A 68,904-nucleotide genomic window follows, 5' to 3' on the forward strand; every position below is an offset into this window, starting at 1 on the left:
GTCTGAAGTCATAATGTCTCCAGACATGCCCCTGGATGCCCACAGGAACAGAATAACGGAGAAGGAAGAGACCATATGAGTGTCCAAGGCAGGGTTACAAGTAGGGTATTATCTGGCCCAGAGAATTTAAAAACAAAAGCCAGGCACTGGTGGCTGATGCCTTAATCCTAACTACTCAGGAGGCTGAGATCTGAAGATTCAAAGTTCAAAGCCATCCTTGGCAGCAAATCTGTGAGGCTCTTGTCTCCAATGAACCACCAGAAACCCACAGCAGGGCTGTGGCTGAGAGTGCTAGAATGCTAGCCTTGAGCAAAGGAGCTCAGGGACAACACCCAGGCCCTGGGTTCAAGCCCCATGACTGGAAAAAAAAATAATGCCCACAAATGGTCTGCTTCGATTTTTTTTCCCCTTCAACATTTCTTGTACTGGAAGCTCAGTCCCCAGGAAGGTAGCAGCATCTTTAAGAGGTAGAAAATGATGAGGTCATAGAACTCCGCCCTTGGAAGGGTTCTCTCGCGAGATTAGGTTGTTATAAAGTGAGGCTACGGTAGCCTATGGGGTTAGAATGGGTGCAGGGCATGCATCCACCTGGGAATGTTGCCAGGACAACAGAGCCTTGAGGGACTTTCCAGCCAACAAATCGTAAGTCAAACAAGTTTCTGCTTTTATTAAGTATTTGTAGCCAATATTCTGTTATAACCACACCACGTGGACTCTTATGTTTATCTGATGCTCCCTGTGCTCCAGAAAACAGTTTTTAAAAATGAAACAGGTAAAAAAAAAATGAAACAGGTGTAGAAATGGAGGTGCAGAGAAAGTAAGTGACTTTCCCTAGGTTACACAGCAGAAAATGAGTAGACCTTCAGAATGGTGGTGGGTATGGCCTTTGGAAGCTAGGACGTTAGTTAGCTTTGTTGCTGAGGGGTTGTGTGGCTGATTTTGAGCGTGGAGCTGAGCTGGTGGAAACAGCTCCGGTGATGAGTGAGGGGCAGGAGGCCCCTGGTTTGGGGTGCTGCAGGTGTCCTCCACAGAGCACTAGGGAAGAAGAGCTCCAGGGTGTTGAGTCCAAGCAGATGCAAACCGGAAGCGTGATGTGCTCCACTTTGGGCAAAAAGCCATTTTGAGGCCTTCTTGGGTTTGTTGAGTCGAAGAAACCAGACACTTGGCCTGCATAAACTGAACAATTTCACATAGAGAAAACGCAAACCAGGTGATGCTGACCTACCCAGTTAGAATTATGGGCTTGCTAGGCCCTTGACGAGAGAAAACCTGGGGCCTGAGAAACTCACCAGCACCTGGGACAGCTCGGGTCTCTGGTCTCTGAGCTGATCTCCCAGATGTATTGAGTTTCTGGGGGATTTGTCAAGCTGTTACTTAATCTGTGCATGTTTTTATATATATAGCAAGGAAAAGCTCATGAAACCCATCCGTATTGAAAAGCTGCAGTTACATGTTTATCTGTGTTGACAAGGTGTGTTGGAAGGATACATGTGTCTCTTCGATTCTGTTTTTTACCATGACATTATCTTGGGTTCTACTTGGAACGGAAATGAGTTTAAACCCCAACCAAGGCCGTGGGCTAGAAGAGGGTATTGATTTGTTACGACTTAGTCATACTGACCAAGGAATGTTTGCCAGCTCAGTTTAACAAAGGTCACCCGGCTGACTCAGACAGCCTTGAGAACATTGGGTACCTCTGCAGTCTGAGGGGACAATAAACAGCGTTTGTCTCAGACAAGCATCCTGAGCCCTGCATTGGCAGCCTCCCTCTCCCCCTCTTCCCTCCCCCAAACTTGCTAGAAGTAGACAGTGGTGCTCACGATTAAGCCCAGGTCTTCCTATTTGCCTGTGGTCTACTTCCCAAGCCTAGAAATGCAGATTATTTTGCTCATATTGGTGGGGGTGAGGGATATTGAACTCAGGGCCTAAGTGCTGTGCTTTAGCTTTTTCCACTCAAAGCTCATGCTCTACCACTTGAGTCATAGCTTTTTAGTTGTTGATTGGTGATAAGAGTCTCATGGACTGTCCTGCCCCAGCTGACTTTAAACTGTGATCCTCACAGTTCAGGCATGAGCCATTGGTACCCATTTCAGAAATACAAATTCTTGAAGCCGAGGTCTGACCTGCTCCATTAGAAACTCTGGGTGTGGAACCTAGCACCTGTGTTCCAAGTCTCCCAGGTGATGCCTATGCACTTTCAATGAGAGCCACTGTGCTGAATCCATTAAGAGGTAAAACAAAGGAAGAGGCAGGCAAAGGCTGTGGGAATCGCAGTGTCCATGCTAATGCTAGAGTATGTGGAATGTTGTAGCTTATTAATGATTAGAAGTGATCAGCCCTCCTCCCCTTGGAGCTGGGCTCAGCTTTGCTGTTACACAGCCAGCAATGGAATGGACTGACCCAGATGCCCTGGGGGTGAGTGGTAGGGACAGGGGGTACTCTGCATGGCACTGCCAGGCCTGGTGGATGGTGTGTTGATAACGTGGGCTCTTCAAGTTCCTCCCTGTCTGTCCCAACGACAAGCTTCAAGTCTTGCTTCCTTATGCAAAAGAGAACCACAAATCCCGCCGGTGGGATGTGAAAAGTCTCCTCAGAAGGGTTTTGACTTGATGATGCTTGGACTTGTCAATACTTGTAACAGTGTCGTTCTTAGTATCTGAACATAAAAGCTCTTCACTCCCTCCTGCCCTCTCAGTTGCCCATTTGTACTCTCCCGCGATCTTCTCCGTAACATTGAAAATGGACTTCATTTCCTGCTCCCAAGGACACACTAGAAACAGAAAGGATGCTCAGAAGTTTAGATGTTGAAATCAGTGTATTAAAAAAAGCTGTTTTCTTAAAAATTGCAAGCAAAACTCACATATTTTGTTTCCCTTGTGACATTGTTTGCCATTGACAACTTTTTCCTTTATATTCTTGCTGCCCTTTTTTTTTGTGTGTGGTCATACAATGTTGCTCAAACTCTCTAAATTAATCTTTTTGGCTTGATTTGTCAATGTAGTTATATAACAAGGGCTTTGTTTTGCTGGTCTTATTAGCTGTCCTTTAGAAAAAAAATTATATAGCAGAGGAATCAGGCTAAGCCCCTCCAGCTCCCATCCCTTATACTGGAGTGACTGGTCTAAAGTCAACCACCAATGAGCAGAGCCCACGCCCAGGCTGATTAGCGAAGGCTGGAATCCCGGGTTCTCCACAGCTGCTGATAGGTAGGTTCTCTCGTTAGGATCACCTCTTGTTGCAGAATAGCCAGAAACAACTGGCAATCTGTTCCATCTCTGTGAATATTTCCCTGTATCACCTTTGGGTGATACACTGGGCATGGATGGACCCTAAACCAGTCAGTCATGCCAATGATGAGTGCATCTTAGCTAGAAAAAGCCATCTCTAGAAAAGCAGTGTCACCCAAGGGCCCTTCCGTGGGAGGCAGCCTCTGTCTCTTAACTGGAGGTTCAGGTTCTCTCATACATGTATGGAAAGGTGAAGAGCAGATGTGGTACAGTCATTCACAGGGTTATCTGCTCAGCAGTTCAGTGTTTGACTAGATTATTTCAAGTCTCTTCAAGTCTAATATATTCACACTTTTAAGACATAAAAAAGCAGCCTTCCAAGTGCTACAAACCCATGGTGCAGGGTTTTTCAACTTCAGGCTCCAGTACCTCCCTGTAGCTTCGGAGGGAATGGCTTGATGCCAACTCTGGCTTAGGATCAAGGGAAGGCCTATTAGGATTCCATAACAAAGCAATTTGATAAGAAACCACAGCAAAGCATATGGTCACCTTTGAAGTTATAAAAATGCCAAGAACCAACGTTTTTAATTGAACTATGGAGGCCAGTTTAAATAAATATTTTTTCCTATTAGATAAAGAGTATTATGCTTGCTAAATAACGGGTTGTCATTGATGGGGAAGAGCTTGTCTTTAAAACATCTAGACTTAATTCCCTTGAAAACTATCAATTAAAAGATGGAAAAATTCTCTGTCATCTTGGGATAGCTCGCAGGATCGTTCAGAACGTCTTTCAGGCCTACTTTTGTGCCAGTAACAACACATTGTCAGAGGAAGTAGAAGAGACTGTTAAAATAGCCAACTCCTGTGTGGTGATGATAGTTCACGCCTGTCATCCTAGGTACTTGGGAAGCTGAGATCTGAGGATCATGGTTCAAAGCCAGCCTGGGCAGGAAAGTCTGTGAGATTCTTATATCCAAGTAATCACCAGAAAATCAAAGTGTCACCTGTACTTTTCCTTAGGTCAGTAGTATAATCAACTATGGAGAGACCCAGCTTGAAGTGGTAGAGCGCTAGTCTTGAGCGAAAGAGTTCAGGTACAATTCCCAAGCCTGTGTTCAAGCCCCATGGCCAACAACAACAACAAAATAGCTGACTCCTTATAAAACAGTAACCTCTCTGTACATCACCTGAATAATAATGACAAAATCATTTTTAAAAATAATTAAAAAGAATGCAAAAAAATCAAATAGTTGACTCATGTCACAAACTGTCACACAATCTTCAGTCCTTGGACATTTCAAAACACCTGCAGTGTGAGGCCCAGCCATCGCCTGAATTACTAATGCTGCTTCCTGTCCCGCCTCCTCCAAGGGGCCTCCGGCTCAGTTCCTCCAAGCATTGGCTGCCTTTGAGCAGAGAACCAGAGATGGGGCCCCCGCTAGGCCTTGACAAGGTGATCGTATCCTCCTGCCTCCAGGATGCAAAAGGAAGTGGAAAGTGAGGCTCGGGCTGGCTTAGAATATATTTATTGCTACATTTATATACAAGTATACAAACAGCCTGGATGGGAAGGGTACATTGCATCAAGTTCTGCATAATTCCACACCAGTTGCACAGGGGAAACAGAGCAGCACACCACTGAGTTTGCTCCCAGGTCAAAGCCAAAAATAAGTCTCATACTTTTTTAAAATTTTTTTAATGGAAAACTTGTGAAAATTCTCTCCATAGATTCATCTTCACAAGCTAGTCATGCAGACGAGAAATGAGTTCTCAGACGCCACAGCCTTCAGGCAGCTGTGTTGAAGAAGAGAGAGTGGCGGGTGCTGGCTTGGGTCTGTAGGGGGACAACGCAGAAACCCATGTCCTGGCCCCACTTTCCTAGGAAAGGTTATGGAGAGGGGGTTGGGGAAGAGAGAAGAGCCAGAAAGAGGAAACCAACAGCAAACAGAGGTGAGAGAATGATGAGCAAAAGCCCTAGTTAGGGGAGGCCATTTCCAGCGGAGAGTCAGACTTCGTGGGCCGGACACCTTCCAAACACCAGAGTTGTCCTTGAATCTCCTAATCCTAGAGCTCGCCACAGGTCAGCTGCCAGGAACCTGCACGAAGACACAGAAAGGCCACAAAGTCAGGCCAGAAGAAAATTCCTCTTGGGCACTCTCAGTGGGAGGCTATAACATGCAGGGGCCAGAACACCTTTTCCATCTTCTGGACGTTAACTGAGTATTCATTAGTACTTGGGAATGAAGATGAAATGATGTACCAAAATCCTGGCGACTCCACAAACGCTGCTGGCCTGGGACCTTAGCCCAGAGAGAATAATTGGAGGCCCCCCACAAGGAGTCTAGCATTCAATCCAGAATCTTGAGGTGAACATGAAGTTCTAGCCTAAATACCTTCCTTTCATGGTCTAGTCACAAACCTCTGGGATAGGATGCCTGAGAGAAATAGTGGAGCACCCCCGGACATGTGATCTTATTTATACCAACTCTACCTGACTCACCTCAGGTCACTTCACATGTTCAGGGACCCAGGAGCGAGACCCCGCCCCCCTTCCAGGTCAGTTCTAACCTGATCTTGTAAGCTAAAGCCAACCAAGATGAGGTCTGAAGGTAAAGAGCAAGAAGCCTATGGTCTGAGACCCAAGCTCTCCAGGCCTTGGAGATGATGAGTAAGGCGGTGCAATCTGCTTCTGAGGTTGTACAAGTAGGACACTTGGGCAGACGAAGCCAGTCAGCGATATCCTATCTGACGCTTGGATGTAACCCTGGACGCCATCCTCACCTCCCAGCCCCAGTATGAGGCAGACAGGGCCGTGAAGGCCTGAAGATGGCAGAAGAACCAGATGACCATGCACAAATCCCTGTACTTTTCCTTAGGTCAATAATATAATCAACTATGGAGAGAGCCAGCAGTTCTTCCCAGAGAAACAGGTGACATTTTCAGGCTGAAGGATGTGGCACTTGCCAACGCCCTTGCTGCCTTCATAAATTCATTTCTGGATAATTCAAAATCTCTGTCATTTGGAGCTTGACTTGGCTGGTGAGTCATGCAGTAACCAGCTTCCTACTGACTACAGCTCAGAGTCAGACTCCGATGATTCATGCTAGCAAAGCAAGCGCATTAACAGATGAAAATCAGTGGAGGAAGATGGAGAGCATCAGGGAGATTTTGACTTGGGGCCTTTTTCTTTAATTACCAGTCAAAAATAGAATAAATGAAATGGCTTAAAGATGAATAGCTAAGAAGAAAATTGTAGCAATCTATGGAACATTTAGAATAGGTTTAAATCCAAGATTGTTACTTCCAAGTGTGGATTCTAATTCCCGGAAGAAGACTATCTGGGTTGTATGAATTCAGAGCCAGCTGCACCCTTTTCAGAATGACTGACAGCAAATGATGATGTGAGAGTCAGCACCCTCCTAGTACATTCTGAAACAGTGCAAGTGTTTTGTTGGTGTCAAGAGATGTACAGAAGATGTTAACATGACCTTAGCCACATTTCAGAGCAAATTACAATTCAAAGGTGAAGGAAGAAGTTGCTTCTAAAACTTCCCTACTTTATGTGAACGTGTCTGACACTTCTGTCACATGCAAAGATTCTAAACTATATTATTACTATAATGGAGGCTTAGTCCACAAATTAAAGTATTACCTTAAACGCATCCACTCTGTAATCCTAGCGACTCAGGAGGCTGAGATCTAAGGATTGAGATCTAAGGCCAGCCTAAGTGGACAAATATGAGAGACTCTTACCCAGTTTACTAGTTAAAAAGCTGGAAGTGGAGGTATGGATCAAGTGGTAGAGCACCAACCTTGAGTGGAAAAAGCTAAGGACTAGCACTGAGGCCCTAAGTTCAAGCCCCAAGAAGAACCCCCTACCCTCACCCCCCCACACACACATAAAATGCATCCATATTTAGCTCAGCTTTGGATCTGTTTATTTTGTTAGTCATGGAAGTCATGGAAGCTTGAACTCTAGGTCTGGGTGGTTTCCCTGAGTTCTTCAGCTCAAGGCTAGTACTCTAACACATAAGCCACAGCACCACTTCCAGTTTTCTGGTGGTTAACTAGAGATGAGTGTCTCAAGGACTTTCCTCCCCGGGCTGGCTTTGAACCGTGATCCTCAGATCTCAGCCTGCTGAGTAGCTAGGATTACAGGCGTGAGCCAGTAGTATCCAGCAGCTCCTTGTTTTGAAAATCATTTTTTTTTAATACTGCTGGGCACTAATGGCTCATGCCTATAGTCCTAGCTACTCAGCAGGCTGAGATCTGAGGATTGCAGATTGAAACCAGGCCAGGCATTTTAAAATGTCCCTATGAGGCTCTTCTCTCCAATTAACCAATCAAAAATGGGAAGTAGAGCTGTGACTCTAAGTGGTAGAGTGCTCATCTTGAGTAAAATTGCTCAGGGACAGTGCTCAGGCCCTGAGTTCAAGCCACACAACAATTTGAAGTGAGTACATAATTAACCTGGTTTATGAACTAGTTCTTTTTTCTTTTTTTTGGGGGGGGGGGTCCAGTCATGAGGCTAGTGCTCTACCACTTGAGCCACAGCGCCTCTTCCAGCTTTTTTCTTTTTGCTTATGTGGTGCTGAGGAATCGAACCCAGGGCCTCAGGCATGCAAGGCAAGCGCTCTATCACTGAGCCAACTTCCCAGCCCTGAACTAGTTCTTTAATTTGTCTATTCAACATATAAATATAAAAACTGGGTGGGGAGGAGTTGTAAGAAAACAGTCCAACCTTTTACATTTAGGGGCTGAGGTCTGAGGAGCAACGTTTAAAGCTGGCTTGGAAAGAAAAGACTCTTATCTCCAATTAACCAGCAAACATCTGGAAGCTGGAGATGTGGCTCAAGTAGCAGAGCGCCAGCCTTGAGTGAAAAAGCTAAGGGACAGTGAGTTCAAGCCCTAATAATACCTCCCCCCCCCCCCGTGTATAGCACTTCATTATTAGGTTTAGCTGAATTTCTTACATTTTGCAAAGGAAAATCTTCCCACAGAATTCATGTCTACCTATCTATATTTATAGACAGACAGATATAGATAGATAGATCTATATATCACTCTATACCCACTGACTCTTCTTCCTAGTTCTAATGTTGCACATGGGATCTCAAAATTCTAGGTGCATCCACACAGTAGAAGATGGGGCGCATACAAGTTGCTGTAACGGTGGAGATGGTTGCTGGTGAATAGGGGCAGGGGTCCTGGGAACGGGTATGGTCTGACTACAGATGCTGCTGTACTTACCTCAGGAGTGCAGGAGCCTTTGTAGGAACTCTTACATTTGCTTTATACTGTTTTGGCAAGAGCGCATCTGGAACAAGGCATACAGCTTGGGTCCCCACCTTGCAAAAGAGACATGAAGAGGTGAGAAAGCATTTAGTCAGTGCACACAGAAGGACACCAGGTGTGTGTAGAGTGGGCAGCCTGCTCGGCAGTTTGGGATGCGAACTGGATAAGTCAATTGCAAACTAATTTTCTCCCTCATATTTTAATTTAAAAAAATTTTACCTATGAAACTCCAATATCAAAATGTAGAAATAGGAGTAAACCTCTCTTTGATATGGATGTTAGGATTGTCTTACTTGTACTAATACATCCGTTTCATAGGAATAAAGGGCTCAGAGCCCTAAATGCCAGATCTTCATCGGTGGTCTAGTTGATTTTGTTCTCCCTTGATTATTAACGTAGGCACTGTTTCCTTTCAGCTCATAATTAGTCTAACAGACCTGAGACTTTGTGGTGCCTACTTTGAAATCAATGCTATCTTTGCACAAGCAAGTTCTCAATATACCTTATCTAAAAAAAAATCAATATACCATACCTGCCTACTTCAAGACTGGGATGAAAATGAAGTGGTAATAAAAGTGGCCTCCCTGAAAGCCGTACTGTCATGGCTACATTTTTAGACTTACTTTTTCTTTGGTCTTGTTTCCAGAGCTGTCATTCTCAGATACAGCCTTTAGAGATACCATAAACAAAGTTGTGGTGAACACAAAGGGCTTGCTAAATGGGCTATTTTCATGGGTCACTTCCCAGATTAGGGAGAATGGTGCTTGCAGTGTTTTCTGGAATAGTGGATCAAGCCATTAGAAATACTTCCTGGCAGTCTCTGTCTCCTAAATGGGTTATGGACCAAAAGAGCACCTGTGGTTGGTGGATCGTTTCCATGGAAACAGAGAGGCAGTGTCTTGTATTCATCATTTAAACCATAATGAAGACCTGAGTCTTGGCAATCCCAAGTTTGTCAAAGCTAGTAGTAACAAAAGAGCAAAGAGACAGTAAGATTTATTGTTTTGAAATTTTCCTTTAATATCTGGGCTTGTTAAAGGGGCAGAATTAATTAGAAGATGATTGGTAGTAGTTGAACTTTCTGAGGGGAGTTTTAAGTATTTTTAAAGACCTTCAAGGCTAGCACATCTGGCACATATCAAATATTCCATAATGTATAGTTGTATTTTTTTCCCCTTGTGGCCATCAGTTTCATACTTGACTGTCAACCATGATTGAAGGATATTTAGATTTGAAAAGGGATGAAGGGAGGGAAGAGCAGAAGGAAAAGAGAATGATTTTCATAGATATCCTGAGAAAATTCAGAAGAGTAAGAGAAGGGAGAATGGGAGGATAAAGCTGAGTCAATGTAAGGAACAAGAAATAAAAGAATGAAGGGAGACAGCAAGTAACCACAAAGGATATAGTATGTAAATATCTCCCCAAAGGACAGAAAGGAAGAGATGAACTAAGACAGAAATTTCCAAAGCTTGCCACCAGGTGGTGCCATGAACTTAAACTACCTTGAAGATGAAGGGGACACACGGAGGCCGAGCAGGAAAGTCATGGTGCAGGTGGCTCAGGATTTGTGGACAGCCAAGCCATGTCAATTTATTCTAGAAAACGAACTTGGTTTCACATTAGAAAATCTGTTTACCTAGTTCAATATGTTCACAAAAACATTTTAAAAGAGCACACACAATCTTATCACACACAAAAATTACATTTAATGCCGGGCGCTGGTGGCTCACGCCTGTAATCCTAGCTACTCAGGAGGCTGAGATCTGAAGATTGCGGTTCAAAGCCAGCCCAGGCAGGAAAGACCGTGAGACTCCTATCTCCAATAAACCACCAGAAAACCGGAAGTGGCGCTGTAGCTCAGGTGGTAGAGCGCTTGCCTTGAGCTGAAGAGCTGAGAGACAGCGCCCAGGCCCAGAGTTCAAGCCCCACAACCGACAAAAAAAAAAAAAAAAATTACATTTAATAACTTTTAAGCCCTTCTTATTCTAAAAAAAAAAAACCTCTTAGAAAAATATGGATATGGGTCTAAAAGGAGGTTTCATTAATCTAATAACTGTCTGGAGCAAACCTGTCTAATGATATAATGCTAGAGATGTGACACATTGTCCCTAAATCGTAAAGGAGACACCTCCTATAATCCAGACTGGACTTGAACTCCTGGCCTGTTTGTACATCATCTTTACAATAAAATGAAATTAAGTTTTAAAAAAAATGAAAATCAAAAAAAGAATAAAAATTATCAGTATTGGGAAGACTGACATCATTTGTAGATCACTGTAGAAAGTGCAAAAGACTTTGTAGGGGGCTGGGAAAGTAGCTCAGTGGTAGAGTGCTTGCTTTGCATGCATGAGGCCCTCGGTTCAATTCCTCAGCACCACATAAGCAGAAAAAGCCAGAAATAGGGCTGAGGCTCAAGTGGTAGAGCCCTGGTTTACAGCTGAAGAGCTGGGGAACAATGCCCAGGCCCAGAGTTCAGGCCCCACAACCAACAACAACAACAAAGAAGACTTTGTAAATCATTAGGAACAATAAGAATTCAGCAAAGTTTTCCTAAGGTAATAATAAAAATATAATAAAAAAAGGTTTCATTACGCTAGCCAAAATACTTTCAAATGTAACTCTTAAAGTGATAGCAAAATACAAGATTCTTAGTAATAAGTCTTAATAAAAGAAACACGATCTTACTATGTCTTAACAATTTTCATGAAAGGCATTCATAAATAGAGAGAAAAGGAATATAAGTGTGAAACCAGACATCATGATTCGTGAAACACTAAGGCTGTAGTAATTCATCAGCATAGGATGGCACTGCCCTGGGAACAAAACACTGAGCAATGGCACAGACCACAGTGAGAGATTTGGAAAAAATGGCAAAGCAATCTGGAGTGACTGTTAAAATGGACAACTAGTCACCATACAGGAAAAAAAAAAGAAAATTGGGTCAATAATTCATATCACACACAAAAGTTTATTCTAGCTAGAGATTTAAATGTCAAAAAATATCTAAACTTTTAGAGGGAAAGAAAATCCCAGCACTTTTAGATGAAGATATAGAGTCTCTGCATGGCCTCAAGGAGTAAAGAATTTATTAAATAAGACAAACAGTAAAAAAAATACTATAAATCATATTTAGATAGATTCATAAATTAACCTCTAATTAATTTTTTTATTTATAAGCTTTCCCCCAAAAAAAACTATGAAAAGAGAAGATGGGGGAGAAAATATCTGCTTACTAAAATGGTAAAAGAGCTGGATGCCGGTGGCTCACACCTACAATCTTAGCTACTCAGGAGGCTGAGATCTCAGGATTGCAGTTTGAAACCAGCCCAGTTAACCACTCAAAACCCACAAGTGGATGCCAGGCGCTGGTGGCTCACGCCTGTAATCCTAGCTACTCAGGAGGCTGAGATCTGAGGATCGTGGTTCAAAGCCAGCCCGGGCAGGAGAGACCTTGAGACTCCTATCTCCAATAAACCACCAGAAAACCGGAAGTAGCGCTGTAGCTCAAGTGGTAGAGCACTCACCTTGAGCTGAAGAGCTGAGGGACAGCGCCCAGGCCCAGAGTTCAAGCCCCACAACCGACAAAAAAACCCAAAAAAACCCACAAGTGGAGCTTTGAGCAAAAAGAGCTCAGGGACAGTGCCCAGGCACTGAGTTCAAGCCCCACAACCAACAAAAAATATGTCAAAAGTTTAGTAAGTAGAACATAAGGAAATTCTAAGCCAATTAGACCAAAATAAATAGGCTATCCTGTTGCTAAAATTTCATGTCAAAGATGAGAAGACAATGAAAGGCCTTAAGTATAAGAACTACATCAATGGGCTGGGAAGGTGGCTCAGTGGTAGAGCGCTTGCCTTGCATGCCTGAGAGCCTGGGTTCGATTCCTCAGCACCACATAATCAAAAAGAAAAAAGCCAGAAGTGGCGCTGTGGCTCAAGTGGTAGAGTGCTAGCTTTGAGCTGAAGAGCTGAGGGACAGTGCCCAGGCCCAGAGTTCAGGCCCCATAACTAGATCACCCCCCCCCAAAAAAAAACTACATCAAGGAGGAGGAAAAAATTAAAAGTACATTAAGATACCATGTTAGTTGGGCACAGGTGGCTCACCTCTGTAATCCTAAAAACTACTCAGGAGACCAAGATCTGAGGATCATGGTTCAAAGCCAGCCAGGGTAGGACAGCCTATAAGAAACTTATCTCTGTGCTCGCTTCGGCAGCACATATACTAAAATTGGAATGATACAGAGAAGATTAGCATGGCCCCTGCACAAGGATGACACACAAATTCATGAAGCGTTCCATATTTAAAAAAAAAAAAGAAACTTATCTCCACTAAACTATTCTTTTAAGCCAGAAGTGGAACTCTGGCTCAAGTGGTAGAGTGCTAGCACTGAGCAAAAGAAACTCAGGGACAGCATCCAGGCCCTAAGTTCAAGCCCCAGCACTGGCACAAAAATAAAAATCAAACATGTTAACCTATCAAAATGGTAGAAATGATGACAACTGGCAAAAATAAAGTATGGTAAATATGTGACCAGATTGTTCCTCTGAGTGTGTATATGTATGTATGTAAGTATGTAAATAGATTGGTTAATTGATGATATTTATATATTTTTTCTCTATTTCTCCTCAGTACATTTCTTTTCCCTAACACCATTGTAAAGCAATCTCTAATTTTAAGGGTTGAAAACTGAAAGTGAAGGCAGGGGAAGGGGAAAACTGCTATAGAGAGGGAGGTAAAGACTTTAGTCCTAATTAGCTTTGGTCTTTGAACCACTCAAAATTTCCCCCAAGTCTCAGAAGCCATGCAGAAAAGTCAATGGGTACACCAAGGCCATGAGGAAAAGCAGCAGCCCTGTGCCCACTCCACGCCCCCTGGGTCTCCTCCCTCCCTCCCCCAGCTGTCACCCTGGTGCTGGCCATGCTCATCCATCCAGACAGTGATTCCCAAAGTGTGGTCTAAATCCAACAGCAAATCTATTGGGCTGCAGGAACACCCACCAAAGGAGAAATTTCTGCAACATAGAAATCCTTCACCTGATTCTGATGCCTGCCAGTTTGAGCCACCACCAAAAGGTTTTCAAAGTATAATAATAATCATTTCTTTAATGCAAATCAAAACAACTTTGAGATTCTATCTCACCCCAGTAAAAATTGGCCAACATTGTAAATTCAGACAACAACAAACAATATGCAGAGATGTAGGGAAAAAGGAACCCTACTGCACTGTTGATGAGAATGTACAAGTGTCTGTACAGCAGTCTGGAGGGGCCTCAAAAAGCTACACATACACCTCTAAGACCCAGCCATAACACCCCTGGGCATCTACCCTGAACATCATGAGCCACGATATGATAGACACTTGCATATCCATGTTCATTGCCATACTATTCACAATAGCCAAGATATGGAAACAACCCAGATGCCCTACAATAGATGAATGGATCCAAAAAAAATGTGGTATCTATGCACAATGGAATTTTACACAGCCATTATAAAGAATAATTCCATTTTCAGGGAAATGGATGGAACTAGATCAAATCATGTTAAGTAAGGCAAGCCAAGCTTAGAAAGACAAACCGCCTATAGATCTAAAATTCACTGGGATATGGTAAATTATACAGGATTCTAAATATACACAGTGAATCCAAAAGAAGATACTCTTAGGAGAGAAACACAAAGGTACAATGTCTAAGTGCTTCTTCACATTTATATAAAATAATATACATACTGAACTCAAAGATATGGAAACAAGACCTTCTTTACATTTTTTTCTTTTTTTAGTTTTTGCTGATCCTGTCTTCTTTAGCTTATGCATGGTCTATTCAAGTGTACACCTTTGGAAGGGTGGGGGGCAAGGTACAGAAGTTGGGGAAAAAGATTAAAAAAGTACAGCACTGGACACCGATGAAAGTGAGCTATACAACTCGGTGGGTAGAGACTGGGAGGGAATGAGGGAAAAGAAGACACTGTACAAAAGGAAATGTACTCACTACCTGACTAATGTAATCTCTCTGTACATCACCTCCATAATAACAATTAGTAACCTAAAAAAATCCTTTCCTTGAAATAAAAGACCCTAATGTGATCACACCAAAAGTCTAGGCAGGTGGGAATATCATGCCATGCCACTGGCCCTTTACACATGACTACGAAATCCATTAACTCAGGGATCAGCAAACTGGCTTGTGCATCAAATCGAGTTTCCTATCTGTTTCAAAACAGACAGTGCTTTTAAGAATATGGTTACACTTTGAGTCCAAAGACTCAAGATGAAAAGGTACTCTCAAAAATATTAGTACCTGGACCTTTAGCTAAGTAGTTGCCAACCTAGGAAAGGAGATACAAATCCATAATCCCAAATGTCGAGAAGCTGCTGGGGCAGGAGGATTTTGAGTTTGAGGCTGGTCTGAGCTATAGACTGAAGACCCTGCTTCAAAACAAACAAAAAGAAAACTTGGCCAATCCTTGTCCCAATTTGATATTTTGCATCTACAAAACTACCGTCATTATCTTTTCCCTTAAAAAAAGGTAATTTTCGGGAAGGGGGTGTAGTTGAGGAGGTGGGAGGGACGGGATGGGAGGGGAAGAACAAAGGAGGAGGCAACAATGCTGGATAAGAAATGTACTCATTACCTTGCTCATGTGATTGGAACCCCTCTGTACAGTATTTTCACAATAAAAAAACTTATTTTAAAAATGTAATTTTCATTTTAATTCGGCAGGTTAAACTCAGAACCCTTTTATCTATAAGTAAATGAGATAAATCCACAGAGCATCTGGAAAATGTTTCTCCCCTTGCTCTCTTTCTCTTCGAATAAGTGACAAAGAACTGACGAGTGAATTTTAATGGAATAGTCACATTCAGTTCTGAGAACTAATTTAGCATTTTCCTCCTACAGATAATCACTCAGGTGGTTAAGGAAAATGATTTGCCTGTCTCAAGCACAGGATGTTGGCCTTACTTCTCAGACCTCCTGGTGGAGGGACATCGAACCACACTGGGCTCTCTGCTCAATGCTCCTGCCTCTTGCATATTCTCCAGACTGGGCTCAGTTCATATCACAGAAGTTTGGCCCACTGACTTCCTGAAATATTCAACACCTATTGCGTGTCTGAAAAAGCCTGTTTCTTCTACGTCCGACTTCACTTCTCCAGTTTCATTTTCCTCTAGATCTCTTTGAGCCCAGATCTTCTGTTTATTGGAGGGAAAGGAGGCCTTCTCTCTCCTGCAAGAGTCATTGCATGTCTCAACTTGAAGCTAAGACAACTCACCCTAGCCTGAAAATGGGAGTGCTGAGTTTTGCACCTAGGGATGAATGGCTCACATGCACACATGTGCGTGCACACACATACACAGCTTCCAAATGTACATGCAAACTCCCCCACTATAGCAAGTTACTGAACTTTAAATGCAATAATAAATAGTACACCTACCTTCAAGACCCCCTGAAGACTTTGACATCATTGTGGATTAGGAAAGCTGTCTCTCCCTTTAGACAGAGGTAGCCCCAGGTTACAGGGCCCATTGCCAAAGTCCTGGCTCTGTTGAAGGTGCCCATCAGTCCCTCAAACTTCTATTGAATTTCTTCTTAGCTTTAATCCTGGCAATAAACTACTGCTAGTTTGTCTCCAGGGCCAAACTACTCAGCAGACATCTGGCTTAGAGCCTCTAAGCTTCTTACCACAGCTTAGAAAGCAAGCTGCTTGTGGTCTGGCCCCCTTCCAACTCCATCTCACAAATACTCTCCGTCTTCTTTCTTTCCCTTGGCCAAGCCCAGTTCTTTCTTACTTCCAGATCTTTGCACATGTGGTTCCCCTGTCTAGAATATTTTACAGCAAAGCCTGCAAATTGGGATCCAATAGACTTTTTTTTTTCTAGTCCGGGGACTTGAACTCTGGGCCTGTGCACGGTCCTTGAGCTTGTTTTTCTCAAGGCTAGCACTCTACTACTTGAGCTATAGGGCCACCTCCAGTTTCTGGTGATTAATCGAAGAATCTCGTGGACTTTCCTGCCCAGGCTGGCTTTGAACCACAATCCTCAGATCTCAGCCTCCTGCGTAGCTAGGATTACAGGCATGAGCCACTGGTGGCTTCTGACAAGCAAACATAACTTGGGAGTTTTTCAAATCTTTTAAAAATAGCTTAAAGCAAAAATTTTCAGATTACATACAAAGTCTATTCAAATACTTTTCTGATTTCACTTGGAAGATAAAAGGTTTTGGGTTTTTGTGTCCAAGTCACTGCCATGGTTCTCTTAGGACAGGAAATGAGACTCCTAGCAGTCTGTGTGGCCCTGGGATCTCTCTGGAACTGTACCCACCAACCTGCTCTAAAAAGAGAAGCTAGCCCCGTGCTTCCTTAGGTGGCACTCTACCTACCACTTCCGGGACTTTTCTGACCTTCTGATCCCTGATTGTCATCATTCCCGTATTTCCCCCTCAGTCCTGGCTTTTCTAGTGAGTGGATATAAAATGGCTTTTAAGTGTCAAGTATAATTGAATATTGGCTGTTTCACATGTCATCCTGCCATTTTCACTATTCAATTTGTTCTGCTTATTGGGATTGTGTCTTTCTTAACATAAGGACCAGGGCTTAGCCTGAATGATGAGTACACAGGGCTGGCAGGCACTAGGCGTGGAAATATTTGGATGAATATGTGGAAGGCTTCAACCCAAGCTCTTTAGCAGTCTCGGCACATCTGTCCTAAGCTCTTCCGAGGCCTCAGAGAGTAGCTCTAGTGATAAAGGAACTGATCTAAGCCACAAGGTAGACAGACCTACCACTACAATACCTGCCCACACTGCCCTTGGAAATGACTCCTAGGGTCCCATTTTCTGGAGCCTCTGAGCAAACCAGCATTGAGGGCAACAATGGATGAGCCCCTGGCCCCAAAGCTGGAGCATACCTGCAGTAACTTGCTCAGCCTTGTCAGGTGCAGGGCTCGGCTGCTTGCTTGCTCTTTGCATATGCCTCGTTCACCTCATCTCAACAGTTTTTTCTTAACTCTTCTGCTTTCTCCTCTAGATTATTTAGTTATGAATCCTCAGGGCCCAGCTTCAGACATCTAATAAATGTTGAATGAATATTTAATGAATAGATAAATGTTTAATGAACCCATTCAAATGCATTGTCCGAATGGACTCAGTCATTCAGGTGCCAAATTCACAAGCCATCTAGTATTTGCCTATGAAGATAAATATAGAAAAAATAGTTCACCACAGAGAATCCTGTGGACAGGGGTACAGGGTGGGGCTCATGCCAGAGTGTCCATTTCAGATTTCCATAGAGTTGTCAGGGGACTCTGCTAGGGAGATGTTCCTGTTGGGTGCTAGTGGCTCAGGCCTGTAATTTAGTTACTTGAGAAGCAAAGATTGGAAAGATCATAGTTCAAGGCTAGGCTAGGCAAAAAATTTGAGCATATCCCATTTCAACCAACAGCTGGGTCTGTCAATAGTGCCAGCCTGTTAGATCCCAGCTACATAGGAGCCTAAGATGTGAGAATCACAGTTCCAAGTCAGCCTGAGGGGGAATGGGGGGGGGGTTGTAAGACCTCTTCTCAATAGAAAAATCTGGGCATGGTGGCACCAACTTGTTATCCTAGCTATAGAGGGAGGATTGCTCAGGTAGAAAGCAACACCATATTCAATAACTAGTGGGAATAGGAAAGCTGAAGGCAAAGAGCTGATGGCATGGCTTCAGCAGTAGAGTACTTGCTTACCAAGTATGGAGTTCAACCCCAATACCACACACACACAAGAGCATTGCCTATTCTTTGTGATGTGATAATTACACGGAGGATGGTAGGGAGCATTCTCCATAAGAGATCTGTCAAGATAAGCTACAATGCTTTTAGCCATCATGACAGTGGCTGTCTTGTGTCACAGGTGAGTCACCTGGCTTGTTTGTGGGCCTCTCCTTCCTGAATGCTCTGTGCGTTGAGCTGGGGTTCACCAAGCTAAACCAGTTTCTCTCCTTCCCTTTGCCTCTGGGAAAATTTCATCTGGCATTCCATCTGCATTCCAAAAAGAAACACCACAGGCACACAGCTGCTTCCTCTCATGGTTTCCTGGTTACGTTAGAGCACCACCTTCCGAATCAGACACACTTCAGTACTAATGACAGCTGCAGCACACTGATACTGTTAGTTCTATCTGGATAGCTTTTACCCCAATTTAGGAGAGTTCACCCTCTGCTGCTGCACCCCTGAGATCCTAGCACTTGAGAGGCAGAGGGAAGAAGACTGCAATTCTGAGAACTTCTGAGCTCCCAGAACCCATCCATAATGCATGGAGCATTCAGCGCCCATGGTGCACTGGGCCCAGCTCGGGCATGGAGTACAATGAGCAAAGAGGAAAATCCCCATCCACATGGAGCTCACATTCTAGTGCAAGGAAACAAAATAGACACAGTAGGGCAAACGTGCTGCATGGTGGGTGCTGGGTGTAAGTGGGAATGGAACCTGGGGAAGGTTCAGTATTACTGAGGGCAAGAAGACAAGGGAGTCATGAAAATGTATGAAGATTGCCTGCTGAGGTAAGAGGAGTTGGTCTGGCTCGCTGACAAGGCACCCAGGGGAGATGTCCACTTAAAACAGGAAAGCACGTGAAGTCTAGGAGCTACAGTGGAGACCAAACCATGCGGGGCTACATAAAAGTGATTTTGAAGGACTCCAACAGCAAGAAAAGAAATCAAGTAAATGAAATGCAAAGTCCTTTTGATAATCAGAGTGGTGAAGCGACAGCTGTGGAGGATGGATGAAGGGATCTTATCTTGGGGATGTTGGAGACTTTGAATGTAGAGTGAATATATGGCCAAAGTCTGGGCAAAATTAACTGGAAGCAAGAACTTGCTCTTCCTCAACCAAGAAGGGGAAGATTGAGATCCAAGCAAGTTTAAGGGAGGAAAGGAAGTTTGGTTTCCTCTGAGCCTACACTGATTCTTATGGAACAAGATACAAATGACCAGGGAGTCTGGGCGGGAAGTTTGTTTCCAGCATAGAGATGGCAGAACAATGGCACTGAATAAGGTCACCAAGAGTCAAGAGCAGATGGAGAAGGACTAAGACTCCAATATGAAGAAGTTAAAGAAACAGCTTCATCTCCACAACACAGATGCAGATTGTTCCGGCTGCTGGGAGTGAGCCACTCATTATTTCCTGCCAAGGACAGACCATGTCTTTCTGTCTCTCCAGACTTGGCACAGGGCCTAGAACCCTGTCAATAAATGTTTGCTGACCAACACTTTTTTTGAGAATCACAAGTAAAATCCTTAAGAGGCAAATAAGATTAGAAAGAAAAAAGAAATCCAAAGGGATTAGGTACAAATAATCAATAGATGGACAAAAATATGCCACACAAGCTCACACTGTAATCCTAGCTATTCAGGAGGCTGAGATCTGAGGATCATGGTTCAAAGTCAGCCCAGACAGAAAAGTCCCTGTGAGACTCCTATCTCCAGTTAACCACTCAAAAACTGGAAGTGGTGCTGTGGCTCAAAGTGGTAGAGCACTAGCTTTAAGCAAATGAGCACTAGGACAGTGTCTAGGCCTGAGTTCAAGCCCCATAACCAACCAAAAAAAAAAAAATTGCCAGAAGTGCTTATGTGTTAACCTGACCAGGCCAAGGCTATAGTAGCAGCAGTCCACATTTACTACAGTAAGTGCTCACTTACTGTAAAACTCCTACTAAGAGACTAAGTACTAAACAGACTAAGTACTTCTCAAAAGAAAACTGAAATCCAAAACCCCTTCATTTATTCATCCTGCCTCACACACAGCCCAGAGACTAAATGCCAGGCATACTGGCTATGTATCTGACAAAACCCTAAATGTCTTGGATAAAAAAATTCAAAACATTTCCTAATGCAAGCAGATGACCCTGGGAATGTACCCCTGAAGTCCCTACATTATGGATTAAGTTAGATATCTGACTGGAGTTTGATCAGAAACCAACAGTTTCTGAGCTTTCCCAGAACATTCCGTGGTGACAGATGGCAGAGATGAGCACCTGCAGCCCTGGCATGGCTAAAAGAGCGATGGAGAGAAGGGTGAACACAAAGGCTAAGTCCTTGGCGCCTCCCTGGCTCCAGCTTTTGAGGAAGGGGGAAGCTGCAAACCAGTAGGGACATCTTGTTAAAATGAGTTATCCTTAGCATTTGTTTTTCTTCCTACCAGTACTTGAGGAGTTTGAACTTGAGGCCTCAAGATTGCTAATCAAGCATCCTACTGCTTGAGCCATACCCCCAGTCTTTTCAGCTTTCGTTGTTTTTCAGCTATGGTCTCCATTTTTGCTTGGGGCCAGCCTTGGAGTTTGTGAGCCTCCTCTCTCTCTGCTTTCCCTCATTGCTAGCATCACAGGAGTGAACCAAAAGGCCTGGTCTTCAACTGTGAGCCACCATGCCTGACCCTTACCAAACAAATGCAGACTTTCATCTCTAAAATATCTGTAGTCAAGTATTTGGGAACTAACAGCAAAGTTTACAGGCACAAGAGAAATACCTAATCTAAAACTAAGCACTGAAGTCACTGGATTATCATATAGTACATAAATAAATACCGAATGGAACTGAAAGTTCAACATGGCGACCTGTCACTTGTTTAACTCTTGGATATTTCACCTCTATTTTCTTCTCCGCTTGGTAGTCTTCCTATACCTTGAGTTTGTCTCAACTCAATTTGAGTCTGGCTCACCTAGTTTTCTTGACAGTCATGGGGCCTCTTATGTCCCAAACTCCAATGATAGTTTGCATAAATAGCAATTGCTCTGTAAATCCCAGGTATAAATGAATGCACAGGTATGTATGTCTTATTTTATGGAAAAGGGAATAAAGCCATGCCATTCTTTCATAATACCATTAATTGGAAAACCTTTTGAATAACGTCTAAGAATGAAACCTGGAAATAAGATCACTCCTGAATCTAGTAACTCATTGTCTAGCCTTATTGGCTATTTGCCTTTCATTTCTTGTCTACTAGGTATAGCATCCCTGTGGTCCTGTCTCCTTTATAATATCTTCATTAGAAAGTTCTTTGTTTAAAAGAAGACAACTAGAGACAGCTAGGCATTGTGGCACATGCCTATTATTTATCAATACATTTCTGTGCATCAAAAAATACTACCAAGAGTAAAAAAAGATCCGGGCATTATGATATATGCTTATAACCCCAGTGAGCGTAAAGAATCTGGGAGTCAAGGCCAGCATGAGCTACACAATGGAATTTGTCTCAAAAAACCAAAAGTATACAAACCCACAGGATGGAAAGAATATTTGTAAGTCATATTTGATAAGAGATTTACATTCTAAATCCTAGGATGAGATTAATATCTTAAATACTAAATATAAATCACTCCTATATTTCAACACCAACAAGGATGTTATTCCAAAGGAAAAATACAAATGACCAATAAACATATTTAAAGATAACCAACATCTCTTATGATTGGAAAAATTTTTCTTAAGAAAATGCAAGTCAATAGGCTGGGAAGTTGGCTCAGTGGTAGAGTGCTTGCCTCGCATGCATGAGGCCCTGGGTTCGATTCCTCAGCACCACATAAGCAGAAAAAAGCCAGAAGTGGCACTGTGGCTCAAGTGGTAGAGCCCTATCCTTGAGCTAAAGAGCTGAGTGACAGCGCCCAGGCCCAGAGTTCAGCTCCCACGACGACAAAAAGAAAAAGAAAAAAGAAAATGCAGGTCAAAATCATAATGAGATAACCACTGCACCAGGCAATTATCAATAGGAAAAAAATCCCCCAAAAATTGTTGGTGAGAAGCTGGACACTGGTGGCTCACACCTGTAATCCTAGCTACTCAGGAAGCTGATTTGAGGATTGTGGTTTGAAGCCAGCCTGAGCAGGAAAATCCATGAGATTCTCATCTCCAATAAAGTACTCAAAAAAAAAAAAAAAGTCAGAAGTGGCACTGTGGCTCAAGTGGTAGAGTGATAGCCTTGAGCAAAAGCAGCTCAGGGACAGTGCTCAGGCCAACTTCAAGCCCCAGGACTAGCAAAAATAAAAATAAAAAAATTGTTGGTGAGGATAAGAAAAATTAGAACCCTGCATATTTCTAGTAGAGTGTAGAACAGTATAGTTACTGATAAAAGATAGTATAGCAGTTCTTAAAAAAATTACCATGTAATCCAGCAATCTTAGTTTTAGTTTTCTAACGAAGAGAAACTGGGAATCTAACCTATTTTCACATAAGTAAAATTTTCACAGTAGCATTATTGTTAACGGCCCAAATATCCACTGGCTGATGGGGGGGGGGGAAACAAAATGCAGTATGTGCATACAATGGAGTATTATTCAGCCTTCAATAAAATCTATACATGCTACAACTTGGATATTATTCTAAGTCAAATACTCTAGACAGAAGGGCAACTACTGTGCAAGTTCACTCTGTGAGGTACCCAGCAACCTCAAACTCAAGACAGATGGATAGAAAAAGAGAGTAGTAGTTACCTGGGATCTGAAGGAAAGAATGGGGGAGGAGGCATTAACAGGTACAGGGATCAAAAAGGGCATGATGGAAAGTTCTGGAGGTAGATGGTATAACGGCTGCCCAACTCACAGAACACATTGCGCTGTACCTGTGAAAGTAGCTAACAAATTTTGTACAAACATGTTCTGCTTCAAAAACCATAAAAATTCCATTGAAAATAAACTTCTCAAAATTGAATATATATATATTACCAATGACTATCTGGTTTGTCAGCTGGAGTCTTCCTATAAAATTAGAAAGAAAAAAAAACCTTTCAAACCAGATTTTATCTTTTAGCATATCATTATCAACCAATGTCTAGAACTTGTCTTATGAAATGAAGACATAGTAATTTATGAGGAACAAGCATACTTGAGAAACCTATCTGGCATACTCATGTTTAGTCATTAACTGTCCTACAGTTGATATGTCTTATTCTGTAGTTTCCTTCAGCATGTATTCTTAACTTTTAGCTAAAACATCTCCAATTTAAAAACAAAATATATAGAGAGAACAATGATATATACGATTCACATACTAGACTTGAATTTCAAAGACTTTTCTATATAAATAAAAGGCACTGAGAACTACCTTATGATTCCAAGAAATACATGCATTTTGAGTTCTAAAAAGTAAAAACATAAAAACATTTAATTTGAAAGAACCAAAGGGGACATCATGGCATCAACTTTAACACAGTGCAAGAACCCATGTGTAATCAGAAGGAAAGTTTCCAAGGCTGTCACAAATCTCAGATATCCTGATGCCACATTTCCACAAAAAAAAAAAAAAAAACAAAAAAAACAAACCAAGCTATATTACTCTTAGGAGCAAAGTCAAGAACATGCACAAAATAAACCCAAATTTGAAAAATGACTCAATACAAGTGGAGACTAGGCAAATAAATTTGACATGTGGAAGGAACTGGCTAGCTGTAAGACTGGAGGAATCTGGGCATACAAGTAACACAAATCAACAATACTGCCCTGCCATTTCTAAAAGTAATTTGATATTGTGATAAATACAAATGATCTAAGAGTTAATACTTGATGTTCAGCATTTTAAGATGGCCAAAACAAAAGCTCACAGTCGTTTAAATCTTGTTTCTTAGTTCTCAAAAATAGTTTCTGGCTATGTTTAAGTATGAATGTGTAATCACTTAAGTTGGTAAGGGGCTAGAGAGCCACACAAACGTGTATATCAATAGGGCTAGTTATCTTATTATCTTTTTAACGCAGCAAGTCTACAGGGAATGTTAGATACACTTCAGCAAGGTGTAGAGATAGCGCCAAATCAGGAAGCTCCTCTATTGAAGACTGTAAGAGGCCAAAGAAATGAGACAAAGCAAGTAGTCTAAAACTTTCCCAGAGGGAAATGGCAGCTCTTAAATTCTTGAAATGGGTCTATTATCAAGTAGATCTTCTAAGGATAAAAATAAGTTAAAATTGTTTAATTGGAAAAGCTAAGGATGAGAATGTGCAACATCACTATTCTAGTTTTTCCTACCTTCTCGTATAGAATACAAGGACTCAGATTGCAGGTTATATTGTTACCAAATAGCTACAGAATCCATTGAACTTTTTAATAGAGAATATTTAGAATGCGCTAGAATATTTGGTTAGATTATGTTTAAAGAAAAAAGTTCTATTAATTCTTAACAAATTTAAGAGCAGATCCTGCTCCTAGTGTAGGTGCATTTCACTATTTTCCTTTTTTGTTTTGTTTTGCTAGGAATCCCTATGCTTTGACTTACTGATCAGTTCAGAAAATTAATGCTAACTTAATAATTCTACTTTAGTTTCAACTTGTTAAATGTGATGTTTTCATTATATGTACATATAATTTGATGCTTTTGAATATATATCTTGTTTTTCCTTCTATAAACATCCTAAATCTACAAGGTATCAAAATTGTGACAAAACATGGGGAGATTTTTTTTTAATCACAAGTCTAACATTTACATTTTTTCTTTTTAAGTAGTTATATGAAGGAGTTTCAATTTTAAGAACAGCTTTTAAAATAATAATCGAAACAATAAGTTCTTTGCTTAAGCAGTGGAAAGCCTGCCTAGCAAGCAGGAAGGCCTGAGTTCAAACCCCAGTACTGCCAAGGAGTTAAAAACCCATTCCAACAAAATGTAAGCTAAGCAAACTCTAGAAAAAAGGAAACATTGAGCAGAGCGCTAGTGGCTTACTCTTGTAATCTTAGATACTCAGGAGACTGAGATCTAATGATCGCAGTTCAAAGCTAGCCCAGCCAGGAAATCTTCAATGAACTGCCAAAAAGGTAGAAGTAGAGCTGTGTGACTCAATGGTAGAGTACTAGCTTTGAGCACAAAAGCTCAGGACCAGAGTACACCTTGAGTTCAAGCCTGAGATGGGCGCATGTACACATACACCACCCCGCCAAAAAAGCAAAACATTATATTGAAAATCTTCTTTTATTACAGAATCACAGTAATGAAATTACCTGTCCTTGGGAAAAGAAATAATGTCATGACAAATACTACTATATACTGAATAAGAATCATTGTGAGCTGAGGTGTGTCTCAAACTATAGAGTGCCTACTTAAGGAACTGAGAAGCCCTAGTTCTATCAAAGAAAGAAAAAAAAATCTTTGTGAAAAATCAGTAAAATACTTTAAAAAACAGCAATTAGTTCTACATTTGTGGTAAATGATCTGTAATATAACTTTTAAAAAATGTGTATAAATACAATTAGCATACAGTTCCATAAAGAGTCAGAATTTGTTAGGTCAGTTGATGACAATGAAACAATCTCCCAAAAGGAAAGGAAACTAAATACTATACAAGGAAAGCAGTGACTAACAAGCCTAAATTACCTTCTGTTACTGAGAGTGATTTATTTATTTTTTTACCAAAGTATTTGCTAATAACTGGTATTCCCTTAGTTTAAAAAAAGGTATAATTTGGGGAAAAGAGTGACTATATGAGGATTTTAAAACTTTTCTATCCACTTCTCATTTTTAATATGTGACGATTCATGGCTCAGAGAGATTATAATTCTTAGGAAATATACAAGAAAACCATGTTAAATAACAACAGTGAACCTTGAGGGCATGAGCTTTTGTCACTTTATTGTTAACCAGTGAATATTATCCAAAATTAGAGCTGTAACTGTAATTTTATTGTACAACACAAAATTATGCTAAAGAGCCTACTGGAATTCATCAGATATTCATTAGTGGATTTTTTACATTATATGATAATCATTAGTGGATTTTAACATTGCTATATGAACATATGTTCTTGACTGCTAACGAGAAAAGTTGTAACTGGTTTAATCAGGATGAAAACCCCTACTGTAATGGCTGTTCCTATTTAGAAAATTCACACTGCTTCAAAAATGGATTGAATCCATTTTAATCCTAATCTACTAATAGATTATGAATAGCAAATAAAATTGGTACTATTTTAACACTGAAAAAATCTGTAACAATGGTTGTGCACACAATTCAAATGAGTGGAGTTGAGGTTTTACCAATTTTGAAAATTGCTTTAATGCCTGGGAAAAGCAAACATTTATATTTCAGAGCAAGAATGGTAAGGTCTACCAGAGTGTTTGAAGCGTGTACACAATCACCACACAGCAGCTACTCCAAGATGAACCAGTTATCTTTTGTCCTGGAGACTTCAGAAATATATTAAACAAAACATTTCCTCTTCATGTTTGCCCAGATTAATCCATTAAGTCAGCAAAATCAAAAAAAGCGTAAAAGGTATTTTCAGACACAATTTGAGTCTACTGTGTATGAAAATGTTTAATAAAATGGCATTTTAATAGAGAATGTAAATTTGACTGCACATTACCAAATGGAAAGTAGCTGAACCACACAGAGAAAACAAGGCATTCTGTATCTTCAAATCCAGGTGTTTCACAATAAAAATATTAGAAAATCTTTCTAACAGGAAAGATTTCAGTAAGATATAATTTAAATAAAACCTAAAATTATAATTTCTAAAACAGGATTAACAAACCAAATTTAAGTTTTTTACTTAGATTGAAAGGAAATGAAGTTATTAAGAAACAAATATACTCAAATGATTATGTAATTACCAAATCAAGAAATGAAGATAGACATTCTTAGGCTATAAAGTAATATTCCTTACACACACACACACACACACACACACTCGCACACACGCACACGCGCGCGCGCACACATACGCTCTCTCTCTCTCTCACAGAACACTCCCCCCTCCCCGAAAAATAGTATACCAGTGAAAATTTATCATTTAATACAAATCAGAGCCCACAATCAACTCAACAAAAAGGCAGTTAAAAAATTAGCACTCAGATATTCTGAAGGAAAATGAAATCTCCTAAATATTCCTTCATGATTCACACTGTTTGTATTATAAAACATATAGCTTACACACACCATTGTGTTTGAATAACCAGTCCCCGCACGGGTTGTAGTGAGGTAGTATTTACTGTCCCTTTCTTGGGACTGATGTTTTCATATGCTGCCCTTCCAGAAAGGTCCATGTTTGTTTGTTTAATAATTGAAACCAGTTACCAACAAATATATATTTTCTTTTATTAGACATGTTTTTCAAATCAGCTTATTGAAAAAGCAAGTCTCTGAGTCAGAGACAACATTTTCAGGCAGTGTTTCACTAATCAACTCTCGCAGGAACTACCTGATGTCTGCACCTCTGAAGCGGCAGGCAAAGAAAATCACCAAAGGATTGATAATAGGAAATAAAATACTAATCACTTTATCTGTAAAGATGACTATAATTAAGTAAACAAATAGCAAATATCCAATGTAATTAAACTGGGATTAAGAAAAAAAATAACCCCCAGCTGCACACAGTACTATTAAATATGCTAATCCTTTTCATAATGAAGTCACCTTCTACATAACGATTGTTGACTGCTACCTACCATCATCTTCAACACTGCCAGTCATCTGTGTGACAGCACAATTTATGGCTGTTGGCATGGAGGGCACACTGATAATGTGAGTGAGAGGATGTGGAAACACATGCAGGTAAAACATGAAAAGGGCAAGGGAAAACAGTTCTCATTGAGATGTTCACCATTATCCTTTAAAATGTACAAAGTTGCTCAACCCACACATACACATTTGTCAGACATGATCATTAGTGTTAATCTTCAACAGAAAATAAAATGAAAACTGAAAAATGTGAAAGGAGGTGATGGAACACCATTCTCCATTCTGACCCAAAAGGAAAAGAAAACCAAGTATGATATCGCACTGCCTTAATATTGAAGAGCTCCCCTTAAATTTCCTTTTAGCCACCATAGTCAAACTGGTATAAAAGTGCTTTGGCAAGGTGGGATGCATTCCATCACATCTGCAAAGGCCTGCTTTTCTCTGTTGGTGGTTCAGCTTATGAAGGACATGTATGCAAAATTAACAGCTCTCACATTGCTTCAAACTCATCAATACGTTGCTTTGTGTTGCCTTGTCGAATCTGTCGAAGTGTCTTGTACTTATCACGGCCTGCTTTAACGTTCTCAGCATGAAGAACATCATTTTGTGTTTTCTTGGTTTCATCTCTGGCTTGGGCTAATTCTGAACTTAATGCCTATATTTGAAAAATAAAAAGTATGACTGTTCTTAAACTTTAAGAAAATGGTTTAAAGATGCAAAAACACATATACATGAAATTCTTGACTTCTTAACATATACAACTTTCTGCTGGGAGGTTGTTAATCTTAATTAGGGTGTACAAGCTTACTTTAATTCTAGTAATGGTGATGGAGCTTGAGGAGGAAGACCATGGCCTTCCATTTCTACTTGTCAACCGTAACACTGAAGACTGTGTATTTCCTTTGCCTTCTCATCCAATTAATGAAATAACTTTGTCAAGTTCAAGGTTGTCACTATAGGGGAATATTACTATAAGATCTCAAATCTATACCATGAGGGAAAAGCACTACTATATTTCAACTGCCACCTTACCTTCTTTTCTTTACTAATATTTTAAATATTTTACCACTTAAAAAAGGAAAGCTATAGTAACAGTAAAATTTCTAATCTTGATCTAGTGCTGTGAATTAGCTGGCCATTTCTGCCAAGTAATATGTTCAATGTATTACTTATCTTTGCAATTAAACATGTACTTCTGTTTAACACTCACAAGTTGACCAATGAGCATTTGCAAATACAACCAGATATAGAAAACATGAGACATGACTGGAGGACAAATATAAACCAATCCCAGTGTCAGCAGTGTTTAAAGCTTGTAAACCCTTAAGTTTTTTTGAAGTAGTTGCACCTCAGGTAGAGAAAACAAACTTTTTTATCAAGCAACTTTGGAATACCTGAAGCTGCTTCTTCACGCGCTCGTTCTTCTGGGTCTCTGTCACACGCTCTTCCTCACTCCTGTGGTTCATCACTCCTTCACTGGATAACTCAGCACTGGCCTCCGCATTATTCTCGTCATGCTCATCATGTTCGTTTTCTGTTGGAGGTACGACTGGTGGTGGTGGAGGTGGAGGGGGGGCAGACATCACAGTTTTCAACTCTTCTTTGGTCTTTTCCAAGTCTTCCTGGGCTGCAAAAGCCTGAACGTTAAAAAAATAAGCTGATGAACAACTCTTGATAATTTAAAGAATCATTTTTTCTTACCTAACAAAATTTCAGTAATGAAATCTCTATTCTTACAGAATAGCAGCAAGTAACTTTAAAACCAAATTATACAAAAATAAAATGAGTTCTAGCCATGATTATCCACCATGACTAAAAATGCATGTGCCTGCTTGATATGCAATGCTCAAGAATGCTACACCAAATGTATAAACTGTCTTGGTCTCAGGGTCTGGGTGCTATCTCTGAGCTCTTTCACTTAAGGCTAGTGTTCTACCACTTGAGGTACAGCTCCACTTCCAGCTTTTTGCCAATTAATTGGATAGAATTACTTGGACAGAATTGCCTGGGCTGGCTTTGAACCACAAATCTCACACCAGTCGCTTGGGTAACTGGGATTACAGGCAGGTAACTGGGATTAGCCAGTGACTGGCTAATATAGTCTAATTTTAAATGAATATTCGCTAAAACAAAAATACATGTATAGTAAGACCTCAATTCAAATACATAAGTGTGTACATTCACACACACAGGAATAGTAAAAGTATGTTCTAAGAGGATATACATTAGGGTTTTATAATACTGCAAGATATAATTTTCTCTTCTGTGCATTTCTAATTGTATATAGTAACTGTTTGAAGTTCATAGGACTGGTCTGTAACACATTTTTAAGTTTCTCTCTGAAGCTGTTAAGCCACCTCTAAATAAAGTATAACTTCTAATAACAATAGTAGTCTAATAAGAATAACTGTATCCCTTCTGTAGGCACACATACAATTGTAAAAAGAAAATTTTACAGTAAAAGCATTTTCCATAATTGCACATTTTACTGTAGAAGAATCACAAGTGTATATCTTGGAGCATAAAAATTACAATTGGTGAGTGAATCTTAATTAAGAACTGATGTGATGTAAAGTTTGAATTAAACGATGCTTTCCACCATAGCAAGGATGACATAAATGCATCACCATGCTCAGCTATTGGCTGAGGAAGGGTTTCTTGAATTATTTGTAAGGCTGGCCTAGAACCATGATCCTCCTGAGTAACTAGGATAACAGGCTTGGCCCACCAGGGTCCAGCTTTCTCCTTATCTTGTATGTCTCACCCCTCCAACTAAACATGACTTTACACTTGTGGGCTCCAAAAGGAGACTGTCATGTACTTTGGAACTCTTATCAGCAATATAAATCCTCCCAACAAATGTATATCCCCCAAATGGACGTCACACCTTTTTCCAGTCTATCATAGAATGCCTCTTAACTTTCCCTTCCTATTTTTATCCTAAGTATCCAATATCCCAATCCACCCTTCATATATTATAAACAGGTTACTTTTATAAAATCACACCTGATTCTGCTACAGTGCTGTCTGGAACACTGAGCCCGATGTCTATATGTATTCTCTATGGCCTTGCCTCGGCAGTCAAGATTAGACATGTCTCCCATTTCTGGACCTAAATTCTGAGCACTGGTCATTTATTTTAAACCTATCATAAACATCCGTATTTCCTATACGTAGTCAATTCCTTTCTGTGTGGAATGTTCACTTCTAACTATTCCATATTTTTCCTATCTCCCCAAACTAATTTATTAAAGACCCAGTTTATATGTGTATGGATTCCCTAGACATCTGTCTTGTTCTCACAGAAAGGAAACACCTCTTCTGTATTCCCCAAGTACTGGGCGTAAGCGGAAGCATATTCATCCTTACAAAGTCAGCACAAGGGGCTTAGCAATGAGTACAGAATAGTTAGTCAATAAAAGACATATGATTACTTTGTGTTGCCACTCAGTAGCTTCTTCTTCCTTTTTCTTCTTGGCTTCTTCTAGAAGTGCAATCTTGGCAGTAAATTCAGCAAGTTCTGCTGCCTAAAATCAACAATACAATTACCAAGACTAGAAAAAAACAATATATTTTGAATAAAACGGTTTAACATAATAATATATGCTTCAGTTGTTTTATGTTTTTTCTTGGCTTTCCATTTTTTTTTGGGGGGGGGGAGTCCGGTCGTGGGGCCTGGGCGCTGTCCCTCAACTCTTTAGCTCAAGGCTAGCGCTCTACCGCTTGAGCCACAGCACCACTTCTGGCTTTTTTCTTTTTGCTTATGTGGTGCTGAGGAATCGAACCCAGGGCCTCAGGCATGCAAGGTAAGCACTCTACCACTGAGCCACCTTCCCAGCCCAACTTTCCATTTTTTTAAAAGCAATATTCTTAAAGATCTTAATATCATAGGCTTCTAAAGTAATTAATAAGGAGACAAAGTAAAAATAATTTTTATTAATCTATAGACAAGTAGTTAATCCTGCCCCAAGAGCAGGAACTTAAAATGTGTAACTCAAGTTCTATTTTTATACTTATATTACTAAATTTTTCTTTCATAGATTTTAGCCAATTGTTTAGTTGGCTATTGCAGAACTTACTAAAGTCTAAATGAATATTGAGAATCTTGTTGGCAATGGTCTCCATTTATAAATAAATCATAGATTTGGTTTAGCTTCAGGTTTTCTAAAGACAGAAATGACAAGTTTTAGATTTATCTTGGACTAAGAAAGACCAAAGACAATTCCTTACAAGCTGTTCCTGGTTCTTCATTTGGTCAGCAGCTTGTTTTGCTATAGCAGATTTGGCCTCTTCAGCAGCCCGACGCTCCTTTTCTAGCCGTTCTGCTTCTTCTTTTGCTCGCTTTCGTTCCTGATCCAGTTCTAGAGCTTTTCGGGTCTGTTCTTCTAGTTCTGTGTGTTATATATACACACAAACACATTATATATACACATATATGTATATTTGTGTATATATATGTGTATATGTGTGTATATATATTCACAATACCCAAAGGATAATTAATTCTCATTCTCATTACTGGGTAATACCAACACAGTAGCCAAGAATCTTCTGTGAACAGCTTAAAACTTAGCATCTATCTTAATACATTAATCTGAATTAATTTTGACCTTTGTTAAAAAGACTAGCAGTTTTAAGGAATCTATTAAGTAGTTTAACCAGGCATGGTAGCTCATGTCTGCAGTCCTAACTACTCAGGAGGTAAATGGGGAGAGATCATGGTCTGAGACTAGCCTAGGGCAAAAGTAAGGGCATAACAGATAAATAACAATGCCTGCTTAGGAAGCATGAGACCATGAGTTCAAATTCCAGTCCTACATCCCATCCTTCCCCCTTAAAAAAACACCTGCAAAGACAAGAAAACATTTTGTAATTCCAGTTATGTCAAAATTAGAAGCATATACCTTTATTAGAAAAAATTAACCTCTCTATTTGAAGCTGACTTCAAGACGACAAAAACTTCAAAAAAAAGGTGGAGAGAACTGGTTGTGACTCAGTAGTGCACTTGCTGAGTGTTAGTTTCGAGTGTTTACAACAGACTGAAAGCACAAATTAGGGATGGGACCCAATCTAAACACGAACTCCTTGCTTATGTATACCTTATATATACAGCATGATGGCAATTTTATGCAGTGTTTCTAGTGCACCTATGTTGTAAATGAGACCTGTGACGTGTGGCCAAGTGTGGAATTTTCTACTCATGGCATCAAGTAAGCACTCAAACTTTTGGGTTTGGGGCATTTTGTATCTTTAACTTTATTAGAGAACAGCAGTCTAAGAAAAATCTAAGAAATGAAGTTCCTAAATGAATTACTAAAAACTGTTACTGGCATAGATACATTCCTAAGGCATGATGACATGAATTCATGTAAACAAACCAGTTTAAAGAATTGAAAGCAGGATCTCAAACATTTGCATTCCCGTATTAGTAGTGCCATTCTTCACATCAGTTAAAATGTAAAAGCAACTCAAGCATCAACAGAGGCCCAGCCCAGTCTTTTAAGAAGGAAATCCTGACAGGGTCCAACATGGATACACCTCAAGACCATTATGCTAAGTGACGTGAGCCAGTTACTAAAAGACAAACAGTACAGGATTCCACATAGCAGGTAGAATAAGCAAAATCATAAAGGCAAGTAGCTGCTGGGGGCGTCAGGCAGTGAAGAATAAGAGGTTACTGTTTAACAGGTAGAGTTTTGGTTTTATAAGTTCAAGAGTTACAGAAAGTAGTAAATGCTCAAAACAAATATATGTACTATCACTGAAAGATAAATTTAGAAATGGTAAGTTAGTTTTTTGGTTTTTTTTGGTCTTTCGTGGGGCCTGAGCTCTGGGCTTCAGCTCTTCAGCTCAAGGCTAGCCCTACCACTTGAGCCACAGCACCACTACCAGCGTTTTTCTGCTTATGTGGTGTTGAGCAATCAAACCCAGGCCTCGTGCATGAGAGGCAAGCACTCTTCCACTGAGCCCAAGATAGTAAATTTTATGATGTGTACTTTTTATTGCAACAATAAGACAAATTATACAGTGCTTGATTTCATAACAAAATCTGTAACTGACAAAGCCAGGGAAATAAGTTTGGATTACAAAGTTAAATTTTGACAAAATGTGTTCATTCCCTAATGATATTTTTATCAGCTTTTAAAATGTCTTTAAATTTTTCAAATGGTAGATAAATCAATAGCTGCCTGACAGTATACCAAAAATTTAAATAAAAATCTGGTAAGTTTCTTTTAAAATGTTGTAGATGAACTTTGAAAACATGAGATCTATCCTAGTCTTCTCTGGAAAAGAAGGTTTTGATGAGCCACATAGCTCATAAATGATTCCCTTTCTATTTAACTGGTAAGAATGAGCCAAACCTCAAGCCTTTCTTGGAAGACCATGTTTTACTGGAGGCTCATCCATGCACACTCATTCAGGTATTCTAGATGAATGCTTTCACACTGTGGGGACATAAGGCCTATGTATCCTAACTATTTGCTCAATCAGGCCATGGTTCAGTAAAAACCACTGCAAAGGAGATTAAAATGAGATGAATTATCAATATTTTGCCTATTTTGCTCATAAAAATCTAGAATTACAGTAGAACTTATCAATGAGTCTGGCTTTTTTAGAATAGCAGTTCATGTTGATAAGAGAATTAAAGCTTTGCCCCTAATTATATATCTAAAGTCAACACAGTAGGTAGGTATCATATTATCTATCATAGTTGATTCAAACTAAATGATTTTACCATTTGTTTAGGTTATTGGTGGCCCCTCAATAAAATAAAAGCCGCATGAAAACAGGGAGGAGACTTTCTGTGTTCAGTTCATCTAGTACAATGCGTAGCACACACAGGTACTTTACTAAATATCCAGAATGAAAGAAGTCATTATAGTCCAGAATTTCTTCTATAGTTTGTCTTATTGGAGATGAGAGTTCATTTTGATATCTACTGGTAAGAGTAACTGACACAGGTTGGGATATATTTCATGTCAAATGTATCATCAGGATGATTAAAAATCATAAATGAAGTTATGTAACAGTGCTGGCTAATGTGTAAAAAAAGTTTCTTAAAAACAGTTTATTCCATGAAGCATCACTAATTAGGTATAGCCAAAGTTAATGCATTTGAATGGGAAGCTAAGCACAGATTAGAATAATCATGTAGCTTTTCAGACAGCTGAGCAAAGCCTTATTAGAAAAAACAAAAACAAACTGGATGTCCTTTGCCTTAAGATGACTGATTTGAATTGTCTTGATAGGGATGGTCTATATTCTTTCTCATGGTCTAGCTTTCTTATAATCTTCAGGGCTTCTTTGAGTGGTTTTTTGTAATGAAAATCATTAATATTTTTATTATACATCCTAAATAAATGAGATTGAAAGATTTAGTAAGCAACGATGTAAGAGTTGTATGATTTAATCTTAACATCGGTTAGTGTAAGGCAGATTATTCTGAGCACGTGGTGCTGACCTCAGGTTACTTGTTTAAATGTGAGTCCCCTCTGGGATACATTGCCAATCCACACATTTCATCATTATTTCTGCTTAGTCATGTGGCACTTACCACATAAGATCTCACTTTACTTATATACATATATTTTAATAAACTACACCTTTGTTTCCATACATGCTAAATGCTTCTATTTGCACAATACAACTTAAAGTAGACATTTCATACATATTTGATTACACTGCACCTGAAGTGGGAGAAATAGAATCAAATTGGAACTCAAGAAACAATTTCTGCTCTGAGGCTGGCCTGTGAACAAATGTTTCACAGGCAACTGGACGCTAAACTTAGTTTCCAATTCTATAGCTCTGAGAAGTATGGCTTTAGTACTAAGAAAATTCAGTGTTTCTAAGAGAACAGGGGTTAAAAAAGCTATTTCTAATCCATTTGGAATTAGAACAACCAATCATCTTTCTGACTTTCCTTCTGGTCACCTCTGAAGACAAATAGGGGTTTATTTAAGAAACTACTATTTTCCACAGTTGAATGACTAGTTCTGGTTGTCAGAAAATTAGATTTACAATCATAGATGGCATATTACCCTGAGATCTTAATGCTTAGAAAGGTCCAAAACATTTTACTTTGTTCAATGTTTTATTTTGCTCTGCTACCTTAGTAAAAGTGGTATATCCTAAAGTTATTTCATATAAACCGCTCAATATATCCTTTATATGCTTTCTACACACTCTATAGTATTTTGGCTACATGCTGCCTGGGTAATTACCAAAAGCAAACAAAAAACAGAGTTCCTCTATCTGGTGATCAAACCCAGGGGCTCACACATGCTAGAATGCCTCCAACTTGAATGTATTCTAATATAAAGTCTTTTTCTAGGAGTCCTTTCAAAAATTTTTGTATAGTCATAACAAGAAAAAACATTTTCAAGTACTTAAATTTTCATGAAGCACTCTATAAATGCCTTTGTTTAAATGCTGTAAGGTATAGAATGTGGTTTTATTTTTGAAAACTTCAATAGTAGTAAGTCTAAACTAAATGAAAGAAAGGAGCACCACAGAATTCAAAAGTGCCTTAAACATATGTGATTTCACCCGTCTGGCTTACAACAGTGCACCTGTCCTTACATGACAAATAAAACGGCATGGAAATGCTACCTTGGGATCACAGATCATGTCTAAAAGCAGCTTACCTTGAGGTCACCAAGTGAGGGCCTCGCCCTCATGTCTAAAAGCAGCTTACCTTGAGATCACAGAGTGAGGGCCTCGCCCTCCTGTCTAAAAGCAGCTTACCTTGAGGTCACCGAGTGGGGGTCGCCCTCCTGTCTAAAGGCAGCTTACCTTTTTGGGCTTTCATCGTCTGCTCTTCAATTTGCCTCAAGCGCTCCATTAGTTCATCCTTTTCACGTTCTATTCTTTCTTTTTCCTTTTCTGCTATTTCTCTCTTTTTCTTTTCATTTTCTAATTGTGCCCTTAGAAGGAATTGCAATTTCTATGTTACAAATTTGAAAGGTTAAATACACTTATATCCAAAATATGGAATGCTAAAAATATAGGGCGATGCTGTTACACTCATGAGTTCATTGTAGGGTCATTGTAGGGTTCATTGCTGGGTTCATTGTAGGGTTCATTGCTGGGTTCATTGTAGGGTCATAATGAAAACAGGTAACTATTAAAAACTTAGAACATTATAGAACATAGAAAATGGTATACAGAGCCTATTTTTAAGGCAATGGGGGATTTTCCCCTTATATATAGGATGAACTCTGACAATTGATATGTCAACATCCTAAAAGCTGTACAGCGCCAGGTGCCAGTGGCTTATGCCTATAATTCTAGCTACTCAGGAGGCTGAGATCTGAGGTTCAAAGCCAGCCTGGGCAGGAAACTCTACGAGACTCTTATCTCCAATGAACAATCAGAAAACTGGAAGTGGCACTGTGGCTCAAGTGGTAGAGCACTCGTCTTGAGCTGAAGAGTGCAGGGCCAGCGTCCAATCCCAGAGTTCAAGCCCCACAACCGACAAGAAAACCCCCAAAAAACTGTACAGTTGCCTACCCCAGGAAAGTGCCTTCTTAAGATTAGCAGGAGCCTTCCAGTGGGCAAATAACAAAGGTTTAAAGGAAACACAAGTATCCTAAACAGGAAAATGGCCTGGAAGGTCAATGATTTCCAGTAGTTGAAATGAGTTAACAAAAATTTGGGGTAGTACCCTTTACGCCTAGAATAAAATGAATTTAACAATTTTGACAACTTCATTAGAATGTCAACAGATATTTAATGCTGTTAAAAAAAAAAAAGATGACCAGAGCTCCATGAGAAATAATGCTAAGCTGTATTTGTGAAGGGCCTGAGTGTTTCTTTTAAATATAGCCAAATTCATTGATGCTATATCTACCAATATCCCACGATGGGTCAGACTCATGCTGTGGCCCAAAGCCAAAAAGATGAAGAGAAGTCAGATGTGAGACTGTTACTTAATATGTTTGACCTATGTTCAAATTACTACTTCAATATCAATGAGAGTAATTTTCCCATTAAAAAATATCGGTTTGGTTTATCTCTAACACTTGTTCAACTTTTCACAAAAGACATTACTGCCATCTAGTGTTAATTTTGAATTCCAGGCACAAAAGCACATTTCTAGTCTGTTTTACATTACAAACCTACATTATGAAATTCCTACAGGTTCTAGATACCCATCTGCACCTATTTGACTTTGGAGCAAACAAAAGTGCTCTAAGTCTGCAAACTACAAGACAAATACCCTGCTATACATACATCAGGCTACACAGGAAGTGTAAAGGACCCCATTCCAGCACTTAAGAAGTAAGGGCTTTGAACTCACTCATGCCTGGAAAGCTCTTCAGTTTCCTACAAGGTACTTCCCAACACCCAGGAGAAAGAGCCCCTGGGACTTGAGACTACAGCATGTTCTTTCAACCTAAAAAGCATATATAAGCAGAGCTGATTTGGAGGTTTCTGCCCATTAGAAAAGCTAAATGATAAAGTTTAATAGAATGTTCATTTCCCAGTTTCCTCGGCAAAAGTCTAGAGGCTGCTGTTCACCACCAAAGGATGTTGATCAGCCAATCCCATTCATACCCATGGCTACCATGTACATCCCCAGACCGTGACTTTCCTGTCTTCTGCCAGGACCCAAGATACATCTAAAGAATTTAATGTGTAAAACCAAATCTTGAGACCTGCAGAGCACTTCAGGTCCAGCTCTCAAATATGGAGCCTCTTCTTGGAATGGGTTCTGGTTTTATTTAGCTTTTCCGAACCGATGCTACTTTCACCCTCCTACAGGGGATGAAGGTGAATGAGATGAGGAAGCAGAAAGACTAATGGAACCCTGGCCAGAAGCAAGATGAGGGCAAAAATCTTACTGAAAAATGGAGTAAGTGTGCCATTTTTCTCTGACATATAAAGCAAGGACTAAATGAAAACTGGTCATACCATTCCTAAAAGATTGCCAATCCTGAGGTAGCTAGAATAATAGATAGTTACTGAATACCTACTGTGTACAAGAAGTTCTCATGGAAGTGCATAGTACATATCCAAAAGAAACGATAGATTATTATGCCAGAAAAGAAACTGTTATCTTCTGTTTCCTTCCTGGCCTCAATAAAACGGAACTACAGCACTATTACCAAATTGTACTGATTAAGCAGACTATTAAGAAAGCCACAACGTACTACTATCTATGTGATGAGAATAAAGGGCAGACAGACATCCAGTGCAGAACATTGCACGTAGGTAACTCTTCCTTAATGATAAAAGACCTTAAATAAAGACCATGTATAAGAATAGAACCACAAAATCCAAAAGCACACAACTGTAAAAATTACTCCATTCCCACAGATCATAGTGCCTTAAAATTACTTCCTTAATAAATGTTAAATCTGAGTCTTTGTTTTTCCAAATAAAGCATAAACTAAATTAATCTAAACTCAAACTCACGAAGTGTGTTGTTTGGACCCAGTAATCTGACTCCAGGGTTGATAGGACTTTAAGCAATTCATTCCATTTTTAAAACTCTCAATGACATCTTATTCAAAATTAGAGAAACACTCAGTATCTAATTTTTCAGCTGAGTTATTTCAAAGTTAAACATGTAGTACATACTTATCCTAAAATTAATTTTTTTTTCTTGGGTCCGGTCATGGGGCCTAAACTCTGGGCCTGGGCGCTGTCCCTCAGCTCTTCAGCTCAAGGGTAGTGCTCTACCACTTGAGCCACAGCGCCACTTCCGGCTTTTTTCTTTGTGCTTATGTGGTGCTGAGGAATCAAACGCAGGGCCTCATGCATGCAAGGCAAGCGCTCTACCACTGAGCCACCTTCCCAGCCCCAAGAAATGTTATAAGTAAAAGAAATCTGAAAATTTCAAACTACTCTAAGAAAAAGACATCTATGAAGTTGTAAAGAGCTGTTTCTTAGAAATATGTCAATTTCTACCTCAAAAATTACATACTCAACATTGTCTTTCAATCTTAATACAGTGAAAAGAATCACATGAAATTAAGAGTACATCAATTAAAATAAAAGGCTATAAATGCATACCTTTCCAACTGTTTTTGATGTTTCTCCTCCCTAGCCTGAGCCTTCATCTGCTGTACTTCAATAGTATCAGGCTTCCTTCTTCGCATGTATAGTTCATGGTTTCCCATACACAAGGCCAAAATCCGCTTATTGATTCTCAGGCGAGGTGCATAAAAAACAAAATCCTGAACACAAAATGTTCCAAATTTAAATACTTCCTAGGATAATAGTTCACAACAATTCACTGAATTTCAAAGTGAAGTTTGAGTCCTAATGGCATGGTAGATAATGGTTCAATTTCACAGTTCCATATATACTTCCGTACAAATAAGACACTCACTACTTCGTGTTCTGAGGGTTATGGAAAGGGGCTAACATGTTCTCAATGTAGAGATAGTGAGTGTCATTCTTTCTTCTTCTCCACAGTAACTATGAGCATCTCTCCTTCCACACGAGAGGAGGAGGTTTATGGTTTGCCTTTGTCATTAATGTCAAAGTTGGTCCTTGTTTATGGCTGTTTTCTATGACTTAGAAATGTCCTCTCTTTCATCTTTTCAATAACTAAAAAAGCAGTAGAGTATATCTGTTCTGACACCAAAGAATTTTTAAAAATCTGTTGAAATCTAAAGTCAATGCTTCAAAATTAGAATCCTTCACACAATATTCTAGGAAGAGTTAATTTTGGAATAGGGCTATCTCTACATTCTAGTGACCAATAAACAATTAATAATTTTTAGAAACTGTTTCTTAGGAATAGTGATTGTATATCACCTACTTCATAACTGAATTTCATTAAAATAAAACTATCTCGTAAAAATGTAAACCTTGTGCTTTCATAATCTTCATTACTGCAGCACTTAGAAACACTTGAAAACTTAAAGTATGGAAAGACCTAAGATCATGTTCCTAGAAGCAATTTAGTAAGTGATTGATGTCATCTTCCAGAAACTAGCAGAAATTCAAAGAATACATAAAACACGAGGAAAAGAAACCATTCTACTTACAGGTGCCTTTTTATCAATTGGCTTTATAACAAACTTTTTGTCATTAAATGAAATATTGCGGATCTCACTCCATGGAAAACCAATTTTAGGTGTTAACCTTAAAAAAATGAGAATATCCTTTCAATTAATGGCAGAAAACAATTGACAAAGTTCCTAACTTTGAGCTACCCTTGCTCAATGACCAAGTACAGATTTTTCTAAAGATATCTTACTATACATTTGACATCATCTTTTAAGGGGAAATGTGACAAATTACATCACATAAAACCATATAATACAAAGACTCATGAATGTATGATTAACCTTAGAAGCATTATAGTTATTTTCCTAAAATTACCTAACAAAACTATCTGGAAACCAGTGTATAGACTTGTACTTCTTGCTTTAGTTCTATTCAGTTTTTATTCTGTTTTCTCTCAAATTACTACAACCATTAGTTTAAATACATTTAAGCAGGCGAAAAGACAGTGACTTCTAATTCTGGATATAAATGATTTTCTTTTGTTTAACTCTTAAATATTTGCATATATGTTTCAAACACTGGATTTCACTATATCATAAAAGGATTATGGTGTGTGAATTGTATCACAAAGAATTTTAAAGAATTTTAAGATATAGAGTTGGCTAAGTGGTAGAGCTAGAATTCAAACTCAAAAACAAGTCCTTACTAGCTGGGCACTGGTGGCTCATGCCTGTAATCCTAGCTACTCAGGAGGCTGAGATCTGAGGATCGCGGTTCAAACCTAGCCCAGGCAGGAAAGTCCATGAGACTCTTATCTCCAATAAACCACTAGAAAAAAACCAGAAGTGGCGCTGTGGCTCAAGTGGTACAGTGCTCGCCGTGAGCTCAAGAGTGCAGGGACAGCGCCCAAACCCAGAGGTCAAGCCCCACGACCAACCAAAACCAAAACCAAAAACCAAGTCCTTGCTTTCTCCACAACCTCCTCTTCTTCTCTAGTGCTGGGAGTGCTGAAGTGTGCCACTGATCCTGGCATTGTTTTCCCTTGTTACCATTCTACATAGAAATAGACCTAGTCTAGGGCTGGGAAGGTGGCTCAGTGGTAGAGCGCTTGTCTTGCATGCATGAGGCCCTGCGTTTGATTCCTCAGCACCACATAAGCACAAAGAAAAAAGCTGGAAGTGGCGCTGTGGCTCAAGTGGTAGAGCACTAGCCTTGAGCTGAAGAGCTGAGGGACAGTGCCCAGGCCCAGAGTTCAGGCCCCACGACTGGACCCCCCCCCCAAAAAAAAGAAAGAAATAGACCTAGTCTAGAATAATTGTTTCTGCTTTTCTTGTATTTACTGTTATTTTAAAAAAGTCATCAAATGAATCATTATTCTAAACACAAGAGTGAAAATGACTCTGACACTAACATTTACCAAAAGGTATATGTTAGCTGGCTTCTGATAATAGAACAAGAATTCCTAACTATTTATACTACTTTTAACACAAACTGAAGGTACTGCAGTACAACAAATTATTTTTTCTATGTAAAACATTCTGAAATCAAGATGCATGTGTTTTATTGCCCTCTAATGGTCACAGAAAAAAGTAACCTGCTTGAAAAGGCTACAGACCACTTTTAAAGTAACAAATACCATGCTACATTTATGTGCTACTTAAAACAAGTGACCAGTATAATTCTCAGCAATCTTTAACATGAACCTGGGAACTAATACAAACCCCACAACCGGCAAAAAACAACAAACAAACAAACCACCTTTGAAAAAGAAGACTGCCATGTATGGTGACACTAACAAAATGCTTGAGTAACTCAAGCTTCGAGGGTCAACCCAGCAAATTAAAGACTCTCAGTTCAAACTCCGGTAGCAACACACAGTAAAACATAAAAGATAGTCAACCTCAAAATATTAGACTGTTCACTATGCATACTACCAGGAATATTTTCTTTAATTGATATCTAAAAATACCTAACATTTAACATGTGCTCTAAAATTCAATACCCATCTATTAGTTCTGTTCTCTCATTGCTCCTGATTTCTTATATGTTAATTTTTCTTTTTTTTCAACCATAACATTTAAGGAATTATTCCTGACTTGTTGGGAGAATAAGTTTTGAATAAGGTACTACACATGATTCAGAGACAAATGAGCACACATTAAATAACATCAAAATGTGCCATTTGAAGAATACACCTAGAAGCAGAACTCTGAAATTGCAATGTGCTACAAAAATGGAAATATGGTATCAAAAAGTCTGTGGTGGCTGGTAATGTGCCTTATTGATAGAGTGCTTGCCTAGCATGAATAAAGCCCTGGGTTTGTTTCCTCAGTACCACATACACAGAAAAAGCTGGAAGTGTGCTGTGGTTCAAATGCTAAGAGTGCTAGCCTTGAGTAAAGCAGCTCAGGGACAGTGCCTAGACCCTGAGTTCAAGACCCAGGACTGGCAAAAAAAAAAAAGAAAAAGGAAAAAAAAAGTCTGTGGCATAGTTAATGCCTAACAGATTAGTTAATGCCTAACAGATTAATCTGTTAATGTGAAAAAAAGCAAAGCTAAGACAAGACACAACTATCAAACCGTGTAATTTGGAAGCTATTTAGACCACTAAAGAATGACTAGCTCCTTATGAAAAGAATTTACTTACTTGTCATCATGCTCATAAATATTCAGACCCAAAGCATCAACACCTAGCCATAATTCAGTACCCTTTTTATTCTTTATTTCAAAATAGTTGACGCCGTACATTTCTAGATCTTGTGCAATCTTCAAGTATTCCATCATTGAATCTTCCCTGTTGAAATAAAGCTTAATGTAATACATTTAAGTAGAAGCACCTACACATCAAACTAAAAGTGCTAACGTACCTTGGATTAAAACTGAGTATTGTTATTTACTCTTCCCAATCAAATTGTTTGGGAGGATAATCTGATATAATGTTAAAGTTTTCATGAAAATACTTATAAACTTGAAATACCTTAGCATCCCTCTATGTTCTTCATGCCAGTTTTGTATTCTTTCTTCCCACTGTTCTTTTGTCAATTTGTGTTGTTCCAAAACACTACAAGGAAGAAAAATTTATTACAAAGTATTTATGATCCAAAATCAATATACCTTTAAAAGTCTAGAATCCATTTACTAACTTGATTCTAGTGGTTGTCATACAGATCAATATATGTGATAAAACTGAATAGAAAGAAATGCATACACACAAGTAAGAACATGTAAAACTGATGAGATCATAGTAGGCAGTAGCTTTTGTCAAGTTATCCTGACTGTGATTCTGTATTAGTTAGCACAAGATGTTTCCATTAAGGAAGGGTTCTTTTGAAGGATTTTTTTTTTTTTTACAAATGCATCTGGAATCTACAAATATCTCAGAACAAAAAGGTTCTAGATAGCTTACATTTTAAATATCATGCTTTAAAAATGCCTACTGTAAAAACTTTTCATAGGAATTCAAATGTTTCAAATACATTAATATGTTGTACCAAAATGGTTTCTCATTAACAGAAAAGTTAAAAGTACAGGAAGAAAAACAGAATTTCTTTAGAGCTAAAGGACTATTTAGACTCACTAACGTACTTTTTACACCTGACACCCACTGCCTGCAATCCACCAACATGTGGGCTTCACCTCCAAATTTCTCACAAAAGCCACTAAATACTAAATCCACCTGATACTTTAGTTTCTGCCGTTCTAACTTGGCTTCCATATATAATACTTTCTTACTTAGTCTTATTTGTGAATCTCTATTTTTTCTCAGTATTCCCTATAAGGCCCTCTTCCTCTGCACTCACAAATTTGAGATCCGAAAGGGTCTATCCTACATGTTTTTCTCACTTTACATCTACTTCAAATCATTCTTCATTCCCATGCATTCACCACCTCCTATTTGCTGATTAATCTCAAAACTTTTAATAAAGTACACACTGCTCTAAATACTAAATTTTTTATATATTTCACACTTGGTAGTATCAAAACTGAGTCTGCCCTCCTTTCAAATTTGTATGTTCTTTTCCTTGATAAAAAGTATTACCAACTAGCTACCACACCAAGACAGAACCTAGCAGAGAAAACTACGCAAACCTAGCTCTTTTCAGAAAGACGTAATACTATGTGGCAGAGTTCATTGTCCATATTACCAGAAACTAAATTCTGTAGAATACTAGATTCTCATCCAGGTTTTCTATATAGGGAGCAGCAGACCCTCTCTCTAGGTTCTGAAAGAAAGATCTAAATACACTTTCTAGTATTAAGAGTGTATGCTATGAAAATTAAAAATCAGGGTGCTGGAAAGCATTATTTGATGTTGCATTTTCTAGATATCAAATAACCAAACACTTGTACCATGCCTTACAGTTAAAACTAAACCATGAGGTGTATTTATAAACTAGGCATGGGCAAGACTAGATCATAGGTGGGACAGAATTATTATCCCCACTTTACAGATTTAGATAGGATCAAATACTTTGGGTTGCACATCTATGTCACATAACTAGCAGAGGGAAGAATGCAGGTAGAAGGCTTAGTGTCCTGTCACTGACTTCCCCTGTGCTATGCACAGGGTATTGACAGTATTGCACTATGATGACAGCACCAATGAGGAGTCTGAAGCCTACCTGAGAGCCTTTTCATAAACCTAAACACCTACTGTGAAAGAAACACAGCCTGACACTTATTCTCAAAACAGTTATTAAGCACTGATCTGCCCGTGCTGGAATATTACCAAGTGGCAACCATTTACACACCCTTCCTTCAAGCCCAAATTGTAGTCTCTTTTACTGCCTATCCTACGGAAATAGAGAAGAGCACATAAATATAAGTAAGCAGCTAAGTCATGACTGTTAAGTTTATTTAGTCTAACTGGCAGTTTTAAGATCCCAAAATGCATTTAATAAACAGACTATAACATGAAGACACATTCCACTTACCGCTGGGGTAGGAGTCTGTCATTAGCCAGGTAACCTGATTTGTGAATCTCCTTATTGTAATCTCCATATTTGGCTTGGACAGCATAGGAAGCCAAAAGAACGGCAGTTTCTGGTGGGCAATATATCTCATCATTCAAGATGGCTTCTTTAACTTGCAAGAAGAAAAGTCTCTGCGTTATTTCTTGGATTAATTCTTCAGAAACATCTTCAGGAAAGAATTTAGCTCTAAACTTGAATTGCAAAGGATTCTCTTTTTTAACATCTTGTTGTGTTACCTAGAATAATAATTTCAAGTATAATCAGAAAAAAATTAATGTATGGAAAGAAAGGGGGTTGAGGGGGTAGGTCTGGAATATAGTGTGAAACTAACAATGAAATCTCCCCATAAGTAATTCATATTTTTCTAGTCACACTGAATTCTTTTTGGGGAGAAAGTGAGACATGAAATAAAAGATTCTAAATTTCTATGTTAAAGTTCTAAATAATGACTACTTATAATCACAGATCCCACTGAGGAACCTAACCGAAAACCTCTCTTCATAGTCCTGCGTCAGTTACTTAATTACACCAACATACTTATTTTAGATACTTTCTCTTACATGCTAAATTTTCCAAATAGAAAAAAGATGAAAGCTGATGTTGCCTAAATGAATTTAAGGACATGACACTGGTAAAGCTTAAGAGAGACTGTGCCCAGTGCTAGTGGCTCATGCCTATAATCCTATTTAGGAGGCTGAGATGAGAATCAATGTTTGAAGCTAACCTGGGCAGGAAAGTCTATGAGACTTTTATCTCCAATTAACAAGCAAAAAGCCAGAAGTTAAGGTATGGCCCAAGTGGTAAAGCATAGCTTTGAGCAAAAAAGCCAGAGGTCCTTTAGTCAAATTCAACCTCCAATACTGGCAAAACAGAGGAGAGACAGAGAATTGTAAAGGAGGGCTTGAACTCTGCCCTTTTACTTTCCAGGACAAATTCATGATTATGATAAATTAACTTTATTATTAAGTTTAATTTTATTATACATTTTACCTTTTTATTCAGTTTAAGCCATGTAGAATAACCTTTGCTGTCTACATACTGCAGCCCAAAAAACCAGACCTCACGCAAACCAACTGTTTTCACCACCTAAAAAAAAAAAATAAATTATTCAGTTCAACATCCACATTGTAACTAGGTGACACCAGACACTATTGCAAAGAATACTACACAGATTGAGGCATATTCCTTTGCTACAGAAAAGGCCTTTTCTAAATTTAACATATTCAAGGAACATTCCTAAAACCTGAAATCCAGATTTTCTGTGTTCCTTACTTGACTTGCTCTCAAATCTCAACAAGTAACAAGTCCTAAAGTAAAAACAGTGTCATAATCCTGCACTCCTGTTTCTATTCACCCTATTTGTGCCTTGTATTTGGGGCAAAGCCTATCTGGGTGGTAAATCTGATATATCCAATATTCTACCTGTACTGAGCAAGAACTCCATCTTGGAACATGCTGTAACTTTCACCCTTTATCTCCAGTTATGTTTTTGTCCCTAGCACAAAATGTTCCTCCTATACCTTTTAGCACATGTACAATAAATCTACTCTTCAAAGCCTAGTTCAACTAATATGCCTACTGTAAAAAAGTGTTCATTGTTCTCACTACTTACTCATTCTCTGATGGTCCTGGAGTTTCTACTGATATAGGACACCTGTCTGTCCTGACACCACTGATGGCAGCGATCAGTGGAGCATCTGTTTTCTGTCTTTCACTGTCTAACACTTAAGGACAGAAATTACTATTTTAAAATGCACTTAAATATTCACATCTCAAATAATGCTGACTGGCCTGTGGGAGGCACTCTACATAAAGTGCTATAGTAAACTAGGATCCTCAGAACTACCCCACACTTAACCAAAACCACTTGTCAAAAGGAACAAACAATAACAAACAACAACATACACACAAACTCTTTTTTTTGTCGGTCCTGGGGCTTGAACTCTGGGCCTGGGCGCTGTCCCTCAGCTCTTTGGCTCAAGGCGAGTGCTCTACCACTTGAGCTACAGCGCCACTTCCGGCTTTCTGGTGGTTTACTGGAGACAGGAGTCTCACGGTCTCTCCTGCTTGGGCTGGCTTTGAACTGTGATCCTCAGATCTCAGCCTCCTGAGTAGCTAGGATTACAGGCGTGAGCCACCAGCGCCCGGCTTTACACACAAACTCTTTAAACAACACACACACACCAAAAAGTCTACACACACACACACACCAACACACCCACACACACACCAAAAAGTCTTTAAAATAAAACATTCTGGGTTTCCTTTTTTCTTTGCCAGACTTGAACTCTGGGCCTGGGTGCTGTCCCTGAGCTCCTAGGCATGCCAGCTTTTTCTGTGATTAATTAGAGATGAGAGTTTCATGGACTTTCCTGCCCGGGCTTGGCTTTGAACTGCTATCCTCAGATCTCAGCCTCCTGAGTATCTAGGATTACAGGTATGAATCATCAGTGCCTGGCTCTTGGTTTCTTTCTTTTTTTTTTTTTTTTGGGTCCGGTCGTGGGACTTGAACTCTGGGCCTGGGTGCTGTCCCTCAGCTCTTCAGCTCAAGGCAAGCGCTCTACCACTTGAGCCACAGTGCCACTTCCGGCTTTTTTTTCTTTTTTGCTTATGTGGTACTGAGGAATTGAACTCAGGGCCTCAGGCATGCAAGGCAAGCACTCTACCACTGAGCCACCTTCCCAGCCCCTGGTTTCTTTTTTAAGATAAAATATTATAGGACTTTGGTTTCAAATAGCAAAGTAAAGCATTCTGTTTATTTTTAAAATTTTCACTGAAATAATGTATACAGACAATATAAAAAAAGAAAACTATGCTAAAATACACTAAATGTTCATTTCTGGAGACTATAGAACATAAAGATTCGTGATATAAAAGCAAACCAGTCTTAAACACTGAGAGGTTTCATATGGACAGTCAAGTGAGTAACTTCATGTTAGCAAATGGAAGCCGTCCAAGCCAAGCCTCAGCCAACACTGAAGCTCAGCACAGCCAGACCTGGAGCTAGCACTATGATGGCCCAGAGCATATGAAAGTGGGGCCAAGCAACTGCCCAGCTTTGCCCCAGCCCCAAGGCTAGCCCCAGCAGGCACAAGGGAAAGACGAGCAGGAGGGGCCAGCGAGTTCAGCTAGGAAATTCCCCAACAGCCCTTAGCTCCCCAGTGCTTTTCTCCTACTTCTAGGTCCAATTAGAAATTTCTCATGACATAGTTTAAAGTGTAACTGCTGGCACATAACTACATGTGTATTCACTTATAAAACATAAACAAACATGCTAATAAACTACAAAGCATATACTTTTTAAAGGATTTTAGGTGATAAAAACATTTTATTACTTCATATACCCTAACATTTTCTTGTGGACTCCTTGGTGCATGAATACTCTGTATTTTAATCCTCCAGGTAAAAGCTACATGAAGCTAATAAAGGGAGAGTCAAACAAAAAGTCAAGATGCACTTAATATGAGAACCCCCAACACACAGGAGCTAGCCTCAATCTAACCACCTGCAATTATTTATAAACCCAGCTATTCAGGAGTCAGACTAAGTAAGGGAAAAAGCTAAAGACCCTATCTTAAAAACAAGACAGGCACGTTGGTTCACAGTTGTAATCATAGCTATTTGGGTGTCAGAGATTGGAGGATTACCATCCAAAGCTGGTTACCCTACTGGAAAAACAAACTAAACAAAAAGAACTGGAGGGCATGGCTCAAGGTGTACAGAGACTAAATTCACTCCCCAGTACTGTGAAAAAAAAGTGGAATTTCATACCATGTGGATGAACTCTTGAGAGGACTTAGTCTGTTCCTGTCCCACCTGAACAAACCTACGGGCTAGCTTATCCCACTGCTCACACGCCCAAGGTAAATAAAGCCTGCTCACAAATTCTTGCATTTGGGCTCAAGGGAAATAGTCAAGAAACTGAACTGTGGCTGAGAATTGCTGAGAATAGTCTAAAACAGACGAAAATCCTCAATAATTTACACTATTAATTATAGAACAATCAACTACTGTTCAATGTATTTTACATGGATTCTCACAATTGACTTTGGAAAAAGTAATGTTATCATGTAAATTGTATAAAATAGAAAAATGAGGCAAAGTCAATCAGCTACAGCTGGGATTACTAAAGGTGATATAGCTCAAGAGTTCATGCTTTCAAGACACCACTGCAACAAATGAGCTTTTTTTTCCCTTTCTTTTTTTTTTTGCCAATCCTGGGACTTGAACTCAGGACCTGGGAAACTTTTTTTACTCAAGGCTAGTGCTCTACTACATCAGTCACAGTATCTCTTCCAACAAATAAGCTTTCTTTTCCTCAGTAGTCAAAACTAATTCAAGCTGGTGTATGCCTATAATCCTAGGTACTGAGGTGGTAGAGATGAAGGATCGCAGTTCAAGGCCAGTATGTACCAAAAGTTAGCAAGATCCCATCTCAACAAATGATGGAACATGCCTGTGGTCCTAGCTACATGGCAGGCATTGTGGCCCAAACAGGCTCCAGGTAAAAAAATGGAGAAAAATAACTAAAAACTTTTTGAAAAAGACCTAAAACCAAAATAAAGTGCCTGCCTAGCAATCTTGAGAACCAAAGTTCAAACCTCAGTACTACCTAAGTAAGAAAATAATCCTATATATAACATGCATATAGATGATGTATACATGCACAAATGTTTACAAACAAAGGGGCCTGAAAGAATTAACCCTGGTTGATAGCAGTCCACCAGGTATGGTGCAGATAGCTGATCTGCTCATGATATCACTTTACAAATAAGTGTGCATGTACATGTGCACATGCCCCTACACAGCCTTGTATCTTCCAAAAAGGCCTTATCAGGGCTTCCAGACTTCATTAATTAGCTAATTATACCCTGAAAGGAATTTTAAGATTTCATCAGATGTTAGATCACTCTGGGCTGACATATAAGCTGTTATTTATTGGTATAATGCTAGAAACACTCTACTTAAGATGAAGTTCAAAAGACCGTAGACTGTGGCTCTCCCACTCCTGTGTGAAGTCTTTGGAAAGGTTATCCTCCCTATGTCTCCTGGGAGACACATCACCTTCCGCTCCTCACAGTGTGTGTCTTCTTCACCTCTTGACACCTGACCATCCACTATAGCTCTCCACTCCTGTGTGTGTGAAGTCTGTGAAAAGGTTATCTTCCCTCTAATCTCCTGTAAGATACTTCATCTTCCTCTCTTCTCCTCATTTGACCTCTGAGCACCAGTTTCTTCCTTTTCTCAGTAAAACTTGATGACCTAAAACACCGCATTACGTGAGCTTAAATTTTAGAATACTAAAACAGGTTAAAATTAAGCCAGAAACCTTAGAGGTGGTTTTAAGTACCAACCACTACCTTTGCTATAAAAAATAAAGTAAAATAAAGGCCAGGTGCCTGGTGGCTCACACCTGTAATCCTAGCTACTCAGGAGGCTGAGACCTGAGCTGAGGCTCACGGTTCAAAGCCAGCCCAGGCAGGAAAGTTCATGAGACTCTTATCTCTAATAAACTACCAGAAGTAGCAATGTGGCTCAAGTGGGAGAGCACTAGACTTGAGCTGAAGAGCTGAGAGACAGCACCCAGGCCTAGAGTTCAAGCCCCACGACTGACAAATAAATAAATAAATAGCCTATGACATAGAGCCTCAGGCATGCAAGGCAAGCGCTCTACCACTGACCCACCTTCCCAGCCCCTTAAAATTTTTTTTTGTATGTGTTGGTCCTGGGGCTTGAAGTCAGGGCCTCGGTTATCTAACACTTGAGCCACAGCTCTATTTCCAGCTTTTTTCATGGTTAACTGGATCTAAGAATCTCATTAACTTTCCTGCCGGGGCTTGGCTTTGAACCATTATCCTTAGATCTCATTTCCTAAGTAGCTATGATTAGAGGTACAAGCCATTGGGACCCAACTTTAAAATTCTTTTCTAGCCAGGCTCTGGTGGCTCATGCCTGTAATCCTAGCTACCCAGGAGGCTAAAATCTGAAGATCGCGGGTTGAAGCCAGCCGGGGCAGAAAAGCCCAGTGAGACTCTTACCTCCAATTAACCACTCAAAAACTAGAAGTGGTGCTATGGCTCAAGTGGTAGACTGCTAGTTTTGAGCACAAAGAGGCTCAGGGACAGTGCCCAAGCTGTTAGCTATCTCCTTGCTGTGTGTCCTCTTCTGTGGTTCTGCTATCCAGAGTCTAAGTTCTTGACCTACTTTATTCAAGGGCTAGGTAAAATGTCTTTGCATTCAATTGGTCACCATTATAATAATTTTAATAGCGATAACTAATACTTTTTGATTCTTTTTATTAAAGTCTCATCCTAGCTGGGTGCCAGTGGTTCACACTTGTAATCCTAGCTACTTAGAAGGCTGAGATCTGGGGACTGTAGTTTCAAAGCCAGCCCAGTTAACTGGAGACTCTCATCTCTAATTAACCACCAAAAAAGCCAGTGGTAGAGGTCTGGCTCAAGTGGTAAGAGTGCTAGCCTTGAGCACAAAAATTTAGGAACATTGCCCAGGCCCTGAGTTCAAGCTCTACTACTAACCCCAAACAAACAAAAAAAGTCCCATCCTGTGACAATAGGGCATTATGTTAAGTGAAATAAGCCAAACACAGAAAGGCAAGTACTGCATGATCCCATTCATTTTGGAGTTTAAAAGCATTGGTCTCATTAAAGTTGAGATGAGAATGGTGGGTCATCAGGGGCTAAAGCAGGAGGTACAGTCAGTCAGTTGGTACAACTGAGGTAGTCAGTTATAGTTAGGGAGGAATAAAATATTCTGGTACGTTACAGCACTGCAGCAGGACTAAAGTTAACAATAACGCACAATACATTTCAAAAAGCTAAGGAAAGGATTTTGGAATGTTTTCACCTAAAGATAGGACATCTGAGGAGATAATTATGTCTATACAATATGTATTTACCTTGGGTATCACATGTAGAATTTTTATGATTTTAGGCATGAGTTTTAATAATTAATTTTCAAAAAAAACAACAAATGTAGGAATGAGAAAAAGAATATCCCTAGAGCTATTCAAAATACCTAACTACTGTGAAAAATTCCAGGTGCTACATTGGTGGGTGATGAATGGACAGGAAGCAGAAAGGAGCACATGCATACCACGTGTCAGACCACAGATTCATGACAGAGTGCTACCTGGTCAAAAAGTTGTTTGCCCGTCGTATTGGGCTGAATGGCAAATTCCAGCTCAGCATCCATTGTGGTTACTCTCACATTGATCTGAAATACAATCATAAGAGATAATCATTAGATGAAAGAATACACTTGTGAAGTAGTAGACATGAGAAAAGCCTGTAGTTGCTCAGGAGGCTGACATCTGAAAATCACAGTTCAAAGCCAGCCCAGGAAGGAAAATTAATGAAATTCTTATCTCCAATTAACCACAAAAAAGCCACAAGTGAAGCTATGGCTCAAATGGTAGAAGTGCCAGATAAGGGCACAGCAAAGGGACAGCACCCAGACCCAGAGTTCAAGCCCCAGTACTGGCACAAACAAAGAAAACAAAACCAAATTAACTGACTAAACCAAATTGATTTTCTCTAGGCGGTCTATTTTGAAAAGGTAGAGTTTCTTTCTTTCTTTTTTTTTTTTTTAAATTAGAGTGAATAGGTAAATGGCTATATTCTAACCTAAAAGTTTAAGAATAACATATTATTGGCTATTAATATGTTAAAAGTAGTTTCTTCCATAACTTTTAATTTGTAAATAACACACATACCTGATATCCAACTGCATATAAAAATTTAAATTCTTTACTTAATTACAATGGCAAGGAATTTTCCAAAGTACTTATAAACTTTCGAATTCCAACTAGCAGAGAATTAAAGATATCTGGCATCCTTTCCTGCACTAATACGAGTCATTAATTGTTGTCCCCTACCCTCCCCAGAGTATAGCATGGCAGCTCACTGTAGTTTTAATATATACTTTCTCATTAGCTTTAAAAAAGCCTTTATACACTGATTTCCATACTGTTACTTTCTTTTTCACACTATGCTATAAATTCTTTCTGATCTTTGTCTTTTCTATTCCTCTTGTTCACCAACACATTATGTTACCTGCTGAGACTTTGAAGTCATTCGTAAGTGAAACTCATGCCAGAAAATTCTGACAACTACAACCAACAATTTTCTTTAAAAACATACTTGAATCATGCATGTTGACTTATGTTTGTAATTTCAATCCCAGCATTCAGAAGGCTGAGGCTGGAGGATTGTGAATTTAAGTCCAGCCTTGAATTAAAAAAAAAAAAGTTGGCCAGAAGGAATATTATTATTATTAATTTTTTTTTGGGATCCGGTCGTGGGGCCTGAACTCTGGGCCTGGGCACTTGTCGCTCAGCTCTTCAGCGCAAGGCTAGCACTCTACCACTTGAGCCATAGCGCCACTTCCGGCTTTTTTTCTTTTTGTTTATGTGGTGCTGAGGAATCGAACCCAGGGCCTCATACATGCAAGGCAAGCGCTCTACCACTGAGCCACCTTCCCAGCCCCCAGAAGGAATATTATTGAAAAAACACTGTGTTCTTTTTTAGATGAAGAACATTTACCATAGGCGAAAGTCATCAGACCAGTATTATCAGCGTTAGTACTATCACAGCGAGAATGAGAAAACTAAGAACATGAGCCCTCGGGAGCCCTCATGATCATTTCTGAAGACTATGCTATCATTTACAGAGCACTGACACTGAGCATTGAATGTGTACCAGAATCTTCTAATCCTCACTACACTCTATAAATTAAATGATTCTATCATCATTTTTCATAAGGATAAGGACTGAAGCTCTGACCTCCATGCCATGATGTGCAACCTTAGCTGCAAAGCTGCCATGACTGGAGCTCACTGCCCACGAAGGCATGGTTCAGCCATGCTAACCCAAGGACTAGTCAGAGCAGTGCATTTTTCTTCCATGAACCCTCCCAGAGAGTTCCAGAGAAAACTTAAGAACACCTTATTAAGAAAGTAGTATTCGGCTAGGAATATGATTTGTGGCAGAGTGCTTGCCTAGCATGTATGAAGCCCTGGGTTCCATACCTCAGTACCACATACACAGAAAAAGCTAGAAGTGGCACTGTGGCTCAAGTAGTAGAGTGCAAAAGAAGCTTGAGCAAAAGAAGCTTAGGGACAGGGGCCTGGCCCTGAGTTCAAGACAAGACTGGCAAAAAGAAAGAAAGGCAGGCAGGCAGGCAAGAAGCGTCAAAGTAATGAGATCTACTTACTGGTTTCGGCATTTTCCTTCTCTTTCTGTTACTTCCCTTAAATAAAAATTCTTCAATTCTATAAAAACAAAACCGTCACCTGTTAAAGAAAAGATAACTTGTTACCTTTTCATATAAGCAATTCCATAAGCGTTTTTGAAAAGGCCTAATTATCATTTTTTTAGCCAAACTTGTTTAGAATAAAGTAAAAACCAACTCATTTTAATACTTATCTTCAGTGTCTTCTATTTGTGTTCCCTAAAAAGTTGAAATACATTTCAAATACCACATATCTCACATGCAATACAAAGCATGCTGACTTATTGAAAGTTTTCATTTAATTACAGACAAGGACACATGACTGCAGGAGCCAAGACTGCCTCTGGGAGCCAGGTTCATGCCTGGACCCAATCCAGCAAGGAAGAGATGGGAAAAAAGAAGGTAAGTGGATTCAGAATCTAAGGAATAGTTTTTCCTATCCTGTGAAAGACAAAAGGAAATTTTGACCAATGTAATGTTTCAATAAGACTTGTTGCGAGGGGCACTGGTGGCTCACTCCTGTAATCCTAGCTACTCAGGAGGCTGAGATCTGAGGATCGCGGTTCAAAGCCAGCCCGGGCAGGAGAGACCGTGAGACTCCTATCTCCAATAAACCACCAGAAAACCGGAAGTGGCGCTGTAGCTCAAATGGTAGAGCGCTCGCCTTGAGCTGAAGAGCTGAGGGACAGCGCCAAGGCCCAGAGTTCAAGCCCCACGACCGACAAAAAAAAAAAAAAAAGACTTGTTGCAAAGCAATTCCTTTTCTCTTGAAAATTAGAGTAAATTTGTATGTAGCTTATTTACCTAAGGTGTATAAAACAGCTATAAACTGTAGCACATTAACAATCTGCATGCTATACACCAGCAAGCCAGTGCCGTTTCCAAAATTTAGAATTGCCTTTAAGACCATTAGAATTCTTTCTTTTCTTCCTAAGGCAGTAAACCTTAGCAAAGGAGACCCATTATGTTGTCTTAGAGTAAATGTTCTTAGTAAGAAGTATTTTGCTGGATCTAACACTTAGACTGAGACAAGAGAATCAAGATTTAGAGGCTAGTCTGGGCTATAGGGCAACCACAAGGCCAGCCTGAATTACATAGTGAGATCCTAAAAAATACAAAAATTAGGTGTGACATTGCATGCTGCAATCCCGGCTGTCGTGAAGTACACAGGATGATCAAAGTCTGAGGGTGGTCTCGGGGGTGGGGGGGTGGAGAACGATGACAACCAAAAGCTGGGTAACATGTAGTGGTGCATGCCTGCCATCCCAACTACTAGAGAGGCAGGAATCGGGAGGCTCAAGGCTCAAAGCTAGTCCAGCCTAAGGTCTGCAAGACCCCTGCCCCTCCACCTCCCCCACACTCAATAAAGCAGTGTGCTGGTGTCTGCCTGTGATTCCAGCTACACAGGAAGCAATAGATAGGACTGCAGTTCAGGCTAGCCCCAGACGAACACATAAGATCTTACCCAAAAAGTAAAGCAAGCCAGGTGCCAACAGCACCTAGCTACTCAGGAGGCTGAGCTCTGAGAACTCATGTTCAAAGCCAGCTGGGGCAGGAAAATCATGGACTCATCTTCAATTAACTAGCAAAAAGCCAGAAGTGCAGCTATGGCTCAAGTGGTAGAGCACCAGCCTTGAGCAAAAAAGGTAAGGGACATCACCCAGGCCCTGAATTCAAATCCAAGTAATAAAGAAATAGAAGAAAGCAAAAAGGTATGCTGGATGTAGCTCAAATCAGAGCACCTGCCTAAGAATATGAGGCTCTGAGTTCAAACCCCAGTGCTGCTCCACCCCAAAAGAAAAAAAAAACTAAATAGTGTTTCCCCTCTTGATAAACATACCAGATAATCAAAAATTCTTAATCATCATTACCAATCCAGAAAAGAGACTAGCATTCCAATTTAAAATTTACTACTGGTAATACAATTTTAAGTTATTTGAAAATAGACTTAGGTGATATATCTGCCAAGAAACTACTTGTTACAGTGGAATCGATTAAATGAATATCTGAATTGAGGTCAGGCCCCAAATTCCACTAACACATGTGCCCATAAATCCCTTAGACAGCCAGGCATCAGTGGCTCACACCTATAATCCTACCTACTCAGGAGGCTGAGATCTGAGGATCATGGTTCAAAGCCAGCCCAGGCAGGAAAGTCTGTGAGACTTTCTTTCTTTTCTTTTTGTCAGTTGTGGGGCCTGAACTCTGGGCCTGGGCTCTGTCCCTCAGCTCTTCAGCTCAAGGCAAGCGCTCTACCACTTGAGCCAGTGCCACTTCCAGCTTTTTCTGCTTATGTGGTGCTGAGGAACTGAACCCAGGGCCTCATGCATACAAGGCAAGCACTCTACCATTGAGCCACCTTCCCAGCCCAGTCTGTAAGACTCTTATCTCTGATAAACCACTAGAAAACTGGAAGTGGCGCTGTGGCTCAAGTGGTAGAGTGCTCACCTTGAGCTGAAGAGCACAGGGACAGTGCCCAAGCCCAGAGTTCAAGCCCTACAACCAACCAAAAAAAAAGAAATCCCTTATACAGAGAACTTCCTCCTGAGATTTTTCTAGTCTTGAGTCATGAGCAATGAAATTCGGTAGGAATTTCAGCCCTGCCTCTTCCCAACCAGTTTTGGGTCTACCCCTCACCACAAACACTGTTATGACCTAAGCATAGTTCCCATGAATTTTTCTATGCTGCTTACCATGCCAATGGCCCATGCCTTACTTCAGATCTCATCATCTCAGTCTTGACTAACACCATCTCCAAAGTAACTGCTTTTTACATGGCTTATCAGCCAGTAATCCCCACATGGCATTTCTACTTGTTTGCTAACTTTGCTTGCTCACTGTCTAGAAGATTTTTTTCAAGTATACAATGGCCCAAACACTGGAATCCCTATAGCAGACCAAATCTGCAGTTCTTCAAGGCTGCACATTATTACATATTTCCAGAAAGCTATTGATAGAAATATAAAAATTCTAAGAAATATTATCAGATGTGAAGTTATGGCCTTTTTTATTCCTAATACTATTCAATTTTATCTGCCTTTTCTTTGGTTAATCTTGCCAGAAGTCTGTTATTTTTTTCTCTTGTTATTTCATTGCTTTCACTAGTACCTTGACTAGTTTATTGTTTCATGTCTTATTCCCTAAAAATTATAAAGTTTACCTAAGTAAACTCCACTATCTTTCCTTAATAACTTGTCCACTAAGATCATAAACTTGAGGCCTGATGTGGGAACACATGCCTGTAATGACAGCTACTTAGGAGGCAGAGGCTGTAAAGATAAGGATTTGAGGTCAGCCCAGGCAAAAAAGTGAGAGATTTCATCTCAACAAACAAGCTGGGCCTGCTATGTATCTGTAATTCTAGCTATACAAAACTTATTGAGTTATACAAAACGTATTGAGATGCAAGGCCGGTGATAGATAAAACCACGCTTTGAACCGAAAAATAACTAAAATGCATAAAAATAACTAAAATGAATACCACTTTAGCTGTTCAAGTGATGATACCTAACCCCTTTACACCTCCTCCCTCCAAGAAAAGGGAAAAGAAAAAGAAAAACCAATTGGCCAGCATGGTGGCTCCCACTTTAAAAAAAAATTTTTTTTTACTCTAAAAGTGATATACAGAGGGGTTACAGTTCTGTAAGTAAGGTAGTGAGTATATTTCTTGTTGAATATTGTTAATCACACCCCTCATTTTTCTCCCACTTCCTCCCCGCCCAAGTTGTAAAGTTCATTTTCAACACAGTGTCTTATACAGCTGTTCTACTGGTTCACCCTTTGCCTTTTGTCTCGCCATTGTGTTACCCTTCCCTTCCCCAAATCAGATAAATGCATATACAAGACACAGTGTACCAAAATCAAAACCACTGACAACAAGGGATAAACAAAAGGAAAAAGAAATACAAAAGAAAAAAAGAACTTCACACAGTACATTAAAAACAAAAACCCCATTTCCATATGTTGGAGTTCATTTGACTCAGTAGATAAATGGATCAAGACAATGTGATACACACATACAATCAAATTCGATGCTTCTATCAGAAAGAATTACTCGCCCCATTTGTAAGGAAATGTTAAGATAGGAAAAACCTTATTAAATGAAGCCAGACCCAAAGAAACTATAGGCTCCATAATTTACCTCATTTGTAATAATTAGTATATGTCTAGGATAATCCTAGCAGAGGATCAAAATAACTCAATAGCTATATACATTGACCATATAGTGGCTCACACTTTTAATCCCAGCTATTTAGAAGGGGAAGAATGAAAGGATCAGGGTCCAAGGCTAGTTCTGGAGAAAATGTAGGACTCTGAAAAATAAAAACAGAAAAGAAGCTGGGCACTGGTGGCTCACACCTATAATCCTAGCTACTCAGGAGGCTGAGATCTGAGGACTGTGGTTCAAAGACAGCCCGGGGAAGAAAAGCCTCTCATCTCCAACTAATCACCGGAAAATTGGAGTGGCACTGTGGCTATAAATGATAGAGCACTAGCCTTGAGCAAAAAGAGCTCAGGGACCACATGAGCCACAAAAAAAAAGTCTGGGTTCAAGTTCAAATCCCAGTATTGCCCTCCTACCAAAAGAGAAGCCATGAACTAAATTATAAGGTAAACAGTAACTCATTATAAGGTATAAGGTAAATCTAAATATATAATGATTTCACTAATCAGTGAGAAAATATTAATGTTCACTAATAATACATGTTAGCAAACTTAACTAAGATCATGATTTTATAAAACATTGAGTTAGATATATACTATTTGCTCCACCTCACATTCCATAAACTATTTTATTTAGACCCTCTGACACATTTGCAATACTGTCAGAGTCCAGGCCTTCACAATGAAGCTTCTAAAAAATATTCAGCTGAGCACTGGTGTTTAATCCTAGCTACTCAGGAGACTGAGATCTAAAGATCAAGGTTGAAAGCCAGACTGGGCAGTTAAGTCTAAGGGACTCTTATCTCCATTTAACCACCAAAAAGCAGGAGGTAGGGCTGTAGCTCAAGTGGTAAGAACACTACTATAATTTTAGCTAATTCAGAAGGCTGAGATCTGAGAATCATGCTTCAAGCTAGCCCTTTCTGTGGAAGGAAAGTCCACAAGACTCTTATTTCCACCAAAAAGCCCTAAGTGGAACTGTGGCCTCAAGTAATAGAGCCCCAGCCTTCAGTGAATAAAGCTAAGGGACAATGTCCAGGATATGAGCTCAAGCCCCAGTAACTGCGCCCCCCACCCGCAAAAAAATGCAGCACTGGAAGCATGGTGGTAAAGACCACTACCAAGCAAACAAAATGAGTACTAGGCTCTGGGTTCAAACCCAATACAGCCCCTCCACAATCTAGATTTGAAGGACTACTGTAAGTAAAGGTAGTTTATAGATTATGAAAGCAGGTAAATATTTTAAATCCTTTATAAGCAGAATAAAGTATCAAAATTATAGTACCATAATAGCAAAAAAACACAACAGCCATAATAAAGTTGCTATGCAAAATACTTAACACTGCACTCAGTTAAAGTCTTCACTACACTAGGAAATTAAGCATTACATATGCCAATCAACGTTGCAGACTGTTGATAAGCAATTTGGTAAATATCACTGATGTTAACATAAATTGAGACCATATTTCTAGGAAGAAAGCTGCTAATATGTAACAAAAACTACAAAGCTTTTTTGAACACGAAATTTTGCTTCTGGAATAAACCCTCAGGGAAATAAAAGTGAAAAAAAAAGAAATCTAGTATAATCTTCTTGGCAGTAATCCTTTACAATAGCCAATGATTAAAACTATGTGACAGATAGCATGATAGATACCATACTCCAGAGGGACTGTTGTCAGGTGTTTTGTTTTTGTATATAAGGACAAAGGTGAGGCTAACTGGGAAGGCAGAATCTAACTCCTTACAACTAGGTAAAAACAAATGCTGTTCTAAAGGATATTTAGATGTAGAGAAACAGAGCAAGTGTTTGATTCTTAAGTTTCTAACAAATGACAATTTCAAAACTATATCACACTGAACTATTTATATATTGCTACCAATATCTTATATGTGCAAGAATTCTACCTCAAATTTTCTAAAACAAAGCTATGTATAAATGTAACTGAAACATAAATTTGAGCCTGGCACCAGTGGCTCACCTGAGCTCAGTAGACTGAGATCTGATGATCACAGTTCAAAGCTAGCCCAGGCAAGAAAATCTGTGAGACTGTTATCTCCAATTAACCAGCTGTGGCTCACGTTGGAGAATACTAGCTTTGAGCAAAAAAGACAAGGGACTCTCCAGGTCCTGAGTTCAACCCCTTTCTATCCCACACAAAGTAGATCTGAGCCAATTTAATGATTCAGAATAATTTATAAAATATCACATGCAAAGTTAAGAAACCAAGACATGTCTCAAAGTACACCTTTAATCTGAAGCCAACTTCATGTTTGTGTCGTCTTAATACATAATTTGCCTGAGCTATTACATTTCAAAGATGTTTGTATAACAAATATTTATGTATTTCACCTGTTCCCTCACAAGAGAGAAAAAAATTACTTCATTCTCCAACTCTTAATTTTCTAGAGTTTCTTAATTTAAATTTTCTTAATTTTCCCTACCCCTGAGAGGGGAGTGGGCAGTACTGGAGTCAGTGGGCAGGCATACTACCACTTGAGCTACACCCCTGGCCCCTAAGTTCCTTTCTGACAGCGGTCCTGCCCTGCCCCTGCCCAACAGGGACACCAAGAGTAGTGATGAGCTGCCACTGTGGCAGCACCATACCAGCCAGTGGTCTCAGGAAATGCTGCCAACATGCTGTCTCCCATTTCCAGACTTTGCCATGTTGATGGCATGGATGCAGACACAATGGCTTATGTTAAAACATATCAGTATAAAAAAATTCTCTTCTTGGCCCTAAAAGAGCCTCAGCTTCCTCAAACCCTGGAGCAGCTTCATGTAGGGGCTCTGCCTCAGTGGCACAGCAGATTCTCAACAATGAGCTGCAAGAGTGACTTAGGCTACCCATACCCTCTCCATCAATTTATACCGGGCTTCCTAAAAAGACTTTTAGCTGTATTTTTCCCCAAGCCTAACTTCAATTTTCTCCAACTTTTGACATTGGAATGGCCTCAGAACACCAATGTAGTCTCCATCAACTTCTGAGAAAAAAAAAAATCCTAAAGTACAAATTAAATGAATAAGCAGTAAGGGCTCTGTCAAAAGTACTAGATCACTTTTTTCCCCCTGGTTGGAAAACTCTGGGGAAGCTTAGGAATCTTCTCCTACTAGAAAAGTGTCATTTTTTTTGTTTTGAGTGTTTTTTTTGTTTGTTTGTTTGTTTTTCGCCAGTCCTGGGGCTTGAACTCGGCCTGGGTACTATCCCTGAGCCTCTTTGTGCTCAAGGCTAGTGCTCTACCACTACAGCCATAGCACTACTTCTGGCTTTTTCTAAGTAGTTTATTAGCGATAAAACTCAGTCTCACCGACTTTCTTGCCTGGGCTGGCTTCGAACCTCAGTCCTCAGATCTCAGCTTCCTGGGTAGGTAGGATTACAGGTGTGAGCCATCAGCACATGGTTTAGAAAAGTTTTTTTTTTAAGTATTTTAAGTGCATGAAATAAATGCATAGAACACAATATTACAAAAGGAAACCAACTATATTAGATCACAATTATCAAGATTTTTTTTTAAAATATGCTATATATGTTGCTTCCAAATTAATGCTTTAACAGTATCTACTAGTAGATGTAATCCCTAAATCTGTAAGAGATGACAACTACAAATGTTATTTTGAAACTTTAATCTATTATAAAAATGTCTAGAATTTCTAATGAAATTAGAAATTCTGTTAATGCCTTGGCTACTTATATTTGTGATGAAATATATATATATATTACATATATATATAAATATACACACAAGAAGTAACTTTTTAAAAACACAGAGGTAAGTTGATTCTATTTTAGCTCAGATTAATATCAATAATAACAATACATTTTACCTACATAGTTTGATTTCCAGGAACAAAGAGCCCAAACTCTCAGCATGTATAGAAGGCTCACCCTATAGACATGTGCCTGTATCACCTTATCTATACAGGAACTGCCTCCCTCCTCCTGCAAATTTCTCCTACTTGAAAGTCAGAATGCTCCTCAAGCCCAGTCCTAAGCTTTCCGACTATCCTATTCTGCTTTTCTCATGGTATTCGTTAAGAAGCAGCACATTAAAGACTTCCTTACACTGGACACATAAATGGGCAAGTTAACTACCCCTCCCCATACAATTATTTGAAGATTTATTTTAAAAAAAACACAAACTCTTAGAGATGTCCTAAGTGTACATTATTATCTGGTATGATCACCTTTAAAGAGGTAGATTTCTGGGAAGGGTGATGGGCAACTCTTAAGTAAGGTATTTAGTACTGGCTCATATAGAAGTAATCTGTGTTTTAAGGATATTGTCAAGAAAATGAAATATTTAACATTTTTGAGAAAATGAAAGCACAAAGGAAGTTTCTAAAACTTGCAGAACTACAACAGTAAACTGGAACATTGAATATAGATTCTCTTGTGAAAGTTTTGTAAATTTTCAAGAATATCTGTATTTTTCTTAAAGTAGAAAGATACATTGCCCCAGACACACACACACACACACACACACACACACACACACACACACACACACACACACACACACACACACACACACACCACAGAAACAAAGAACCAAAGACTCAAATTGACCTAAGTTCAGTTCACTTCAAACTGACTTATTTGACAGTTCTACACTGTATATGTTCTGAGGCACCCAATATTATACAGCAGTAGCTGATTTTTGGACATTTCTTAAATATCTTTAAAATTAGACATTTCTCATGCAGCCAATCAGGCAGTCCTACCACAAAAACCACTAATCTTCTACTTTGTGATATCAAATCCCCCTTCTGAAAAACTGAAATGGTGCCTCAGGTATGTCTCAAATGTTTGTTCTTTTGTTGATGAATTAAACCTCCATGTAATACTCATTGTAACTTTTCTACTTATTGTCAAGGATAATACTTCCCTTCACTTTAATGCTATAAAATGACTAAGCTAATAGAAAACAAGAACAAACAACAAACAGGTATTTATCATCCCTATCCAAAATGGTTTCAGTCTCAGTTAATTTAACAACCAAGGTAAATCTGAAGGCCAGGTAATCTGACACAATTAATGACTATAATTGTCATGTGTACTGATTTGATTTATGGTAGTCAAACCTCTGCTTAATAACCAAACTGTTTCTCGAGCTTTTCTAAGCTCAGAACTTATATAAGCAATTTAAATATCAAAAGCGCTAACAAAGTTTAACCCATCCTACACATTCCATAATGGTCTAAAGAGCTGAAGGTCTTTAGTGAGACTTCCTATGTCCTCCATTTCCCTTTATGCCACTACAATGGCATCAGGATATTTTTTTCACACACTTAATACAGTGCCTGTCTCTTCACTGTAGTGTAGACTCCTCAAAACCTAATAAGCATCTTTCCATCCTCCAGTGCAGAGACTACTTGGCACGTGATAACAACTGCCTGGCTAGGACTGGTTCTTTGAAACAGGGGTCACCAAACTTTCTGTAAAGGCAGGTAGGCAAATATTTTAGGTTTTGTACATTTTTGTTGAAACTACTTTGCTACTGAGTAAACAAATGAGCTATAATATGTTCAAATGAAACCTTACTTTCAAAAACAGCCAGGAGGCTACATTATAGCCCAGGAACCCTATCCTACCAAGTATTTATATAGAAATTAGTGTTTATCCTTCCACAATTTTGTGCCCAAGAATGTAAACTCACATGTTGGTATTAAATAATGTATGATTATGTGTAACAGATCTATCTTTAATCTCATTTGGTCTGAGGGAAGAATTCAAGACATTTACTATATGACTAAGGAAAAGTAATGGGAGCAGGAATAGAAGAAAGGGTTAAGTCAATTAGCTGTGCCAGTGACTGGCGAGATGAGAAGTATGCTTAAGCCTGGCAATGAGAGGAAGAGGGCACCGCTCAGGCAGATGTCTCACTCAGTCTTCTGGATACTATCTGGATGAGATGCTAGTCCTTGCAACAGCTAGTGTGGAAGCAGAATGGGTGTCACTATTGAGTCTTTCCTGAGCCTCTGAACTTCATTATGTAAGATATTAAATTTCCTCATTGGCTAAGCTAGTTAGATTATTTTCTGTTATTTGCAGCTAAAACATCTTAAAATAATGTAAAGGCTCAAAACTGAAAACTGCTCACAAACTCACTTGCAGCTAGTCCTACCTGACTTTTAACTTTTCACAAATAAAAGAAATATTACGGTCTTGAAAGCCTACAAACTAAACTGGGGAGGGGAATGTCTCCATTACTCAATTTACTAATTTTATAAATTCTATCATCCTAGCAAATACAGCAACCTCCTCCTTTGATACTGTGGCTAACAGTATCTTTTGGAAGGATTTTTTTTTTCCTAGCCAAGGATTAGCTAGCTCCCTTTTTCAGGGACACATTGTAACAACTTCACATTTTGTTAGTCATAAGGGCCTTTCACCAAGCTCAAAAGCAGCCATGGGTGATATACAAATGAATGTCATGTACATGTGCCAATAAAACTTCAATTACAAAAATAAACAGCGGATTCAATCCACTGTCCATAGTTAGCCTGGCCCCTGCTCTAAATGGGCAATAGAAACCATCTTCTCAAATAAATCAACTCACTATTTTATATGGATATGAATTATGAAGAGTAGTAACTAGCATTTTTTTTGAGATGGAGTCACACTATGCAGCAGCCCAGGCTGGTCTTGAACTCAAGACCTGCCACCACACCTGGCACTATTTCTTTATCATTGTATCACCTGATGTAAAGTTACTTTGTTCATAGAATCTATATACTTGTGACATTTGTAGAAAAACTAAGCAGTTATGCAAGGATTGGTATTAGTGAGGCAGGGGGTGTCTTACACAACAGCCTACCTGAATGAAACTATCCCTTCCAGGAAGCTGACTCTAGCGTTCACTATTAAACAGAATACAGAAATAAGAAGTATACAGTTCACTATTCCTGTCTAAAGAGTTTCCAGTTAAGATACCTATCATATGACTATTAAATTGTCAGTTACATACCAAACTCTAGAAAAGAAAAATATGAGCTTCACTTCCACTTTCAAGAAAATCTGCACAAGCACTTCTGAGAATTACCATAGAAAATTACATAATTTCAATAGAACGATGAACATTTGAATAACAAGGTAATCTTAACCAACTTTAAGATCCCAAGTGAAGGATTAAAACGATGCTTATACTTGTGCAAGTACTGGCATTTTTTATAAAGTAGGAATTACTAACTTATTTTTAAAAAATAGAACCAGGGGGGCTGGGAAGGTGGCTCAGTGGTAGAGCGCTTGGCTTGCATGCTCGAGGCCCTGGGTGCGATTCCTCAGCACCACATAAGCAAAAAGAAAAAAGCCAGAAGTGGCGCTGTGGCTCAAGTGGTAGAGTGCTAGCCTTGAGCTGAAGAGCTGAGGGACAGCGCCCAGGCCCACAGTTCAGGCCCCACGACTGAACCCAAAAAAAAAAAAAATAGAACCAGGAGTTCTGGCAATAAAAAGAACTTTTACCTTTTCCTTTTCATCTTTCTAAATGTAATTAGAAAGATTTATTCAACTGGGAAGATATAACTTATAGCTATGCCAAAAATGTACTCTGCTTTTTAAAAATGGTTTTAAATGTAATTCAATATAAACATTAAAAAATATACCAGGAACTAGGGCTGGGGTTGGTAGCCTAGATCTATGATCTCAGCTACTCAGAAGGCAGATGACAGAAGTTTGAGGCCAACATTGGTAAAGTTAGCAAGAGACCCTCACCAAAAACAAAACAACAAAAACCTAAAATTAAATTGGGGTGTGGTTCAAGACCTACAGCACTTGCCTGACAAGTATCAAGTCCTGAGTTAAATCCCCAGTAATAAAAGAAATAGGACAGACAGAAAGAGAAATAAATCAAGAACTTAACAAATGAAGAGGCCTGGTGAGGTTTCTCTAAAACAGGTTGAGATAGAACTCTGAGGTAAGAAGGGGCACCTCTACCACCAAAGAAATGAGTATGCTTACCTCCTGGCTACAGAAGTCAGGGAGGTTCCCAGAAGAGCCAGCAGTGACCATTAACACCATTAATCTTGTAAGAGTGGAGCCTATAGAAACCCAATCCAGCTCCACCAAATGCTATACCCAGAGGTCCCCTCAGAGTAAACTCGCACCCACCAATGCTGTGGGAGGAGCCATCAGGTGACATCCTAGACTTCCAAATTCACAGCAAAATGATGAAATTCTCCCCATGGGCTCTACCCTCCCGCGCTGCTCCCTATTTACAACCTTTATGGCACCTATTGTCCTAGGCTTTGATCTTTGGCTAATATTGGTTCAAATTTGCTCCCACTAAGTAGCATTGGTTAAAAGGCATTATTACCTTGTAAAATGGATTAAAACTCAGCAACATCGTTCAACACTTCAGACTCTGTACACAGAATGTACAGTTGGATATATTAAAAGATTTGAGAACTGAAAGTAAAAACACAAAGACTTCTGCCTCAACAGCTTGCCAAAGATAAACAGAGAATAATAAAAAAAAAATCCAATTCTGCTCTTGGGAATGGTGAAGCAATAAACAAAAAACCGTTGTTCTCATCCCCAGGGCTACTGACAATTAGCAGAGAGGAAAAGCACAGCCAAACTTGTCGTTTCTTAGCATCACAGAGAAAATAACTTCATTTCCAATTAAGTTATAACAATTTAAAAAACGAAAAAAAAAGGGGGGAACAACAAATTCAACGATTTGCCCGATATGGACATTAATTACGTCTTTCCACAAACACTTTTGAGATTCTCCTACAAACTCATGCGTGTGACTATAGGATATCGGCTCTAACAACAACGTCTCACAAAAGCAAGAATCTAACATTTCCAAGTGCCATCATCAAATTAGGATTTGAAAAAACTCTAAAGCACCTCAATGTCTATTCCTTCCTTACTAACAGTTTACCAACTGCTTAAGTTCCAAAATACATTTTAAAGTGAGGAGGCAGAGAAACAAAGTCAGTGAAATCCTTTTTACAGTACACTATGAATTTCAAGAGGAGTAACTCTACATGTTGTCATAATTCAAAAGCATGATTACCCTCGAAGATATATGCACCCTGGCGAAAAGTAACACACACAAAAAAATCCTCATCTTTCAAAAAAAAAAAAAAGACCTGCAACCCCAAAGTGGTAGCCTTTTCTCAAATCTAATTTTGCTCTTTTGCTGCGGGCAAAGGGATTAAACTATTATTTATCCAACAAAAACGAACAGGGCAATTGTTCATCCCGAGTTCTGTCCATCCTGGGGGGGGAGGGAAGGAGTATTTAGTGTTCTCAAACTAAAAAGTACGCTCAGTCAACAATAGCTTACAATGTCTGTGTCCCAGCAGTCTTGTATCAAATAAACCTTTATTATCGGAAGCTTTTGTATTTGCATCCTGCCGGGTCCTGTGTGCCACAGGACAGCCCGGGGGGGGGGGCTCCACGCTACACCCCAACATCTCCCCCAAAACACAAAGACATCTCACTGGTATCTCAAACCATCTACTTTGATGAGCAGATGTGCGATCTCATCCACAGGCGAGTGGAGATGGGCCGGGGAGGTGGGGGGGGGGAACGGCAAACCAGACCAAAAAGGAAAGGAAAACCCCACCGCGCACGTTTCCGGCCCCAGGCCAGCCGCGCAGGCCCCGACGTGCCCGGGGAAGCAGC

The 68,904-nt window shown here is 39.5% G+C and overlaps 1 protein-coding gene across 2 annotated transcripts; it reads right to left on the reverse strand.

Annotated features, from left to right (window-relative positions):
• Window positions 1-26,073: 26,073 nt before the first annotated feature.
• Rdx (radixin) lies at window positions 26,074-55,149 on the reverse strand. 2 transcript variants are annotated; one of them, XM_013009708.1, is made up of 13 exons: window positions 55,091-55,149; window positions 53,009-53,092; window positions 46,850-46,945; window positions 45,821-46,095; window positions 43,864-43,947; window positions 43,534-43,680; window positions 40,925-41,021; window positions 39,942-40,105; window positions 36,717-36,847; window positions 32,151-32,311; window positions 31,355-31,447; window positions 29,315-29,557; window positions 26,074-28,575 (listed from the first exon to the last, which is right to left on the reverse strand). In XM_013009708.1, the coding sequence occupies exons 1-13, from the start codon at window positions 55,100-55,102 to the stop codon at window positions 28,411-28,413; spliced, it is 1,752 nt and encodes a 583-aa protein (XP_012865162.1). In that variant the 5' UTR covers window positions 55,103-55,149; the 3' UTR covers window positions 26,074-28,410. The 2 variants fall into 2 exon arrangements, with proteins under 2 accessions (XP_012865162.1, XP_012865163.1); XM_013009709.1 differs by lacking the exons at window positions 45,821-46,095; window positions 46,850-46,945; window positions 55,091-55,149 and having other exon boundaries at window positions 53,009-53,067.
• Between the last annotated feature and the right edge of the window lie 13,755 nt (window positions 55,150-68,904).

The sequence above is a fragment of the Dipodomys ordii genome, unplaced genomic scaffold (genome assembly GCF_000151885.1).
Source record: "Dipodomys ordii isolate 6190 unplaced genomic scaffold, Dord_2.0 Scaffold10, whole genome shotgun sequence".
Classification (NCBI taxonomy): domain Eukaryota; kingdom Metazoa; phylum Chordata; class Mammalia; order Rodentia; family Heteromyidae; genus Dipodomys; species Dipodomys ordii.

Bases quoted from the DNA above. Each gene is read 5' to 3' on its own strand.
- Rdx (XM_013009708.1), bottom strand. The intron at 36,848-39,941 runs GTATGCATTTAT...ATTCCTTCTAAG, and splicing joins CATCAAAAACAGTTGGAAAG to GGCACAATTAGAAAATGAAA. The intron at 32,312-36,716 runs GTAAGCTGCCTT...TATAACACACAG, and splicing joins GACGATGAAAGCCCAAAAAG to AACTAGAAGAACAGACCCGA.